The 72,089-nt window shown below is 44.8% G+C and overlaps 1 protein-coding gene across 2 annotated transcripts; it reads left to right on the plus strand.

The window, feature by feature from the left end:
* Window positions 1-11,475: 11,475 nt before the first annotated feature.
* FBXO21 (F-box protein 21) lies at window positions 11,476-53,416 on the plus strand. 2 transcript variants are annotated; one of them, XM_077292329.1, is made up of 12 exons: window positions 11,476-11,891; window positions 23,184-23,319; window positions 27,335-27,432; window positions 28,888-29,009; window positions 30,654-30,800; window positions 33,100-33,236; window positions 33,978-34,114; window positions 34,300-34,476; window positions 49,706-49,838; window positions 50,146-50,330; window positions 51,926-52,083; window positions 52,323-53,416. In XM_077292329.1, exons 1-12 carry the CDS (start codon window positions 11,623-11,625, stop codon window positions 52,505-52,507), a joined length of 1,884 nt encoding a protein of 627 aa, XP_077148444.1. In that variant the 5' UTR covers window positions 11,476-11,622; the 3' UTR covers window positions 52,508-53,416. The 2 variants fall into 2 exon arrangements, with proteins under 2 accessions (XP_077148444.1, XP_077148439.1); XM_077292324.1 differs by having other exon boundaries at window positions 11,783-11,902; window positions 52,323-52,636.
* The last annotated feature ends 18,673 nt before the right edge of the window (window positions 53,417-72,089 follow it).

The following is a 72,089-nucleotide window of genomic DNA, read 5'->3' on the forward strand; positions in this document are numbered from 1 at the left end:
ACGGCGTTGTCTGCACTAACCAGCCGTGTGCATTCCTCAAAACACTGAAGGACTTGACACATGTCTTGTATCTTAGACCACTGCACACCTGACAACTCCATGTCTGCCATCCTACTGCCTGCCCGTGTATCCTCCCACAAATAAATAACAGCACGCCTCTGTTCGCACAGTCTCTGAAGCATGTGCAGTGTTGAGTTCCACCTTGTTGCAACGTCTATGATTAGGCGATGCTGGGGAAGGTTCAAAGACCGCTGATAGGTCTGCATACGGCTGGCGTGTACAGGCGAACGTCGGATATGTGAGCAAAGTGCACGCACTTTGAGGAGCAGGTCGGAGAACCCAGGATAAGTTTTCAATAAGCACTGCACCACCAGGTTTAAGGTGTGAGCCAGGCAAGGAATGTGTTTCAGTTGGGAAAGGGAGATGGCAGCCATGAAATTCCTTCCGTTATCACTCACTACCTTGCCTGCCTCAAGATCTACTGTGCCCAGCCACGACTGCGTTTCTTGTTGCAAGAACTCGGATAGAACTTCCGCGGTGTGTCTGTTGTCGCCCAAACACTTCATAGCCAATACAGCCTGCTGACGCTTGGCAGTAGCTGGCCCATAATGGGACAACTGGTGTGCAACAGTGTCATCTGCCGATGGAGTGGTTGGCAGACTGCGTTCTGTGGAAGAGCTGTAGCTTCTGCAGGAGGACGAGGAGGAGGAGGGGGTGCGAACGCCTACAGCCAACTGTTTCCTAGACCGTGGGCTAGGCACAACTGTCCCTAAATTGATGTCGCCTGTGGACCCTGCATCCACCACATTCACCCAGTGTGCCGTGATGGACACATAACGTCCCTGGCCATGCCTACTGGTCCATGCATCTGTAGTCAGGTGCACCTTTGTACTCACAGATTGCCTGAGTGCATGGACGATGCGCTGTTTAACATGCTGGTGCAGGGCTGGGATGGCTTTTCTGGAAAAAAAGTGTCGACTGGGTAGCTCGTATCGTGGTTCAGCGTACTCCATCAGGGCTTTGAAAGCTTCGCTTTCAACTAACCGGTAGGGCATCATCTCTAACGAGATTAGTCTAGCTATGTGGGCGTTAAAACCCTGTGTACGCGGATGCGAGGATAAGTACTTCCTTTTTCTAACCAGAGTCTCATGTAGGGTGAGCTGGACTGGAGAGCTGGAGATCGTGGAACTTTCGGGTGTGTCGGTGTACATGGCAGACTGAGAGACGGTTGGAGACGGTATTGTTTCCGCCGGTGCCCTAGATGCAATATTTCCTCCTACAAAACTGGTGGTTCCCTGACCCTGACTGCTTTTGGCTGGCAAAGAAACCTGCACAGATACTGCCGGTGGTGCGGAAAATGGTGGCCTTACAGTGACGGAAGGGATGTTGCGTTGCTGACTAGCTTCATTGGCCGAGGGTGCTACAACCTTAAGGGACGTTTGGTAGTTAGTCCAGGCTTGAAAATGCATGGTGGTTAAGTGTCTATGCATGCAACTAGTATTTAGACTTTTCAGATTCTGACCTCTGCTTAAGCTAGTTGAACATTTTTGACAGATGACTTTGCGCTGATCAGTTGGATGTTGTTTAAAAAAATGCCAGACTGCACTCTTCCTAGACTCGGATCCCTTTTCAGGGATTGCAGACTGAGCTTTGACCGGATGGCCACGCTGTCCTCCAACAGGTTTTGGCTTTGACACGCGTTTTGGGCCAGATACGGGCCCGGCAGATGGAACCTGTTGCGATGTTGATGCCTGCTGCGGCCCCTCCTCCACCTCCGCTTCTGAACTACTGCCGCCTGCACCCTGTTCCCCCAATGGCTGCCAATCGGGGTCAATAACTGGGTCATCTATTACCTCCTCTTCGAGCTCGTGTGCAACTTCGTCTGTGTCACTGTGTCGGTCGGTGGTATAGCGTTCGTGGCGGGGCAACATAGTCTCATCAGGGTCTGATTGTGGATCTGTACCCTGAGAGGGCAATGTGGTGGTCTGAGTCAAAGGAGCAGCATAGTACTCTGGCTGTGGCTGTGCATCAGTGCACTCCATGTCAGAATCTACTTGTAATGGGCATGGCCTGTTAAATGTTTCACTTTCTAAGCCAGGGACGGTATGTGTAAAGAGCTCCATGGAGTGACCCGTTGTGTCGCCTGCTGCATCCTTCTCTCTTGTTGTAGTTTTTGCTGAGGAGGACAAGGAAGCAACTTGTCCCTGACCGTGAACATCCACAAGCGACGCGCTGCTTTTACATTTACCAGTTTCGGAAGAGGAGGCAAAAGAGCTAGAGGCTGAGTCTGCAATGTAAGCCAAAACTTGCTGTTGCTGCTCCGCCTTTAAAAGCGGTTTTCCTACTCCCAGAAAAGAGAGCGTTCGAGGCCTTGTGTAGCCTGACGACGAAACTGGCTCCACAGCTCCAGACTTAGGTGGAATATTTTTATCCCCACGACCACCTGATGCTCCACTACCACTACCATCATTACCAGCTGACAATGAACGCCCACGACGACCTCTTGCACCAGACTTCCTCATTGTTTTAAAATCTTAACCAAAGTAACTTTATTTGTTGCTGTCAAACAACTTACACGGTGAGCTATAACTTCAGTATGATTTCAATATCCCTTAACAGGTTGGTGAGACCACAAGGAAAATCAGGCACAATGTTACACACTCTGTTTTCTGTGGCACAAAATCACAGAGATGACACACACGCAGGACTGTCACTCAAGCACTAATGTCAATATTAATCTCCCACCTAATTTTTTTTTTTTTTTTTCTCAGGGAGACTTTAGAAACCAAATAATATTAAAAAAAAAACAAAAAAAAAAAGGCTTTCTATGGCCCACAATTAGAGAGAGAGAGGTGGCACACCCAGGAGTCAAGACTGGCACACAAGCTGAAAGGGCAATATTACTCTCCCACTGTTTTTTTATGTATTTTTTGTTTTTTAAGGGAGACTTTAGAAACCAAATAATATTAAAAAAACCAAAAAAATAAATAGCCTTTCTATGGCCCACTGAATGAGAGAGAGAGGTGGCACACCCAGGAGTCAAGACTGGCACACAAGCTGAAAGGGCAATATTACTCTCCCACTGTTTTTTTATGTATTTTTTGTTTTTTAAGGGAGACTTTAGAAACCCAATAATATTTAAAAAAATAAAATAAATAGGCTTTCTATGGCCCACTGAATGAGAGAGGTGGCACACCCAGGAGTCAAGACTGGCACACAAGCTGAAAGGGCAATATTACTCTCCCACTGTTTTTTTATGTTTTTTTTTTTTTCAGGGAGACTTTAGAAACCAAATAATATTAAAAAAACCAAAAAAATAAATAGGCTTTCTATGGCCCACTGAATGAGAGAGAGAGGTGGCACACCCAGGAGTCAAGACTGGCACACAAGCTGAAAGGGCAATATTACTCTCCCACTGTTTTTTTATGTATTTTTTTGTTTTTTAAGGGAGACTTTAGAAACCCAATAATATTTAAAAAAATAAATAAATAGGCTTTCTATGGCCCACTGAATGAGAGAGGTGGCACACCCAGGAGTCAAGACTGGCACACAAGCTGAAAGGGCAATATTACTCTCCCACTGTTTTTTTATGTTTTTTTTTTTTTCAGGGAGACTTTAGAAACCAAATAATATTAAAAAAACCAAAAAAATAAATAGGCTTTCTATGGCCCACTGAATGAGAGAGAGAGGTGGCACACCCAGGAGTCAAGACTGGCACACAAGCTGAAAGGGCAATATTACTCTCCCACTGTTTTTTTATGTATTTTTTGTTTTTTAAGGGAGACTTTAGAAACCAAATAATATTTAAAAAAAAACAAAAAAAAAAAGGCTTTCTATGGCCCACAATTAGAGAGAGAGAGGTGGCACACCCAGGAGTCAAGACTGGCGCACAAGCTGAAAGGGCAATATTACTCTCCCACTGTTTTTTTAAGTTTTTTTTCTTTTATTTTCAGGGAGACTTTAGAAACCAAATAATATTAAAAAAACCAAAAAAATAAATAGCCTTTCTATGACCCACTGAATGAGAGAGAGGTGGCACACCCAGGAGTCAAGACTGGCACACAAGCTGAAAGGGCAATATTACTCTCCCACTGTTTTTTTATTTATTTATTTTTTTCAGGGAGACTTTAGAAACCAAATAATAAGAAAAAAAATAAAAAAAATAAATAGGCTTTCTATAGCCCACTGAATGAGAGATAGCACACACAGCAGTGGCACACAAGCCCTGACTGAGGCCAATATTTTTCTACCACTGATTGATGTAGTGTTTTTGTGTTGAGGTAGAATTTAGAACACAAATCACGGAAAAAATAAATAGGCTTTCTATGGCCCACTCAGTGAGAGATGGCACACACAGGGATGGCACTGTAGCAGAAATGCCAATCTTAATCTCCCACAAAAAAAAAAAAACAAAAAAAAAACAGGGACTGTCCTACAATTACTATCTCCCTGCAGTAATCTAAGCCAGGTATGGCAGGCAGCAATAGGAGTGGACTGATGCACAAATTAAATAAAAAGTGTGGACAAACAAAAAAGATAGCTGTGCAGAAAGGAACAAGAGGATATGTGCTTTGAAAAAAGCAGTTGGTTTCCACAGTGGCGTACACACAGCAATACAGCTATCACGGAGCCTTCTAGGGCAGCCCAATGAGCTACAGCGCTGAGGAAAAAAAAAAAAAAAATAGCTTCCACTGTTCCTGCACACCGAAGGTGGTGTTGGACAGTGGAAATCGCTACAGCACAAGCGGTTTGGTGGTTAGTGGACCCTGCCTAACGCTATCCCTGCTTCTGACGAAGCGGCAGCAACCTCTCCCTAAGCTCAGATCAGCAGCAGTAAGATGGCGGTCGGCGGGAACGCCCCTTTATAGCCCCTGTGACGCCGCAGACAGCAAGCCAATCACTGCAATGCCCTTCTCTAAGATGGTGGGGACCAGGATCTATGTCATCACGCTGCCCACACTCTGCGTTCACCTTCATTGGCTGAGAAATGGCGCTTTTCGCGTCATTGAAACGCGACTTTGGCGCGAAAGTCGCGTACCGCATGGCCGACAAGCACAGGGGTCGGATCGGGTTTCATGAGACGCCGACTTAGCCAAAAGTCGGCGACTTTTGAAAATGATCGACCCGTTTCGCTCAACCCTACTCATATGCAGTCTTGGTGACTGCGCCTGTGTGGCCGCCCTGCCTGTGAATCCCAGCCCCGCAGTGAGAATAAATCAGAAGACACTGCGGGGCTGGGATTCACAGGCAGGGCGGCCGAACAGGCGCAGTCAGCTGGACTACATATGAGGACAGAGGACGGGCAGCGCTCACGGCTCCTGTCCAAGGCAGGAGACAAGAGCGCAGGCGCCGGCTCATTTCAAAACAGCGATGAGGAGGCAGCGCCACGCGCCAAGAAGACTTGAGTGACGGCTGTGTGGCGTCTGCAGCAGTGGGGAAAGGCCTGCCTACAGGACTGAAGAAAGGTATTTTCTGACAAATTATAAAACTGATTATTTCGGCAGTTACAGCACCCAGAACTAAAAGAGCCACCTTGTCAGAATGCAGCATTACTGCTGCACAAGGTGGCTCTTTTAGTTTGAAACGCCTGGGGGGCGGGGTGACAGATTCCCTTTAAGGGTATGTTTCCACGGTCAGGAAACGCTGCTTGTTTGACGCTGCGCAGAGCTGCAGCGTCAAACAAGCAGCGTCCAGATGTTCCAGCATAGTGGAGGGGATTTTATGAAATCCCGTCTCCACTATGCGTGGAAACCCGCACGCGGCGGCCCTGCGACTACGGACATGCTGCGCGTCTTTTCAGATCGCAGCATGTCCGTACACCTTGCGGGGACGCAGCGTCCCCGCAAGGCATATCACAGGGCGCTATGGGAGAGAGCGATCATCCCGGATGTGAAGAGTTAACACATCCGGCATGATCGCATCCCAGAAAGGGGCGGGGCTTAGCGCCGAGCGGCTTCGCCGCTGCGGCGATACCGCCGGCCATCCTGACAGTGGAAACATACCCTAACTGTGTCTTACCTGCATCTCTGACAGCAACTTGACCTAATCTTTTTATCTCGTGTCTCCTCCTGCTGTGGAAGTCACTCCTATCTGCAGTGTTATTTTTCACCTGATCTTTACATATTTCTCAATAGAATCAACTGTATGTGATGTGTTTAGTTGGCTGCTTTCCTTTAATTCTAGGTTATTGGAAGTGTCAAAGTTCAGCTGATAGTTTGTCTCCCGACACCACCGGCATTAGCCTGGCTAATCGTGTCATGTATTCTCAGAAGATGAAGCTGCAGCCAAACTCAAAGTAACTTGTCTCTCCAAAAAAAAGATTGAGGTTCATCTCACCTTACCTTTACCGACTAGGTGCTCTGACACAACCACGTGAAGGCATCTTCTGAGAAGTTAGTGCTTAATTCCAGGCGCCCTCCAATGACTGATCACAGGTAACACACAGTTGCCAGGACAGAGTTTGGACCTACGTAGACATTCAGAATACTACTCACAGTGTTGCTGAAGTGGCTGCAGGTTCTGCTGGACATATATGATATCATAGAAATGAATACCCTAATATATCATCCAGTGTACATCCAACCATAATGTAGATGAGTTTATTAAAATGAACTCTGAACAGTGTAGAAAACATATTTCCAAATAAAGCTTATATAAATTTTAAGAACACTAATCTTCAATTTCCTGGATTCCGTGAGGCAGTCATGGGTGTCACCTCCTAGCACGCCTCCAGGTACAGCACAGAATACTTATACAAACGACAGCCAGCAGAGGGCAGCATAACACTGCAGAAGGGAAACTTTGTTCACATTGCAATTACCTTCTATTTCTAGGATTTCACTGGGGAATTGCTTATCTGAAGAATTATTCTTTTCTGTAAAAAGTGGAAACATGAACGCATCACAACTTCTTCCTGACCTGAAAGGATTGCCAACTAGCTATAAAGATACCTGCTTTCCCTGATAGGGGCGCTTGAAACCGACACAACTAGAACATTTTTGTACCCATAGTAAATGTATGAAAGTGCCCCTCCTATGTATACGTAAGGCATATATGCCTACTTAAATGGAATCTGTTTTCTCCTACCACATCTGAGAGCTGCACAATGTAGGAAAAGAGACCCTGATTCCAGCGATGTGTTACTCTAGTTTACTGGGTGCAGAGGTTGTGATATAATCAAGAGTTTTTAGATGCAGCATGTAGCAGAGCTCAGAAAGCTGCCCCCGCCACCACCAGGCTCTGTGTGCATTGTCTATTGGCAGTGAGCTGCTTATCAGAGCAGGGGGACTAGGGTTCATGAGCTGTAATCCAGGCAGTGATAATCTCCTTGTGATTAAACCTTCATAATACTAAAACAGTACACAGACTAATGAGTGACACATCGCTGAACTCTGTATCTCAGCCCCTACCTCATGCTGCACTCAGAATACATAGCAAACACCTGCTGATGGATTCTCTTTTAACCCCTTCACGACTTATGACATATAGGTACACCATAGGTCACCTCCCCGTTTGATGTATGCTCCGGGGCCCGCGTGCTTTCCAACACGTGATGGCTGATTTCATCAGCTGACATGTGTCCCTAACAGCTGCGGGTGGAATCATGATCCACCCATGGCTGTTAACCTGTTAATGCTACTGTCAATCTTCTACAGGGGCATTTAACATGTTCGCACCAGAAGCGCGTCATAAGACCCACCCATCGGTGTCGATGTCACATTATTGTATGGTGACGATGGGTTGGCATGAGATCCCAGTGGTTGTCATTGCTGCTCTGCTATGGCCGGCCTTCATAGCAGATGAGCATTTCAGCTACACATAGCTGGCTGAAGCCCTGCTGTATGTAACATAAGCGATCAGAAGATGGCTGATTCTAAATCCCAAGGTTGTGAAGGGGTTATTACACTTAATCAGTAGATTTGGTTTCCAGTACTATCTCTATGCTGACTGTTATGATCCCAATGGCAGAGGATCTCTGATATTCCGGCAAGATAGCAAAAATATAAATACTGCTCTAGGGAGGTGGAAACTGCATTAACCGCATACCTGATCCTGACACAAACAACTAAAAGTAGCCGGTGAACGTGCCTACGTTGGTTCTAGACGTCTCGAGCCAGCCGGAGAACTGACTACCCCTAGAGGGAAAAAATAAGACCTCGCTTGCCTCCAGAGAAATTGAACCCCAAAGATATAGAAAGCCCCCAACAAATAATAACGGTGAGGCAAGAGGAAAACACAAATGTAGAGATGAACTAGATTCAGCAAAGTGAGGCCCAATAGTCTAGATAGCAGAAAATAGATAGTGGACTATGCGGTTAGCAGAAAACCCTACAAAACATCCACGCTGAACATTCAAGAACCCCCACACCGACTGACGGTGTGGAGGGAGAATATCAGCCCCCTAGAGCTTCCAGCGAGTCAAAAATCAAATGTAAAGCAAGCTGGACAAAAACACTGAATAATGCAAACGATCCAAATTGTACAAAACAGACTTAGCTTTTCTTGCATGAGGCAGACTGAAAGGAATCCGGAGGAGACCAAATAGGTCTGGATACAACGATGCCAGGCAAGAGACTGAGTCCAGAGGAGACTCAAATAGGAAACACCCGCTGCTTAACGACACAGCTGGAGCTCAGGCCTGCAACAAGACATACCTAACACAATACCGTTAGTGACTACCAGAGGGAGCCCAGAAACACAGTTCACAACAGCTGACACCCAATTATACACCTCTTTTCCTGATATCACGCCGGCCTTTTTAGAAAACACCAGTGATTGTCTTACCGCTGTCTCTAACATCATGTCCTCTCTCTATCTGAAACTGTCAAAAACTGAACTCTTCGTGTTCTCTCCCTCTACTAACCTACCTTTGCCTGACATTGCCATCTCCGTGTGCAATTCCACCATTACTCCAAAGCAACATGCCCGCTGCCTTGGGGTCATCCTTGATTCCGAGCTTTCATTCACCCCCCACATCCGATCACTGGCTCGCTCTTCTTATCTGCATCTCAAAAACATTTCTAGAATTCGCCCGTTTCTTACTTGCGACTCTGCAAAAACTCTTACTGTCTCACTCATTCATTCTCGTCTGGACTATTGTAACTCTCTACTAATCGGCTTCCCTCTTACCAAACTCTCCCTGCTCCAATCTGTCCTGAATGCTGCTGCCAGGATCATATTCCTCACCAACCGTTACACCGATGCCTCTACCTTGTGCCAGTCATTACACTGGCTACCCATCCACTCCAGAATCCAGTACAAAACTACTACCCTCATCCACAAAGCACTCCATGGCTCAGCACCACCCTACATCTCCTCTCTGGTCTCAGTCTACCACCCTACCCGTGCCCTCCGCTCCGCTAATGACCTCAGGTTAGCATCCTCAATAATCAGAACCTCCCACTCCCGTCTCCAAGACTTTTCACGTGCTGCGCCGATTCTTTGGAATGCACTACCCAGGTTAATAACATTAATCCCCAATCCCCATAGTTTTAAAAGTGCCCTAAAAATGCATTTGTTCAGACTGGCCTACTGCCTCAACGCATTAACATAACTATCCCTGTGTGGCCTATTAAAAAAAAAAAACCTTAAACCTTAATCAGGTTCCTCACATCATGTTCTCATATATTTCATGCAGTTAATAGCACTCTGTGTCTGTACTGCTACATACTTAGGCTGTTAACTGGTCATGCAGCTTTACATGAACACCCGAGCCTTAGGCTACTTTCACACTTCCGTCTTTATAAAGACATTGCAATGCGTCGTTCTGTGCAAAAAACGCATCCTGCAAAGTTGCCCGCAGGATGCGTTTTTTGCACATAGACTTGTATTATCGACGCATCACGACGTATGGACACACGTTCCATACGTCGTGCACTGGATGCGTCGGTAATTGGCGGACCGTCATCACAAAAAAAGTTCAATGTAACTTTTTTTTGTGCGACGGGTCCGCCATTTCCGACCGCACATGCGTGGCCGGAACTCCGCCCCCTCCTCCCCGGAACTCATAATGGGCAGCGGATGCGTCTGAAAACTGCATCCGCTGCCGACGTTGTGCAATATTTGCACAACGTCCGTCGGTACGTCGGGCCGACAGTTTGCGACGGCCCCCGTACCGATGGAAGTGTGAAAGTAGCCTTACTCTATGGCTGGTCCGAACAACGAAAGCAATTGTTACCATCCACCTCTCGTATCTCCCCTCTTCCTCATAGCTTGTAAGCTTGCGAGCAGGGCCCTCATTCCTCCTGGTATCTGTTTTGAACTGTGATTTTTTTTATGCTGTAATGTCTATTGTTAGTACAAGTCCCCTCTATAATGTGAAGTGCTGCAGAATATGTTGGTGCTATATAAATAAAATTATTATTATTATTAATGTACATTATGCAGACAAAAGTAATAGGACATCTGCATCTTCTGACTAGATGTACGTAGCGTCACTCCATTCACTTGTAATGAGCGAGGCCGAGCACGTGTCTTGTTGGAATGTGGCCGGGTTGTATAATGCAACCTGCAGTCACACGACCTCCTGCCCCTGGAAAATCCTGACAGGGCACCAGAAGCACTGCCAAGAGGAATAAAGTTAATTTTCTCCTGGCAGTGGGGCTCTCGGTGAGGGCACTGGGCTAGATTACTTGCAGATTAACCCCATATCTGCAGGTTAAGGCCGGGGTCACACTTGCGAGTGTAATGCGAGAAACTCGCCTCAATACCCGGCACTGCCGCCGGCACTTGGGACCGGAGCGTTCAGCTGCATGCAGCTGAATGCTCCGGTCCAAACCGCCGCCAGCAGTGCCGGGTATTGAGAGGAGAGACTGGTGCAAGTTTCTCGCTAGTGTGACCCCGGCCTAATAGCATTTTTCCAAGACAGGTTCCTTTTAGGGAATGTGCACACGATCAGTAATTGTTGCAGGTTTGATGCTGTGTATTTATGCAGCGCCCAGATGTTACAGCATCGTGGAGGGATTTCTAGAAATGCCATGTTTACTGTGGCCACAGATACCGCAGGCTCACCCGTGGAGACGGGCATGCAGCGTTTCTCCTGGCAGCAGCATGTCTATTTAGCTCGCGGAGAGAAACGTCACCAATAGACTGTATTGGACGCAGTAAATCTGTGCAGTTCAGTGATCACATGCGGAGTCACCTGCGTTCAACAGACGGCAGCGAACATACACTGCGTCCAATGCGCTGCTAGATCCAGATCGTGGGCACTCGGCCTAAGGAAAAAATGCTTGCAAGACAGCGGGCAGCCAATCAGTGAACTCCGCAGCTCTAAAGGGGCGTTCCGTGTACAGGGCACGGGATGCCGAGCTCACTGATTGGCTGCCTGCATCGTTGACGTGGGGGTCAGTGTCACAGCCAACACCAGCGGAACAGCGGCAGAGACGCCAAGGGAAAGTCAGCACAGCGGGTTTTTCACATATCATAGTGCACCTGGTGATAAAATAAGTGAACAGGCACCACCCCTTTAAATCTTCCTCCACTAAGCCCTGCGTGCTCTGCGTCCGGCAATGCCTCATACTTGCAGCCGCTCCCAGGCCCCGCCCCATCGTGAGGCCACTGCTGACGTCATCGTTGTGCGACATCTCTGGCGCAGTGGTATCTCGTCACCCATGTAAACACGCTATGGCGGCTTCCCTGTCAGGTGACAGGAGAGCGGACAGTGAGGAGGATGGCGCAGCTGCCGCGGACAGCGGACATTGTCCCAGTGATGAGCGCCGGGTCCTGCCGCAGTGCCCGGGGCTCCTGTCTCTCCCCGGGGAAGTCCTGGAGCTCGTCCTGTGCTGCGGGGGCCTGGGCTGCAAGGACATCGTTAGTGTCACCTGCACCTGCCGGCGGCTGAGAGACCTGTGTGCTGCTCGGGGCAAAGTTTGGCGGAGGCAGCTGTGTGCCCGGTGAGTGATAGGTCAGTATGATGCGGTGTGGAGAGCACTGCGCCTGTTTCCATGGTAGTGGCGGGTGACGTGAGACGTCTCCTAAGATACCTCTGATTATCAGCAGGGCTGCCACTAGGAATTTCGGGGCGCCATACTGCTGGCAACTTTTTCGGGGCCCCCTTGAGACTCCGCCCAGGCTCCACCTCCACCCCTGGAACCGTCCACAGTCCCACTGACCACTCTTGGAAAGACTCCACTTCTGCACCAATGTGATGTCCCATCACACCCCATATGATGTACCCAAGCTGCCCCATCTGTCTCCATGCTGCCACATAATCCTGTCCCAACTGTCTCTATTGTGCTCCCTGATCCTGCACCATGTGTCTCTATCCTAGACCATGTTACTGATCCATGATCCTGCACCATCTGTCTACATCCTGCCCCATGTTCCTGCCCCATGTGTCCCCATCTTGTTGTCAAAACATATTGGGGTTTTCCGCTTTCAATTAAAAAAAAACACTTTCTCCTTACCTGGCCGCGGTCCAGCAGTGACGTCTCCTCCAGTCATTTCAAGCGCGGACTCGCCGGTAAATGACAATGACGTCATACGCAGGCGACGTGCGTGCTGACATCGGCTGCTAGCCTCTTATTGGCTGGCGGCTAGTGTTGAGCATTCCGATACTGCAAGTATCGGGTATCGGCCGATACTTGCTGTATCGGAATTCCAATACCGAGATCCGATATTTTTGTGATATCGGGTATCGGTATCGAAACAACATTAATGTAAAAATGTGTAAAAGAGAGAATTAAAATAAAAAATATTGCTATACTCACCTCTCCGACGCAGCCTGCACCTTACCGAGGGAAGCGGCAGCGTTCTTTGTTTAAAATTCGCGCTTTTCTTTCCTTTACGTGAGTCCCGGCTTGTGATTGGTTGCGTGCCGCCCATGTGACCGGGACGCAACCAATCACAGCAAGCCGTGACGTAATTTCAGGTCCTTAAGGATTTTAAAATTACGTCCCGGCTTTGTGATTGGTTGCGTCGCAGTCACATGGGAGACGCAACCAATCACAAGCCGTGACGTCACGGGAGGCTGGACACGCGCGCATTTTAAAATGGGCGCGTGTCCAGCCTCCCGTGACGTCCCGGCTTGTGATTGGTTGCGCCGCGATCAACCAATCACAAGCCGGGAGGCTGGACACACGCCCATTTTAAAATTTTAAAATGCGCGCGTGTCCAGCCTCCCGGCTTGTGATTGGTTAACCGCGGCGCAACCAATCACAAGCCGGGACGTCACGGGAGGCTGGACACGCGCCCATTTTAAAAAGCGCGCGTGTCCAGCCTCCCGTGACGTCACGGCTTGTGATTGGTTAATGGCAGCCATGTTGCCGGGACGCGGACCAATCACAGCAAGCCGTGACGTAATTTCGTCACGGCTTGCTGTGATTGGTCCGCGTCCCGGCAACATGGCGCCGTGACCAATCATAAGCCAGGACGTCACTGGAGGCTGGACACGCGCGCTTTTTAAAATGGGCGCGTGTCCAGCCTCCCGTGACGTCCCGGCTTGTGATTGGTTAATGGCGGCCATGTTGCCGGGACGCGGACCAATCACAGCAAGCCGTGACGTAATTTCGTCACGGCTTGCTGTGATTGGTCCGCGTCCCGGCAACATGGCCGCCCTGACCAATCACAAGCCGGGACTTCACGTAACCAAGTAAAAGCGCGAATTTTAAACAAACAACGCTGCCGGTTCCCTCGCTGAGGTCCAGGCTGCGTCGGAGAGGTGAGTATAGCGATATTTTTTATTTTAATTCTTTCTTTTACACATTTATATGGATCCCAGGGCCTGAAGGAGAGTTTCCTCTCCTTCAGACCCTGGGAACCATCAGGAATACCGTCCGATACTTGAGTCCCATTGACTTGTATTGGTATCGGGTATCGGTATCGGATTGGATCCGATACTTTGCCGGTATCGGCCGATACTTTCCGATACCGATACTTTCAAGTATCGGACGGTATCGCTCAACACTACTGGCGGCTTTTAACTATTGCCGTGTCGGCCCGCATGGCAGTAGAGTTTAACTGAACCTGCGTCTCGGACACTGGTTCAGTTACTGCAGTGGCAGAATCCTGCCGCTGGGGTCCGATGAGCAGAAGATCGAGTGCCCCATATACCAGTAATGCTCTGATGGCGGCCCTGCACATATATACTGACACAACCTGCACACATGCTATACACATATATACTGACATTACAGCACACAGCCTGCACACACACAATACACACTGTGATATACACATATATACTGACATTACAGCACACAACATCTTCCAACATGACTGGTTTAGCAGTGGGTCAGTAATGGTGTGGGGTGGCATTTCTTTGGAAGGCCGCACAGCCCTCTTTGTGCTCGCCAGAGGTAGCCTGACTGCCATTAGGTACTTGGATGAGATCCTCAGACCCATTGTGAGACCATATGCAAGTGCACTGGGCCCTGGGTTCCTTCTGATGCATGACAGTGCTAGGACTCATGTGCCTTAATGTGTCAGCAGTTCTTGCATGACGAAGGCAGTGATGCTATGTACTGGCCTGCCCATTCCCCATAGCTTAATCCAATTGGCCACATTTGCAACATCATGTCTCGTTCCGTCCACCAACGTCACGTTGCACGACAGACTGTCCAGTAGTTTACTGATGCTTTAATCCAGGTCTTTGAGGAGATCCTCAGGAGAACATCCGCCGCCTCATCAGGAGCATGGCCAGGCGTTGTAGGGAGGTCATACAGGCACGTGGAGGCCACGCACACTACTGAGCATCATTTCCTTGAATAAAGGCATTTCCAGTGAAGTTGGATCAGCCTGTAATTTGACTTTCCACTTTGATTTTGAGTATCATTCCAACGCCAGACATCCGTGGGATATTAGTTGTGATTTATGTGGATCAATTTTATGTTTATTGTACTCAACACATTCCACTATGTAATTAATGAAGATTTGCCACCGGAATATTTCATTCAGTCAGTGATGTCTAGGATGTGGGATTTTAGTGTTCCCTTTATCTTTTTGAGCAGTGTGTGTGTGTATATATATATATATATATATATATATATATATATATATATATATATATATATATATATATACACATATACACACACTGTGTTCCAAATTATTATGCAAATTGGATTTAAGTGTCATAAAGATTTAATTGTTTTGTTTTTCAACTAAACTCGTGGATGGTATTGTGTCTCAGGGCTCAATGGGTCACTGAAATCAATCTTAAACACATGGGATAATTAGTTTTCCAGGTGATTCTAATTAAAGGAAAACTACTTAAAAATGATGTTCCACATTATTAAGCAGGTCACAGTTTTCAAGTAACATGGGAAAGAAAAAGGATCTCTCTGCTGCTGAAAAGCATCAAATAGTGCAATGCCTTGGTGAAGGGATGAAAACATTAGAAATTTTCCAAAAACATAAGCGTGATCATCGTACTGTTAGGGTATGTGTCCACGTTCAGGCTTGCTTCAGGCTTTGGTCAGGATTTTATGCAAGTAAAATCCTGACCAAAACTGCACCTGAGGTCACTGGCAGGTCACCTGCGGTGTACCTGCGTGTTTTGCTCATTGTAGCAACATGCTGCGTTTTGAAAAAACGCACCACGCATGCGTTTTTGCGGCAAAAACGCATGCGTTTTTTAACGCATAGTGGAGTTGGGATTTCATGAAATCCCCTCCACTATGCTGTAACATCTGGACGCTGCGTTTTTGACGCTGCGGAAAAACGCAGCGTCAAAAACGCAGCGTTTCCTGAACGTGGAAACATACCCTCAAGAGATTTGAGGCTGTATCTGAGCACAAATGTGATTGTGCCAGGGGCGTAGCTAGAGCTTTTGCCGCCCGGGGCTGTTCCCGAGTTTGGCGCCCCCCCCAGAACGTATGCGATTTTCACACTTAGTCATGTACCGACGAGCTCCTCTCCCTTAAGCTCCCAATGTTCAGTGAAAAACTGAGAGAAGCAGAAGAGAAGCTCGTTGTTACAGGACCATGAGTATGAAAATCGCATATGAGTGACGTGTCCATGTGTCGACGACTGGAACCTGCAGAGGTGAATCCTGACATCGCAGCTTCTGAATTCTCACAACGCATGCACTGCACACTTTTAGGATTCTCCCTTGCCGGTGGACAATCATGTCAGCACAAGCATGCGATTTGTATACTTCTGACCACATTCCGACTAGACGTGCCCAGCCTCGCTCAGTTCATTTTCATAGAGTGAGGCCACACATGTCTAGTCAGCACGTGACCGCATGTATGTAAATCGCCAGCACGAGAGAATCCTGACAGTGTGCAGGGCGCACTGTGAGAAGTCAGAAGTCTGCAGTCACAAAGAATGACTGCAGACTCATCACAAACCTGGACATCCCCTTTAATGCTCCTAACATAAATAAAAACATGAGAGTTAGTCAGTATCACAAATAACATGTACATCCAGGTACCTTATAGATGACGTCGCCTCTGGAGTTGTTCTCCTTCATTTCTTCATCTTGTCCAGACCCAATGATGAGTTTTCTCATCCACAGCCGTCTCTGCAGACTTCCATCTTCTCCGTTCTTTTGCAGAAAATCTCCACATGATGCCCTTAAAGATACAAGTGTCATTATAATGCTGTCTGCACCCATCCCCCATACTGTTTCCTCATATATGCCCCCCCATCTCCCCCTTTGCTCTTCATTTTGTGTCCTCAGATCTCCCCCACACATTAAATCCCCCCATCCCCATGACAAATCTCCCCCCACACACATTCAATCCCCCATCTCCACACACAATAAATACCCCATCTCCACTCATATTAAACATCCCCCCACAATAAATCCCCCCATCTCCACTCATATTAAATATCCCCAATCCAATAATATATCCCACTATCCCCACTCACATTAAATCCCCCCCACTCACATTAAATCCCCCCACAATATATCCCCCATCCCCACTCACAGTAAATCCCCCCCCACAATATATGCCCCCCATCCCCACTCACAGTAAATCCCCCCCACAATATATGCCCCCATCCCCACTCACAGTAAATCCCCCCCACAATATATGCCCCCCATCCCCACTCACAGTAAATCCCCCCCCCACAATATATGCCCCCCATCCCCACTCACAGTAAATCCCCCCCACAATATATGCCCCCATCCCCACTCACAGTAAATCCCCCCCACAATATATGCCCCCCATCCCCACTCACAGTAAATCCCCCCCACAATATATGCCCCCCATCCCCACTCACATTAAATCCCCCCCACAATATTTTCCCCCATCCCCACTCACAGTAAATCCCCCCCTGCACCTTCGGTGACTTCAGCTCCACTGGAGCACTTACCACCGCTCTGCATCTCCTGCACCTGCTCTGCCTCTGCCGCGCAGGTGAGTGACGTCAGCAGCGTGATCACATGACCTGATCACGCTGCTGGCGTCGCTCTGACCCGGAAGTCAGAGCTTCAATTGTACTCGCATCACAGATACGAGTACAATTGAACACTGGGAGCCGGCGCGCTGCAGCTTCTCTGTGCCGGCTGTCAGCTTGACAGTCGGCACAGAGAACAGCTGACTCCCAGTGCGGGGGGTGATAGAATGCAGCCGCCGGGGGAGACACTGCGGACCGCCGCTTTAGGCGGCCCGACTGCGCCCCCCTGCCGGCTGCTCCCCCCTAGATACGCCACTGACTCACTCCCGCATTGTGCCGCCCCCCCGCATTGTGCCGCCCGGGGCGGCCCGCCCCCCCCCCCGCACCCCCCTTCCTACGCCACTGGTTTGTGCTGATAAAGGCATAATGAGGAAGATTTCTGCCAGGCAAGTTCATCGGATTAAGAGAGCAGCTGCTAAAAAGCCATTACAAAGCAGCAAACAGGTATTTGAAGCTGCTGGTGTCTCTGGAATCCCTCGAACCTCAAGGTGTAGGCTCCTTCAAAGGCTTGCTGTGGTGCATAAACCTACTATTCAGCCACCCTTAAACAGTGTTCACAAGCAGAAATGGTTGTATTGGGCCCACACATACATGAAGACTAATTTCCAAACAGTCTTGTTTACTGATAAGTGTTGAGCAACCCTGGATGGTCCAGATGGATGGACTAGTGGATGGTTGGTGGATGGCCACCATGTCCCAACAAGGCTGCAATGTCAGAAGGATGTGGAGGAGTCATGTTTTGGGCCAGAATCATGGGAAACAGCTGGTAAGGCCGTTTAAGGTTCCTGAAGGTGTGAAAATGACCTCTGCAAAGTATATAGAGTTTCTGACTTACAACTTTCTTCTATGGTCTAAAAAGCAGAAACGTGCCTTCAGGAGCAAAATCATCTTCATGCATGACAATGCACCATCTCATGCTGCAAAGAAAACCTCTGAGTCATTGACTGCTATGGACATAAAAGGAGATAAACTCATGGTGCGGCCACCATCTTCCCCTGACCTCAACCCTATAGAGAACCTTTGGAGTATCATCAAGCAAAAGATCTATGAGGGTGGGAGGCAGTTCACATCAAAACAGCAGCTCTGGGAGGCTATTCCAACTTCATGCAAAGAAATAAAAGCAGAAACTCTCCATAAACTCACAAGTTCAATGGATGCAGGAATTGTGAAGATGATATCAAAGAAGGGTTCCTATGTTACATGTAACTTGGCCTGTTAGGAGGTTTTGGCGTTAAATAGCTTTTTTGTTCAGTGAATGTGACCTCCTAATGCTGCAAATTCCACAAATGAGCATTTTCAGTTCTTTAAAACATATCAAATGTTTAGAAATTCTACTGTGCCTAATAATTTGGAACAGTGCATTTTGAGGTTTTATTCATTTTGGAGGTTATACTGTTATCATTGGGAGGTTTCTTCAATAAAATTTGATGTATAATCTAACGGGTGATGACTTTTATTAGACTGACTGTCATTTGCACCGACCATTTAGGAAAATCTGATAAAAATTGCATAATAATTTGGAACATAGTGTATATATATATTCTGGATTGTGCCCTTATGTGGGGTTCTACAGTTGACACAGTTATTGTAGTTATCTATGTCTGATGCATTATGTGAAGATCTGAGATAGTGGGTTGTAAAACCCAGGCAAGTTAATGATTTAACAATTTTTTTTTTTTATTCCTCGCATCCATGGTTTTATAACAGATCCAGTTAAATGGCCAAAATAAATTGCCCCCAGTCCACAAAATCCCCGTATCAGGCAATACTCACTGTCTCCCAACTTATGGCTGGCCCACAGATTTCCTATCTCCCACCAGTATAGTCTGCAGTCACTGTCCAGGCTCCTCCAGACGACAAATAACACAATCGACGTGACGATGTCCATGTATCCAAGACCAACAATCCTTCAGAAAGTTTGTGAAATCCAGACAACAAATTCCTCAACTGTAGCAGGGGGATACAGCTCAGCTGGTAACTGATCTCTAATACTCCATAGGCCATCCATCTATTCCTCCAGGACCTCAGCCTAGATCCTCTCCAACAACTGCCTAACTAAAACATGTGGCTTCTTTTCCTCCCTACCCTTTAAACATTTGCTTTTAGCTCAAAGAATGAAGAATATTCCAATAGCACCTCATCTGGGACTGCATGTGAGACCCCCTGTAGTGACTGCTTCTCTGGGTCCACTACACCCCCTCCCCCCATGCACACAATGGACCTATTGCTGAGAGCTCAATGGCTTGAGACCCTGAGATACTGATGAGATTACTAGAATGATTGCTTTACATTTACCTTCAGCAATCTTCTGTCTGACCATATGTATACATAAGATCCAGCCTGCATGTCTTCCTCTGCTTAAGGTACCGTCACATTAAGCGACGCTGCAGCGATATCGACAACGATGCCGGTCGCTGGAGAGCTGTCACACAGACAGCTCTCCAGCGACCAACGATGCCGAAGTCCCCGGGTAACCAGGGTAAACATCGGGTTACTAAGGGCCGCGCTTAGTAACCCGATGTTTACCCTGGTTACCAGTGTAAATGTAAAAAAAAACCAAACACTACATACTTACATTGCCGTGTCTGTCGCGTCTCTCGCCTTCAGCTTCCCTGCACTGTGTAAGCGCCGGCCCTAAAGCACAGCGGTGACGTCACCGCTGTGCTTTGCTTTACGACCGGCACTGACACATTCAGTGCAGGAAGCTCTGAGCAGCAGCGCGGACGCCGGGGGACGTGACAGACATCAGAGGGTGAGTATGTAGTGTTTTTTTTTTTACTTTTACAATGGTAACCAGGGTAAATATCGGGTTACTAAGCGCGGCCCTGCGCTTAGTAACCCGGATATTTACCCTGGTTACCATTGTAAAACATTGCTGGCATCGTTGCTTTTGCTGTCAAACCCGACGATACACGCCGATCTGACGACCAAATAAAGTTCTGGACTTTCAGCAATGACCAGCGATATCACAGCAGGATCCAGATCGCTGCTGCGTGTCAAACACAACGATATCGCTATCCAGGACGCTGCAACGTCACGGATCGTTGTCGTTCTCGTTGAAAGTCGTTTAGTGTGAAGGTACCTTTACTGTGACTGAATGGAAACATTAATTCCTGAGGCTGAACTGACGAGCAATCAAATCACTAGAAAAACCACAGCAAGCTAATCTCTAATAAAACGCAACAATATTGATGCAAGGGGTGTTCCGGCTGGAAAGTCTGCATCCCATAGAGCTGTGGACTTGCATGCATTGGTCCAATAGTCTTTAGTCCGTGGCCAGCTCCTCGCACATTACTGTACATTCTGGATGTCTGTGGCCGATGCTCCAATAAGGGAACGTGATTGTTGATATAATTGTTATAACTCATTTTAAGCAGTTTTGGCAAAATGGGGTATTTGTACCTTGATACTAATCAATAAGAATAATAAGCCTTTCTACCCTGGTATGTAACTTGACGATTAATAATTGGGCGCACCCCCCTATAGTTATGTAGACCAGAAGACTAACAAAAAGCGAGTCATGGGTAGAAACATGTGTCTGACTGAGGCTACGTTCACATTTGCGTTGTGCAGCGCAGCGACACAACGCAGGCACAACACAGCGTTTTGTGACGCATGAGTTCATTTTTTGCATGATTTTTGGCACAGAAAAAACTGCATCATGCAGCGTCCTCTGCGCCCTGACGGTTGCGCCAAAATGACGCATGCGTCACAAAACGCAAGACAACGCATGTCCATGCGCCCCCCCATGTTAAATATAGGGGCGAATGACGCATGCGTCGCCGCGGCTGCGCCCGACGCTGCGCCGCACAACGCTAATGTGAACGTAGCCTGAGCGCAGAACCTACCTATGTCTAGGGCACTCCGAACCCTGAGAACCGAAAGGTCCTGAAGATGATAGGACCGCAGTGCAGACTACTGTCAGGAGATAAAGACCAGGGCAGGTACATAAACTGATGCTGCTGCATAAAGACCCTCTGCGGACCCTCCCTCCACCGGCCGTTACACTGCAGGGGGCAACACCATGAAGCAGAGCTTAGAATGCTGATAAATTGCTATTTGCTGGAACTGCAAAGCAGAAAGCTGCTTCCAGGAATATTTCTTCTGCCAGAAGGAAACAGAAGCAGCTAAGCGGACAGTTCAGACAGAGAGGGAGAGAAATAAGAAGTCTCTAAAGAATTGCATCCACTTCAGACCAGGGTGCGATCCGTCATCAGAACCTTTACCAGGCACCGCACGGCTACATGGCAGCTGACCTGAGATAGAGAACTATACGATATCTGAAGACGTCCTGTAGAGCACCTACATCCCTGCTGCCTGTGGAAAGCAGAGAAACATTGCTTTAAAGGGACCTGCACACTATAAGAAATCTTACCCTTATTTTATGAGGCTAAAAAGTGTGTTTTATAGTCAGGAAAATATGGGGATGTGTACTGTGGTTTTTGGGTATTTTTTGATTTATTGAAGAGCAGCTGTCAGGTCTGTAAATATGTGTTCCCCATGCAGTAATAATGATTTAGGGTAAGACCACATATGCTGAAACTCGACAAACCACGATTGGCCAACTGTCCTAACCTTAAGGTACCTTCACATTAAGCGACGCTGCAGCGATATCGACAACAATGCCGATCGCTGCAGCGTCGATGTGTGGTCGCTGGAGAGCTGTCACACAGACCGCTCTCCAGCGACCAACGATGCCGAGGTCCCCAGGTAACCAGGGTAAACATCAATGTTTTACAATGGTAACAAGGGTAAACATCGGGTTACTAAGCGCAGGGCCGCGCTTAGTAACCCGATGTTTACCCTGGTTACCAGTGTAAAAGTAAAAAAAAACAGTACATACTCACCTTCTGATGTCTGTCAGGTCCCTGGCCGTCTGCTTCCCGCACTGACTGTGAGCTCCGGCCGGCCGTAAAGTAAAAGCAGAGCACAGCGATGACGTCACCGCTGTGCTGTGCTTTACGGCCGGCACTGACACAGTCAGTGCGGGAAGCAGACGGCCAGGGACCTGACGGACATCAGAAGGTGAGTATGTACTGTTCTTTTTTTACTTTTACACTGGTAACCAGGGTAAATATCGGGTTACTAAGTGCGGCCCTGCGCTTAGTAACCCGATGTTTACCCTGGTTACCATTGTAAAACATTGCTGGCATCGTTGCTTTTGCTGCCAAACACGACGATACACGCCGATCTGACGACCAAATAAAGTTCTGGACTTTCAGCAACGACCAACGATATCACAGCAGGATCCAGATCGCTGCTGCGTGTCAAACACAACGATATCGCTATCCAGGACGCTGCAACGTCACGGATCGTTGTTGTTATCATTGCAAAGTCGTTTAGTGTGAAGGTACCTTTATTCATACATTTCCAGGAGAAATAGCAGGAACATCACATTGTATACATTTATTCATTAAAAATTTTTTACGCTAAATCTTTAACATAATAATGGGCTCCGTCAGATGAAAAAAATAAGTCACAACAGTTCCTGGAATTCACAAATCCTCCATACTGAGCATTGCGCCCCCTGCCAGTCTCCTAGCACCAGCATTTAGCGGGGACTACATTGATCATGTGACACACCGCTAAATTTTGATGCCATGAGACCAGGGGGTGGGGAGTGAAAGGCTGAGTACATTTTATTTTTTTTCACCTTGGCCTATCAATAAAGGGTTGGCCAATAGCGGTCAACTATTAATAAAATAATAAGGATCCAACATCTCCAAACTATTCAACAGCCATAGCTTCTGCTCTTATATGTAGCGTCCTCCCTGGCCGTGCCATGTATTTGTTTCTTTGGAGACTCAGGATGCGTATCTAACAGTATTTCTCTTATTCAGATGGCCGTCTATTATGAAATATTACAACCATTTGGACAATCTGGACTGGCTGGAAGAATACAAGACCAGACACAGGGCTGGCATAGAGGCACATAGAATAGTGGCCGCATTCTCAAAAGCGCTCATCGTCGAACATGTATGTTGCTTTACATCATTAACATAACTCTGAATAATACAGTTATTTATATGCATTTTATTTAATAAGTAAATCTTTTCTTGGCATATGCTTGTTTTGTAGAGGTGTTGTTCCATTAATTGTCCCCCTCCCCCCTTCTATGCCAAACAACCACTGCTAAACCATTAGGAAGGCGGCAATAGCCTTCCTCTCAGTGTGTGTGTGTGTGTGTGTATTATTATTCTTATTATTTATTTATATAGCACCATTAATTCCATGGTGCTGTACATGAGAAAGGGGTTACATACAGAGTTATAGATATCATTTACAGTAAACAGGTTTACAGTGACAGACTGGTACAGAGGGGAGAGGACCCTGTCCTTGCGGACTTACAGTCTATGGGATAGTGGGGAAGAGACAGAAGGTAGTGGTGAGGCTCTGGCGGTAGTGAGGCGGCTGCTCGGTTACTGCAGGCTGTAGACTTTCCTGAAGAGATGGGTTTTCAGGTTCCGTCTGAAGGATCCGAGGGTGGTGGATAATCGGACATGTTGAGGCATGGAATTCCAGAGGATGGGGGATATTTGGGAGAAATCTTGGAGGCGGTTGTGTGAGGAACGAATAAGTGTGGAGGAGAGTAGGAGGTCTTGGGAGGATCGGAGATTACGTGAGGGAAGATAGTGGGAGATTAGTTCAGAGATATAGGGAGAGGACAGGTTGTGGATGGCTTTGTAGATCAGTGTCAGTAGTTTGAACTGGATTCGTTGGGGGATTGGGAGCCAGTGAAGGGATTTGCAGAGGGGAGAAGCAGGGGAGTAGCGAGGAGAGAGGTGGATTAGGCGGGCAGCAGAGTTGAGGACAGACTGGAGTGGTGCAAGAGAGTTAGCGGGGAGGCCACAGAGGAGGGTGTTGCAGTAATCGAGGCGGGAGATGATGAGAGCATGCACAAGAGTTTTGGTAGATTGTGGACTGAGGAAGGAACGGATTCTGGCAATATTTTTGAGTTGGAGGCGACAGGAGGTGGCAAGAGCTTGGACGTGAGGTTTGAAGGACCGGGCAGAGTCAAGAGTTACCCCAAGGCAGCGGATTTCAGGAGCGGGAGAGAGCGTGATGCCGTTCACCATAATAGATATATTGGGTAGGGGGGGATACGTGAGGTGGGGGAAAGATGATGAATTCGGTTTTGTCTACATTGAGTTTTAGGAAGCGAGAGGTGAAGAAGGAGGATATGGCTGACAGACACTTCGGGATTCTGGACAGCAGGGAGGTGACATCTGGGCCAGAGAGGTAGATCTGAGTGTCGTCTGCATACAGGTGGTACTGGAAGCCATGGGACTTTATGAGTTGTCCAAAGCCAAGGGTATAGATGGAAAAAAGTAGGGGTCCTAGGACAGAGCCTTGAGGGACTCCGACAGAGAGAGGGCGGGATGAGGAGGTAGTGTGGGAGTGGGAAACGCTAAATGTGCGGTTGGATAGGTATGAGGCAATCCAGGACAGGGCGAGGTCTTTGATGCCAAGGGAAGAAAGAATCTGTAGCAGTAGGCAGTGATCGACTGTGTCGAAAGCAGAGGACAGGTCAAGAAGGAGGAGGATGGAGAACTGTCTGTTAGCTTTGGCTGTGACTAGGTCATTTGTAATTTTTGTCAGGGCAGTTTCGGTGGAGTGGTGGGGGCGGAAGCCAGATTGGAGGTTGTCAAGGAGAGAGTTAGATGAGAGGTGGGAGGAAAGTTGACCATGGACATGCTGCTCAAGGAGTTTTGAAGCAAACGGGAGCAGTGATATGGGGCGATAGCTGGGCATAGCAGTTGGGTCAAGGTTAGTTTTTTTGAGGATGGGTGTGATGGTGGCATGTTTGAAGGCAGAGGGGAAGGTACCAGAAGAGAGCGATAGGTTGAAGAGATGGGTTAGGGCTGGAATAAGCGTGTTAGTGAGGTTGGGGAGCAGGTGGGAAGGCATGGGGTCAAGTGCACAGGTGGTGAGGTGTGATTTGGAAAAGAGGCGAGTAAGCTCTCCTTCAGTGATGTTGGAGAGGGAGGTTATTAGGGAAGGGCAGAGGTCTGGTATATGGAGTGGTTGGGGTGGTGGACAAGTAAAGGTTTGCCTTGTTTGGTCGATCTTGTTTTTGAAGTAGGTGGCAAAGTCCTCGGAAGAGATGAAGTGTGTATGAATATATGTATACATATGTATGTTTGTGTGTGTATGTATGTATGTGTGTATGTGTGTGTGTGTATATATATATATATATATATATATAGATTGTATATATATAGATTGTATGTATGTATATATATATATATATATATATATATATATATATATATATATATAATCTAACACACACACTTACTTTTAAAGGGTGACTGTCTGTACTTTCAAGTGAGTTTTCAGAATAAGCTGTCCTGTGGGTACATGAGGAATAACACTGTCTGATAATTATATAACTAGCATCCTGTGCTTTCATAAGTTTTTCTCTCTACAGGATCTATCTCTTAGGTGACATTCCCACATCCATGTGACGGGTCTGTGTGCTGTCTTTTTTTCTGTGACGGAACACCGACCCATAGTTTTATTGATCTGCACGTATATCCGTTTTAAAACCAGATCCATGTGTACAGTTTGAGTCTAAGAATGTCCTATTCTGATCCAATTTTGTGGTTCCAACTTTAAAGTCTATGGGGATCCATCTAAAACAGAAGACATACTTTGTACTTTACCATTCTGAGTTTCATCCATTTTAGACTGGTACATTAAGTCAATGGCTAAAAAAAATTCTACTGTATACCTTCTTTAGCTTTAAAGGGAATCAGTCACCAAGGTTTTGCTACCCCATCTAAGAGCTGCATGATGTATGTGCAGAGTCCAGCAATGTGTCACTTACTGGGCTGCTTGCTGTCATTTTGATAAAATCACTGTTTTCTCTTCTGCAGATCTAGCTATTGTGAGCTCTGTATAACCCGGCCCACACCACTGATTGGCAGCTTTCACTGTACACTGTACATGCAATGTACAGAGCTCATGAATATGCTTGACTAACTGGCAGCAGGTTTACTAGTCATGTGATGATCACTGATAAATTAGTGATTTTATCAAAACTATACAAAGCAGCCCAGTAAGTGACACATTGTGGGGATCAGGGTCTCTGTCTCTACATTATGCAACTCAGATTGGGTGGCAAACCTGGTTTCCCTTTTTAAAAATAGATGAAAAACAAATGGATGCCAACTACATGTCGAAATGGTCAGTTTTTCACAGATAAAAAATTCATACGGATGTGTGAGTGTAGCCTGAATTTGTAATTGACTCTGAGCTGGCGGGAGGTGAATAGCTACTTTGATGTTCCCATACAGAGGAATTTCTATGCTCCATTCTTTAGTTATCTCACAGACAGAGGTATCATCCGCATGGAGGGCAATAAACCTCAGAACTGAGCTGTGGATGTGAATCCAGCTCTTGGATGAGGTATGCTCAATTTTAGGCCGGGGTCACACTTGCGAGTTCAATGCGAGAAACTCGCATCAATACCCGGCACTGACGCCGGCACTCGGGACCGGAGTTTGCGGCTGCATGTATTTCTATGCAGATGACCGCTCAGTTCCCGAGTGCCGGAGGCAATCTGGTATTGAGGTGCGAGTTTCTCGCATTGAACTTGCAAGTGTGACCTCGGCCGTACTGTCTCGCTCTGCCTGTTTCCTCACTCTGCTGCTCACTCTTTTCCCCTCCTTTCGCTCCCTATAGAGGGTAATAGGATGTGTAACCTGACTCCTCACTGTGCTGGCAATCCCAAGGGAGTTGCGCTGCTGTGTCCAAATAAATCAGTGAGTTCAAGGGATTGGAAAGAAATGGATCATAAGTGGTGAAAGGAGTAAATTTCTCTGATAAGATCTATCACAATGTTTCTTATATATGCCTGTTCTATTGATTTATGCAAAAAAATGTTGAATTTACAGTTCATATTTAAGATAAAATAACAGAAATCGGCAACTAGAATAAAATAATAAACCGCGGCTTATACTGGTGTACTTGTGTTCTCTTCATCTAGCGAATGCCGTGTGAAGGCTTTAATGACCTCGACACGTCAGGTTACCCCGTACATTTCATCGAAGATGAGCTGTTGTCAATCCTCAAAGCTGAGAGTGGGTAAGACTGTATATTTGTGCTATGTTTAGCAGTTGTCTTTTCCTGTGTAGCTTGGTATACATTTTGACTGATGATGGTTACTGTGAGATTTGTATTTATATGGTCAAGGAATGATGGAGAATGTAGTTAGAAAGGAGGTGAGGATTCTGGAGAGGAAGTGGTGGCTGTGAAGGCAGAGCTGATGCCAGGGCATAGGAAGCAAAGCAGAATGGTATAAAACATGAAAAATGCAGGCAAGGTATATCGAGATCTCCAGGGTTATTATCCTTGAGCATTAGTGGTAAAAACAGTAAATGAGTCATGGTAGCAGATGACTACTTTAAAGGGAACCTGACAGTAGGGTTTCCTTGTATAAGCTATGGCCATCACCTTTACTGCTTTCACAGTATTCAAGGAAGGTATATGTGTGTCCCCAGCACCCTCTGCATAGCCCAAAATTGTTTTTTTATAATGCCCCCATATGGCGCAGTCTAATCCGATGAGCATTTCTGGTCTTGTTCTGGCGCTTCTTGTTTGAGCACAAATGCCGTCCTCCTTCTTGCTTTATGTGGATGATGCATCTGATATTATTCATACGGTGTTCCACAAACGTGCTCCTGCAAGTTACTGTAGTGCCCATGCGCTGGCTATACTTTCAGATCATTGGCGCTCTGTGCCTTCTCCCTGGGCATTAATGTACTTTGCTCTGCCCTGCTGAGGGCAAAATACGCCTGTGATTGGAAGACACTGTGTGATTGATGTAGGATGTGTCATGCACATGGAGCTGGGCAGGAGGAATGCACCGGATCAAGACCAGAGATGCCCATCGGACCGGACTGCACCGCACGGTGGATAATAGGTGTTATGGCAGCTATGCAGAGGAGGTTGGGAACTCGTATACATCTTCCTAGATTACTGTAAGACGTGGTAATGGTGGTGGCAGTATTTTATATTGGGAGAACTTGGTGACCGGGTCCCTTCAAATTAACCAGTACTTCAGATAGACAAGTTAATGACCACTGTGATAACTGATACTTGGGATGAAGATTGCACTTTTCCAATAATAGGCCTTGCATGTGAATACTAATTCATCTAATCAGTTTGAGATCATGATATCCTTACACTTTTACATGTTCTAAACAACTGAAAATAATATATAAAGGCGCAGAGTACGGGCGGGAAACAGATTGAGCCCTGAATAATCATTGCTCATAGTGGTTGTCACATTGATCTTTTTATTATTCTGGAAGGACTTTATTCGAAGAATAGATCCAGTGCCCCCCAGTCAGGGCTCCCGCTCTGTCTCCTCTGCTTCTTCCGCTCTTACATGGCCATTTTCAGTGGCACATTTTAACCAGAATGTATATTTTTACCGGTGTAAGTGAACCCACCAATACAGCATGGTCTAGATGTGCTGCTGCTAGATGTAAGATTTCCTGTATTTTACATCCTGAGTTTCTAGATTTCTGTCTTTAGGAAATGTTTGACCCAAAAGTATTGTGCAAAGAAAATCCTTTATTTTATGCGCCAAGAGGCAACGATCTGCAAATTAAAGAGCTTTCTCCAGAGGCCTGTGGAGCTGCAAGACATCATGGAAGGTTTGTCCTGGAGTATTCTTTGTGCCGAAAATACCCGTAAACTTATACATTATGGCCCCGATGCAACAATGAATTTTGTTCATATTACTAGCATCACACTCCTTAAGATGTTTAATCATCTCCGAAGTTTTTCGACTGTTGACATTTTTACTTCAGTAGGGGAATTTGGCTGGGGTGTGACGACGCCTGCCCAACAAACTCCTCATAATTTATGGCTCGAAACTGGTGCAAATTACTGCAGGAATATCCGCCAGCCTCAGGCAGAAGTGTTTTCTGATAGAGGCACCAAACTAGCAAGTGTACCTTACTTCAGAGCTCCCTTTATTAACCCCTTCCTGACTCAGCCAATTTCCGTTTTTTTATCTTAATTTTTTTTCTTCCCTTCATCCAAGAACAAAAATGTGTTGTGTTTTTTGTGAAGTTGCAAGGGGAAAAAAAAAAAAAAAGCGCAATTCTGACATTGTTTTTTAGGGTGCACATTGTGTGGTAACAAAATCACCTGGCTGTATGATTCTCATCTGGAAGATTATGGTAATACCAAGCTTGTCCAGATTTTTTAGTGTAGTGGTAGGAGTGTGAAAATCAGAAATTTTGAAGAAGGTGGAAAAAATATATATATATTATTATTATTTTTTACCATTTTGGGATATACATGACATTGTGATCTCTTCTACAGCATTTTTTTCTGTATTGCGGTGACCAAAAAAATCCCAATTTTGCATTTTTTTTTCCTGTTTACGGTTTTTAATTGGAGGACTTGAGCCTGTAATCGTCTGATCACTTGTGCTATATACAGCCCCCTATGATGCCCGTCTACAGACTGGATATCAACGGAGCTCCATAATGACCGGCACAGAGGTCTTCAATAAAACCCCAGCTTTCAAAGCAACCCAATGGCGCCCTGCGATAGAATGATGCGCTCCTTTAACGGCGGGCTGTTAATGAATTTTGACAGCAGAATATAGCAGATTAGCAGTCGCGGGTGAGGCTCTGCTCCACCTAGAGGCCGGTCCTAGCTTTAACACAGTTATTACCTACTGGGTATGGGTCGCGCTACCGACGTGCGCCGTACATGTACTGCAGATGTTGGTAAGGGGTTAAGGCTGGTTTCACACTTTCATTTGGCTAGTCTGCGTATGGCTGCCTATATCCTCCCTTAAGCTCCACCTACGCTCCACCTACTTCCGCTTTCGTCCTGTGTACCTATCTTTAACATTGGGTACGCAGGGACCTGCGTTGTATGCGGATGCATCCGCATGCGACGTTTTGACTTTAACTTTTTGCGTTCTCGTGCGGTCGACTGGCACGTCAAAGCTCCACATGCGGACGCATCCGCATACAGTGCATGTCCCTGCGTACCCAATGTTAAAGATAGGTACACAGGACGCATGCGGAAGTAGGCATATCTTAAGGGAGGATGTACACAGCCATACGCAGGCCAGCCAAACGCAAGTGTGAAACCAGCCTAAGACTGGCAGAGAAAGCCAGTGGATATGACTTGGGGCCTATATGTATGTATGCTGGTCTTTTTTATTATTATTATTATTATTATTATTATTATTGTTTATTTATATAGCACCATTGGTCTTCAGATCTCTGAGTACACTAGATATGCCTAAGCTCCTGTGTTTTATCTTCTTCCAGGGGCAGTTCTTATCGATCAGTATTGTAATCCCCTAGACGATGTCAGCATTGAAAACATTCAAGCAGAAATTGAAAGTATTTCAAGAAGAGTGAAAGTTTACTTGAGCGCAAAAAACAGCAGACATCCAAGTCTGTCCCAGCAGTCAGGTTTGTAGGAATATCTATAACCCAATAATACAAAGTGCTTAGAAATTGTAGCCAGTTACAGTGTCCGTTGAAAATATACTTATTTGTGTAAGCCCTTTTGATGTGGGAAGTATTGGATCGTATTGTAAATGAAGGGGTCTTAATTACTGTATATGCTCGAGTATAAGCCGCCCCGAGTATAAGCCGAGGCACCTACTTTTGCCACGGAAAATTGGGTAAGCTTATTGATTAGAGTATGTGCAGAGTATGCATTGTCCCCTCATCCCTGTCCTGCTATGCGTGGCTCCCCCTGTTGTATGCATGGCTCTGCTCCCCAGGTCCTGCATGGCTCTGCTCCCCTCAGTCCCGCGCGTCTCTGCTCCCCCCCCGGTCCCGCACGGCTCTGCTCCCCCCCCGGTCCTGCACGGCCCTGCTCCCCCCCCCCCCCCCCCGGTCCCGCCCGCACGGCCCTGCTCCCCCCCCCCCCCCCCGGTCCCGCCCGCACGGCCCTGCTCCCCCCCCCCCCCCGGTCCCGCCCGCACGGCCCTGCTCCCCCCCGGTCCCGCCCGCACGGCTCTGCCCTAACCCCCCCCCCCCCCCCCCCGGTCCCGCCCGCACGGCTCTGCTCCCCCCGGTCCCGCCTGCACGGCTCTGCTCCCTCCCATCCTACTCACCCTCCTCGCGCCGTCGCTGCATCTCCGTTGTCCCGGCATCGGCAGCTTTTCCTGTGCTCAGCAGTCACATGGTACCCCTCATTAAGGTAATGAATATGCGCTGGAGACACGTGCATATTCATTACCTTAATGAGCGGTACCACGTAACCGCTCAGCACAAGGGAAGAGCTGCCGGGACGGAGATGCAGCAACGGTGCGAGGAGGATGAGTATGATGTCTTCTTGAAGCCAGCGGCTGCAACTGTCACTGTGAAGAATGCGGATGCAGTTTTACAATGCATCTGCTGCCCCATTGTGATGTCCGGGGAGGAGGGGGCGGAGTTCCGGCCGCGCATGCGCGGTCGGAAATGGCGGACACGACGCACAAAAAACGTTACATGGAACTTTTTTTGTGCCGACGGATGCAACGTGTGGCAATCCGTCGCAATGCGTTGCTAATGCAAGTGTATGGAGAAAAAACGCATCCTGCAAGCAATTTAGCAGGATGCGTTTTTTCTCAAAAACGACGCATTGCGACGTGCGTCGTATGACGCTAGTGTGAAAGCACCATTACCTGTAAAACCAAATATATATATTGTGTATATTATTTTCTGTCCATGTTCATTTTACTACATAGGAAAAACCATACATTCTGTTTTTGTAAGATTTAGAGAACATTTTCATTCAGTCTCTACAGGCAAAGGCTCACCCAGATTAATAAAGCACATCCAAGAAAAATATGATTCGAGCCCCTGCTGCCTGCATTTTGCAGGCTAGGAAGTTGTTAAGTTGCCACCCAGCGGAGGGGACCACAATAGAATCCTTCTAAGACAGGAGGCTAAATGGATCCTTCGCACTAATGCGCAAGGTCCGCTTGGATTAAGTGAAAGATTAGACTTTTCATGCTTTTTATAGAATCTGTTTGGTTGGTACTGGTTAAATTCTGCTGTCAACGTAATATGTTTTTATTTTTAATATGTTTTGTCATTTCGTATGAATAGTTTTTATCGAACTGTTTTTTGTTTTATAAGCCCTTTTTTTCACTTTTCAGTTTATGCAATGATCGACACAGGTGCTGCTTAATGATATGCAAATATCGATACGTGTGTTGGTTAAAAGGAAATTACATACTGTTTTGTCTATCTGGACCCGTGGAAGCGTGTATAACGCGAAACGGCCGTCGTCCTGTTTCTCTGCCTGTACCATCTGCCCTGTACCTGCTTGCATTACCTTGTCCATGCAATATGCTTGAAATAAAGGACTAAGGTTTTTTTCAATCACTGGATTTTGAAGTGTTGCTGCATTTTTTTCTTTCTTTTAATGCAACTGTCACTGTGCCACACCCACCAGCTCCTGCCACTGCTCCCCCTCCCCCCGCCGGCTTTCTGACAATGACTCGTGTATAAGCCGAGGGGGGCATTTTCAGCACTAACAAATGTGCTGAAAATCTCGGCTTATACACGAGTATATACGGTATGTTGTAATTCCTCCTAGTATTCCATCTTTGACTGTTCTGTTTGTATGCTTTACCATGGGATCTAAGTGTAATGTTTCTCCTTGTGGAGAGTGGCATGCCAATGTGAAGAGGCTTATAAGCCATGTCATGCTCCTCTGATACATGAAGCTTTTTTATGTCTTAATTGTAACTTTGCATTACTGTTACTGCAGGTGAATCCTCCCACATTGAGGATCTTGACTTACAAGGACAGGCTCTGGATGCTTTGAATCATGTGCTCTTTACGGAGATGAAATTTAAAGGCAATGTGGCTGACTTTTATAACCCTCTGAACTCATATATGCATCAGGTAGGATTGTGAGTAGCTCTGCACCACTAATTACTCATTCTCTTGTTCTGTAACAATTGTTTTTCTTTAGACTGATGCATTTTTATATCATTTTACAATTTATTCTACTCTTAATTGTCATCAGTATAAAAATATAGCTTCATATTATGTAGAAGCATTTCACCTCCAGTGGTTCAATCTGACATACAGCGGGCATGTAGTTTTACGTAGTACTCCTTCTTATAACTCTTGGCACCCAGAGAGGGATCTGTAGTGGGGGGCACCCTTTTATGATATCTGTTTTCTCTAATCAGACATTTGGACAGGAACATCCTATAAAGTGTTGACCTGCTGACCGATCACTAAATCAAATTTTCTTCACTGCAAGTAACGAGTGCCATGGTGTTTCCTATATTGTTGGCATATCCGTCCTACCACTATCACCTGGAGTGTCGACCAGAAACATCCGCATGTATGGAGTTCACGCGATGGTACATAAGCAGCGGATTTTCACAAAATCCAGTACAATGCTAGTGAATATACACAATAAACTTTTAAGAAGGGTGTTTAGTCCAATATTCTTAGGATAGCGCTGTTCATGGTAGGATGATGTGTACATTGCTAATAGTGCCATTACTTCAGACATAAGCGGTTATTGAACCCTATCTGCTGGGTAAAGGAATGTAATTAGTAACTACATTGGTTTCCGCATAGTCTGTAACCTTCTGTTGTCTCGGCCTCTCTCTTCTATTTGTTTTCTAGGTTCTGATCACTAGGACAGGTATTCCCATCAGTCTTTCTGTGTTATATCTTACTCTGGCTGAACGTTTAGGAGTGTGTTTGGAGCCAGTAAATTTTCCTCATCACTTCATGCTCCGCTGGTGCCAAGGTGGACAGGGGTAAGCAATAACTGTCTTGAATGACGATGAACCGGGTTGCAAGCTATCTTAAACTCTAATTTTTCAGATTTTCTTTACTGTATTAATATAGAGGAAAGAAGAAAAAGCATTCTTCGTAATTTTTGTCTTTTCACATTTTTGGGGGACTTAAATTAACCTGACTTTTCCAATCTGTTATTTTGCAGCGCTTCTGACATCACCGATTACGTGTATATTGATGCATTCGGTTATGGGAAAAGTCTTACTGCGAAGGAATGTGAATACATGATTGGGCGGCACGTTACAGAGGAATTCTATGCAGCCGTCAACACTAAGGAAGTTCTGCAGCGGATGGTGGGGAACCTTCTCAACCTTGGGAAGAGGTAAGAACACAAATAAGTGCATGGCAAGCTGTATAGATATTAGTACGCTCATCTGTAGAATGCAGAGCTTTGTCCATGCTGCTAGTTGCAGAATCCCACCTACTTATCATGGCAGCACAATGGAGTTTCATCTGCTGCTGTCATACGTGGAGTGAGAATGTCTGCCAACCGGTGACATGGGAGTGCAGTGAGAGACTAGGAATTGGAAAATGAGTGCAGCATATAGCTCAGGATCGAATGGAAGTAATTTATAACCATCCCAAAACAATATTTAATGAAGGACGCCAGCAGCAATTTAAAAAAAAAATGGAGCGTTTCATCAAAAGTGACCTAGAATTTAAATTAGGTTTTGTGTTTTAAAAGGCTTTTTTCTCACATCACAATTTTAAAAAGAAATAATCTTGTACTTTTCACACTGGCTTCTGGGGCAGTTCTAGACTCGTACTTGGTTATTTCAGGAAATCCTCGTGTACATTAGCAACAATAGGGTCCAAGTTATTCTATCTTTTTTGTATTGAATCGTCTAATGAACCTGTGCAAAGGTCATTGTTACTGGAGGGGGGAGCAGGGTCATCTGTGACATCACCTGTTATAAATAATGGGACCTGTGTTATCCATTGTGTATAGAGGTGTTAATTGCTATTTGAATTCTGCCTTTGATGATTGTGACCCTGCTGAAAACTCTTGAATAATAATATAATAATAATAATTTTTATTTATATAGCGCCAACATATTCTGCAGCACTTTACAATTAAGCGGGGACACGTACAGACAATAAATTCAATGCAAGTTAAGACAATTTAAACAGTGACATTAGGAGTGAGGTCCCTGCTCGCAAGCTTACAATCTACAAGGAAATGGGGGGGACACAATGGGTGAAAAGTGCTTGTTATTTCAGGTCTGGCAATTATAATAAATAGGGATTTTCATATAAAAGCTGCATAATCCGGTCATCATATATTTAATAAACTAGAAAGAGCGTAATGCCCCAAGAAAAACAAATACACAAAATAGGCAATATAATATGCAAACTACAGAATTTTATTAACATGGTACAAAAAGACTAAGAACAACAAATATGTGAGGATGTGGTATATGACTACTGAGAACACCAGCAGGGGAGTACGCACATATACAAAAGTAGAGGGGTACAATCATGGAGCCGCATGGCATAAAATTGCATATAAAAAGAGCAGTATTATGCAAATATAGGAAACGTGACTCATGGTAAGGGAGGAATGCTAATCTATGGTCGGTGACCCGAGTCCTCCAATGCAGGAGAAATCACACAGCAACCAACACCCGCCCATATTGCAACTGCCCGAAGAAAGTAACACTGTGCCTAAGCAAAAAGCCCCGGACTGAGCTTACCCATATGTGCGAAGTCCTATGTAAGGTGTCCCAGAGGAAAGCCCCGACGTACGTTTCGCGATTGTCGCTTCCTCGGGAGGCTAATCCGGTCATCAGCCCGTGTGTTTAAGTGCAATAGTCAAGTATCAAGTGCAGTTATCGTGTGCATGGAGGGTGTGGAGACAGATGAATAGTAGGGTGCAGATTCAGAGTAATATTTGGAAGGAGGGAACAGGGCAAAGTTAGTTTACTGAGTAGTTGATGTGGTAGGCTTGTTTGAAGAGATGGGTTTTAAAAGCGAGCTTGAATAAGTCGGGGCTAGGTATCAGCCTGATCGTCTGGGGAAGTGCATTCCAGAGAGCTTGAATAGAGATGGGTGAACGCGAATGATAAAATTCAGGGTCCGTACCAGACACATAGAATCCGTGCACTGACCCTGAACAAGGATTCTCACGGAAGTCTGTGTTACTGTTCAGGTTTGGCAGCCTTAACAAAGGATGAAAGACTACAGCGCAACCAATCAACAAGCTTTTCCTGTGTGGATACTTCCTGATCCATCACAGCCATTTCAAGTATTGGCATGGCTGTGATTGGCCGGCGAACCATGTTTTAAAAAAAAAAAAAAGATGTGCGGTCCCCTCTATTTTTGATTACAAGTGCAGGTAAAATAGCTGCGGACTGCAGCCCTCAGTTTAGAAGAAGAAGAAAAAAAGTTGTTCAGCTCACCATTAGATGAATTTCTCTGGCTTTGGGTGTGGACTCCAGGATGGTGCTCGGAAAAAGCGGTTGTGGTTTTCAAACAAAAAAGTTCCAGCAACAGACATCCAAAATTATGGTCATAATTCAGAACATTTTTGTTCGAAACGCGTAATTCATCACTCACTATTTTAACAGCATGTTTTTAACCCCTTCCTGACGTCGGACGGGATAGTACGTCCGACGTCAGGTCGCCTGCTTTGATGCAGGGCTCCGCGGTGAGCCCGCATCAAAGCCGGGACATGTCAGCTGTTTTGAACAGCTGACATGTGCCCGCAATAGCGGCGGGTGAAATCACGATTCACCCGCCGCTATTAACTAGTTAAATGCCACTGTCAAACGCAGACAGCGGCATTTAACTACCGCATCCGGCCGGGCGGCCGGAAATTACGTCATCGCCGACCCCCGTCACATGATCGGGGGTCGGCGATGCTTCAGTATTGTAACCATAGAGGTCCTTGAGACCTCTATGGTTACTGATCGCCGGTAGCTGTGAGCGCCACCCTGTGGTCGGCGCTCACAGCACACCTGATTTTCTGCTGCATAGCAGCGATCTGATGATCGCTGTTATGTACCAGAGGCGATCGAGTTGTGCCTGCTTCTAGCCTCCCATGGGGGCTATTGAAGCATGGCAAAAGTAAAAAAAAAAAAAGTTAAAAAAAATGTGAAAAAAATAAAAAAAACATAAAAGTTTAAATCGCCCCCCTTTCGCCCCAATCAAAATAAATAAATTAAAAAAAAAATCAAACCTACACATATTTGGTATCGCCGCGTTCAGAGTCGCCCGATCTATCAATAAAAAAAAAAAGCATTAAACTGATCGCTAAACGGCGTAATGAGAAAAAAATCCGAAACGCCAGAATTACGTTTTTTTGGTCACCGTGACATTGCATTAAAATGCAATAACGGGCGATCAAAAGAACGTATCTGCACCAACCGACCCCAGATCATGAAAAATGGCGACGCTACGAGTATCGGAAAATGGCGCAAATTTTTATTTTTTTTTAGCAAAGTTTGGAATTTTTTTCACCACTTAGGTAAAAAATAACCTAGTCATGTTAGGTGTCTATGAACTCATAATGACCTGGAGAATCATAATGGCAGGTCAGTTTTAGCATTTAGTGAACCCAGCAAAAAAGCCAAGCAAAAAACAAGTGTGGGATTGCACTTTTTTTGCAATTTCACCGCACTTGGAATTTTTTTCCCGTTTTCTAGTACACGAGATGGTAAAACCAATGATGTCGTTCAAAAGTACAACTCGTCCCGCAAAAAATAAGCCCTCACATGGCCAAATTGACGGAAAAATAAAAAAGTTATGGCTCTGGGAAGGAGGGGAGTGAAAAACGAATACGGAAAAACGGAAAATCCCACGGTCATGAAGGGGTTAAAGGCATTGTAATAAAATGAAGTTTTTAATGTCCAATCCATAACCTAATTTTGGGTGTCTGTTGCTGGAACTTTTTTGTTTGCAGCCCTCAGTTGTTTGACTTATCATGGCTGGTTATCAAAAATAAAGGGGCACCCCCCCCCCCCCCCCCCCAATGCGCTACTGTCAGTCTGTACCAACTGGCGTGCTGAGCGGTCACATTACTCATGTCACTGTTCAACACACCATTTGGATGTAGCAGAGTTGGGAATCGTCGTGGGATGGATTTACGGCAAACCTCTTTAGAATTATTTGATTTTTTTTAAAGGTAATAAATGGGTAAAAGAGGGTCGGTAAAAAGGACTTTTCTGTGTGTGTTTTTTATTACTTTTGCCTATAGGTTTAGTAATGGGGGTGTCTGATAAACTCCTCTCCTTTTACAAAACCCTGGGCTTGATGTCGGGATGGAGGCAATATCCATGGTCCCTTCCATGCCTATTAACATCAACCCACAGCTGTCTGTTTAGACTTTGCTGGTTATTAATGGGGGGGGGCACTTTTTTTTAGCGGGGTCCTCACTTTTTAATAACCACTAAAGCCTAGTCAGACAGCTGTGAGCTGATATGAATAGCCACACAGCTCCATATTTATTACCCTCTTCCAGGAATAATAATACCAGATCCCAGCTGTAAGCTTTCATCAGCTGGTTATTAAAAATAAGTGGGACCACACGCCATTTTTATTCTTTTTAGTTTTTTTTATTAGCTAAATACATGCACAGTAAGCTGCACATGCACTGCACTAATTATTTATATCTCACTGAGCTTTTTCTTACTGTGCACAGGCGCTAGGTGGTGAATACTCTCATCAGTGTCACCTGCTCTCTCTGCTATCAGTGAGACCAGGCTTACAATAATGAGATTAGTAGTCATCAGCCGATGCCTGAACGGCGGTAACCTTTTCACCCCTGTGTGATAGTGTGGGAACTGCGATACCCAGCAGCTGTGACCGATGGTCAGAGCCGCTGTTTCCCATACTGTTACAAAGATGACAACGTGGGAACCGCCGATTGTTCAGATCCCCGATTCATTTGAAATGGGTCTGGGTTCGGGATCAAGTTCTGGTACCCTAGCTGAACTTTTTATAAAAAAAAAAAAAAGGTTTGGCCAAGCCTGATGGACCCGCACATCCATGGGTCTGATCATCCCTATTCCTGAAAGGACAGTACCGTATATACTCGAGTATAAGCTGAGATTTTCAGCCCATTTTTGGGGGCTGAAAGTCCCCCTCTCGGTTTATACTCGAGTCATACCCAGGGGTCAGCAGGGGAGGGGGAGTGGGGGCTGTCTAATTATACTCACCTGCTCCTGGCGTGGTCCCTGGTTCCCCAGCGCCGAAGCTTCTTTCTGTACTGAGCGGTCACATGGTACCGCTCATTACAGTAATGAATATGTGGCTCCACCTCCCATAGGGGTGGAGCCACATATTCATTACTGTAATGAGTGGTAACGGTGACCACTCAATACAGGAAGAAGCTGCGGCGCTGGGGAACCAGGGACATGCAGAGACCGTGCCAGGAGCAGGTGAGTAATAATGGGGTGGGGGAGCGCTGCGCGATATTCACCTCTCCTCGTTAAGGCGCGACTCCGTCTTCAGCATCTTCTGCAGTGACACTCAGGTCAGAGGGCGCGGTGACGTGGGTTAGTTCGCGCCCTCTGCCTGAACGTCAGTGCAGAAGACGCTGAAGATGGAGCGGCACTGGAACGAGGAAATGTGAATATTGCAAGTGCCGGGGGACTGAGTGATGAAAGGTGAGTATGCGATTGATTTTTATTTATTTTATTTTTTTTTTATCACAGCAAATGGGGCAAGTGTCTGTATGGAGCATCTTATGGGGCCACAATTAACGTTTGTGCAGCACTGTATGGGGCAAGTGTCTGTATGGAACATCTTATGGGGCCATAATCAACATTTTGTGGAGCACTATATGGGGCAAATGTGTCTATGGAGCATCTTATGGGGCCATTATTAACCTTTATGCAGGATTATATGGGGCATATTTTAATATGGAGCATCTTATGGGGCCCATCATAAACTTTATGGAGCATTATATGGGGCTCCTGATTCAATATTCAAAAACACTTAACCTACTGATGTCTCAATTAATTTTACTTTTATTGGTATCTATTTTTACTTTTGACATTTACCGGTAGCTGCTGCATTTTCTACCCTAGGCTTATACTCGAGTCATTAAGTTTTCCCAGTTTTTTTGTGGCAAAATTAGGGGGGTCGGCTTATACTCGGGTCGGTTTATACTCGAGTATATACGGTAAGTAAGATTCTAAAATGATTTCAGTGGCCTGTGTGAAAGTTACATTACTTGTTTAGATTTTAATTCTTATCGTGATATGAGGGGAAAAAATGCTGAAAACTATAAGCAATACATCTATCACAGATTACATATTCCTTTTAGGGTATGTGCAAACGTTGCAGATTTGCCTCTGGAATTTTTTGTGCGGATTCTGCATCTTTTGGCACAAAACGCAGGTGCAGATTGGATGCGTTTTTCTTGCGGATTTTGTGTGGTTTTACTGCAGATTCTGTGCAGATTTCATGCATTTTTACCCCTGCGGATTTCTATTATGGAATGGGTGCAGAAACGCTGCAGATCTGCACAAAAGAAGTGACATGCTCCTTTTTTGAATCTGCTGCGTTTTCCGTGCAGATTTTTCCGCACCATTAGCACAGCATTTTTTTTTTTTGCCATTGATTTACATTGTACTGTAAATCACTTGCAGATCTGCAGCGTTTCTGCGCGGGAAAAAAACGCTGAAGTTCTGCAGGAAATCTGCAACGTGTGCATATAGCCTTAAAGGGGTTGTATATTTTATTTTTATATTTTGCAAATGGGTCCATGTGGTCCTAAAAAAAATAAATAAATAAAAACAGATGCTCCGCTACCGAACTCCTGCCATCATCTACATCATTGGCAGAATTCTCTGCTAGTCTCCTTGCTGCTTCTGCCACCCTACATCATTGGCAGAATTCCCTGCTAGTCTCCTTGCTGCTTCTGCCACCCAAGGACGTTACATGAGATCTGCAGCCAATCAGTGGTTATTCATTGGCTACTGCATTGAGGTTTCATATTAGTAAGACAAAATGGCCTCCTAGCTCTCCCAGCTTTTACAGAATACAACAAGTGTGCATCCAATTAATACAGCAGTCCTGCCGGAGAAGAAATCAAGGAGACTAGCAGATGAATGGTGCAGGTTCAGGAGGTTTTGTTTTGGTATGTGTGTGTGATCACCATTGTCCTGTTTCTAAAAGAATATAATAGTAGTGGAACAACCCCTTTAGCCGAACCAGGAACATATTTTCTGGTTTCCACTAGGTAACATTCCACAATAAGGTATGTATGTAGAATACAGGTTCAGACAGATAAAAAAAAATGTCACAAGCTTGTAGTGATTCTCTGGCATATGACTTTGACCACCTACCCTTAAATCAGTGTGGTCTGACACTCACTGATCATCTCAGGGGGCTCTTCTTTATGAATGGGAGTAGTTCTTCAGCACTCGGCAGCAGCTTCTACACATGGCGTGGCACTCCAACATGCAACTACAGTGCATTCTGTGTTTGCAACTGGCCACTGGTGAAGCTGGAAGCAGCTAATCGGATGGGGATGCTGGGTGTCAGACAATAACAATATGAGGATATGTCATCAATGCTATATGCACAGTGAACTCCTTTACCGTCTTCACCCCATTTTCTCTGATCGCCCATGACGGCACCACGGAGAGAGGGGATCCGCCCACCAAGGACAGGAAACCTACGGATAAAAAAGGCGGTACCACTCTCCTGCATCAGTTGGTTTCCTGTCCTTGATGGGAGACCTACGGACTTACCAGTTCGACGTTGGAATTCCGGGGCCAACCGGTCCGATTCGGGCAGCTGGGGTCCCTCTGCCTCGGCTAGGGTGGTGACCCGAAGCGCCACCGCTGGGAGCCAGGGGCGACAGGGTGTGCGGGGGAGGTGACAAGGAGTCGCGGTCACCTCCCCAGGTAAGATGCAGCAGCGGCAACATCCAGGGGGGTCCCTCTGTGGTTGCGGGAGGTGCAGCGCGACCCTCCCTAAAACAAGCATGAGTCTGCACGCTGCACCGCCATCGGGCGTGCAGAGTAACGTGCTACAAGGGCTGCATAGGACCGGGGGCGCCGGTCAGCAGCGCCATAGCTGCTTCCCGGGCGCCATCTTGAAAGCTCGGCGCATGCCTGGGATCTAAACTGGTCTCGCGAGGCGCCGATGGATTATCGCTCGAGCGGCGCGGTCTGCGCAGGCGCGGACGGGGCGCCGCTCGGGAGCTGGGCGCGGTCTGCGCAGGCGCTGAGGGGCGCCGCTCGGGCGCTAGGCGCGATCTGCGCAGGCGCCGGCGGTGGGCGCCGAGCTAATGCATAGACACGGCGTTCGGCGCTCCTCTCCGTGGACTGCGCAAGAAGCGTCGGGAGAGTTTAAATATAGGAATCCACATCCTCCCAGTGGCTTTGCAGTAATAAGCAAAGAGCCTCATGAGTAATAGTGCCGCAGCGTCAGCTCAGCATCCGCAGACCAGCAGCAGTATGAGCGACCCGACATCACCTCAGCCCGAGTCACCTCCACCTGTAGCATCGCCGCAGCAGCAGCAGCAAAAAAGGCGACAGCAGAAAGGGCACCAGGACACCAGCAAAGAACGCCAAAGGTCCCAGCACAGTAAGGAGGAGTCCAGTACGGCGTCGGGGAAGAAGCCAGAGGCAGACAATCCCCAACCGGTATTTATGGGTCCTGGAGGTGGTAAGTGGATCTTCGTGAATGTCAGAGACAATAAGATTGTTATTTGTCTCTTGTAGGGGAGGAAAAGCGTATGTAAAACTAAGCACAAAAGTTGCGCCATCTGTAGAGAGGATCTTCCATCTACATGGGATAAGAGACTATGCAATACTTGCATTCAGCAAACTTTATCCGAAAACCTTCCTGGGTTTGCAACAGACCTTAAGAGCCTGATTAAGGAACAAGTAGAGGACACCTTCAGATCACTAAAAAGTGGGGAAAAAAAGGAGAAAAACCAGACTCCGGTCCCCATCTCCCGTCTCAAAATCAGGAAGCGATAGTGAGGGTTCAGTGTCCTTCAACTCCTCCACCTCATCTTCATCATCTACTTCTTCCTCGGGGGGACATAACTGTTTCCCTCTAGAGGATACTGATGGCCTCATAAAAGCCGTGAGAAGTACCATGGGTCTGGTAGACTCCCACCCTAAAAAATCGGTACAAGACATAATGTTTGGGGGCCTGGAACAAAAAAAGAGAAGAGCTTTCCCTCTTAACGAAGCAATAGCAGCCTTAATTAAGAAAGAATGGAAGAAGCCTATGAAAAAGGCTCTTTTAACGCCTAAAAGAAAATACCCCTTCGAGGAGGAATCCTGCTCCTTTTGGGAGAAGGCCCCCAAATTAGATGTAGCGATCGCTAAAGCCTCAAAAAAATTTTCCCTCCCGTTCGAGGACATGGGGGTCCTAAAAGACCCTATGGACAAAAAGGCAGACTCCTTTCTCAAAGGTGCCTGGGAGGCAGCGGGAGGAGGCCTGAAGCCGGCAGTAGCGGCAGCATGTACTTCACGCTCCCTGATGATTTGGCTGAACCAACTAGAGGGTCAATTAAAGGGGAAAACTTCCCGGGACTCAATGCTGGACACATTACCTGTAATGAGAGGGGCCGCGGCTTTCCTAGCTGATGCCTCGGCCGACTCTATCAGGCTATCCGCCAGAGCAGCAGGGTTTGCTAATGCGGCCAGGCGCGCCCTCTGGCTTAAGAATTGGCCAGGCGACCTACAAACGAAAACAAAACTGTGTAATATCCCCTGTGAAGGAGAATTTCTGTTTGGTTCCACCCTAGATGATATCTTGGAAAAAGCGGGGGACAAGAAAAAATCCTTCCCCCCTCTGGGTCTCCCCTCTTATAGGAAGCCCTTTCGGAACAAGAGGTTTTTCCGTAGGAACACGGGGAAAAACCAGGGGAAATGGGAAGATAAAAAGAACAAAAATAAGGGGTTTATCTTTAATAAAAACCTCAATGACAACAAAAAACCTTCACAATGAAGGTTCGCCCCAGGTGGGGGGGAGATTATCTCTCTTTCTCCCAGCCTGGGAAAAGATTACCTCAAGTCGATGGATACTAAACATCATAGAGTCGGGACTGAGATTAACATTCAAGAGGTACCCCCGTCCCTCTTTCAAGATAACACCCACAAGATCCTCGGCAGAAGAGCAGTTGACGCTAGAAAACGAGGTTGTCGGGTTAGTAAAAAAAGGAGTACTCCTGGAAGTCCCCCCTCAGGAAAGAGGGCAAGGGTACTATTCCCCTCTTTTCCTGAGGAAGAAACCAGATGGTTCCTTCAGGACCATTATCAATTTGAAAAACCTAAACAACTACCTAGAGGTTCAAGCATTCAAGATGGAAACAGTAAAATCATCTATCAAGATGCTATTTCCTCAATGCTTCATGGTGGTCCTGGACCTAAAGGATGCATATTATCACGTCCCAATACACAAGGACCACCAAAAATTCCTCAGACTGGCAGTCCACATCCAGGGAGTCCTAAGTCACTTCCAGTTCTCAGCTCTACCATTTGGCTTAGCAATCGCCCCGAGGGTTTTTACAAAGTTGGTTGCGGAGGTAATGGCGCACCTCAGGGAAGAAAATACCCTGATCGTACCATATCTGGACGACTTCCTGGTGATAGGCTCCTCCCCGCAGCATTGCAAGAGTCAACTAGACCTAGTGATTCATTCTCTAAAAGATCTAGGTTGGCTAATAAACCTAGAAAAATCCAGACTGGTGCCTTCTCAGGTTCAGGAGTACCTAGGTCTCACTCTAGACTCCAAACAAATGGAATGTCGGCTCCCAGAGAACAAAATACAAAAGATAAAAAGTTTAACGTTAAGAGTACAATCTCTTCCTTCCATAACACTCCGTCAGGGCATGGCCCTATTAGGCTCTATGACCTCTTGCATCCCGGCGGTCCAGTGGGCCCAACTACATTCAAGAGATCTCCAATGGCAACTACTGTCAGAGCAAAACCTTCTAGGAGAACATTTAGACGGGCGGTTAACATTGTCTCCTCGCACCAATCACTCCCTGACTTGGTGGACATTGCAGGAAAATCTTTCCCAGGGAGTCCCATGGGTAATCCCGATCTCGAAGGTCCTAACTACGGACGCAAGCCCCTCAGGGTGGGGGGCTCATCTGGGCGACCTAGTAGCCCAGGGCATTTGGTCTCCGTCCCTTGCAAACAATTCCTCCAATATGAAGGAACTCCTGGCAGTGAAATTTGCCCTTCAGGAATTTTTGGGAGTCCTTCAATCTCACCATGTAAGGGTGATGTCGGACAATCAAGTAGTAGTATCCTACCTAAATCATCAGGGGGGTACCCGTTCCAAAAATCTAATGGAAGTGACCAGCTCAATCCTTCAAATAGCCGAGAGCAACCTTCTATCCCTGACAAGCCTACACATAAAGGGTGTAGACAATTACAAGGCAGACTTTCTAAGTCGTTCCAGCCAAAAACAGGGGGAATGGGAACTAAATCCAGTGATATTTACTCAGATCACACAAAAATGGGGGGTTCCCAAAATAGATCTCTTCGCGAGCCATTTAAACAAAAAAGTAGCCTCCTTCTGCTCCCTATCTCCCTTGGGGAACCCAGTAGCTGTGGACGCTTTCCTGATTTCTTGGGGTCACCATCTGGTCTATGCCTTTCCTCCTCTCATTCTGATTCCAGCAGTGCTGAGGAAGATTCGGGAGGACGGGGCACTGGTCATCTTAATTGCCTCGTTCTGGCCGAAGAGACCTTGGTTCTCATGGATGAGGAAGATGTCAATATCCGACCCGTGGGTATTACCAGACCTCCAGGATCTATTATCGCAGGGCCCAGTCTGTCATCCGCGAGTCAAGAACTTGCACTTGACAGCTTGGCTCTTGAGAGGAAGATATTAGAAAACAGGGGGTTTTCTTCGGGTGTAATCTCAACTCTGTTAAAAAGTAGGAAGCCGGTTACAACAAGACAGTACGGCAAAATATGGAAAAAGTTTTTGTCTTCTTTCAGGTGCAAAAATAGGGAAGGAGATTCCCCTTAATTCCATATTAGAGTTCCTACAAAAAGGTTTGGAGATGGGTTTAGCCACCAGTACCCTAAAAGTTCACGTGGCGGCATTGGGAGCATTATTCAATTTTGACTTAGCTTCAAATAGGTGGGTCTCTAGATTCATCAGAGCAGCAGGAAGATCGAGGCCTCTGCCAGTGAAAGTGGTTCCACAATGGGACTTAAACTTGGTCCTTAAAGCCCTGACTAGTCCACCATTTGAACCATTACACAAAACTTCAATAAAAAACTTGTCTCTCAAAACCGCTCTGTTAGTCGCCCTCACTTCTGCCCGTAGGGTTAGCGACTTACAGGCTCTCTCAGTTAATCCCCCTTACACACAAATTTTAGAGGATAGGGTCATTTTAAAAACAGACCCAGCATATCTCCCGAAAGTGGCTTCGAAATTTCACAGGTCTCAAGAGATATCTCTCCCCTCCTTCTGTCCCAACCCTACAAATAAGGAGGAACAAACATTACATACTCTGGATGTAAGAAGGTGTCTCCTACACTACCTAGAAGCCACTAGAGAGAGTAGGGAGGATTCCTCTCTGTGTGTTTCCAGGGTCCCCGGAAGGGGAAAAAAGCTTCTAAGGCCACCATAGCAAGATGGATCACGGACGCCATCAGTCTTTCATCCTCGGCAAGTGGGATGTCCATTCCCGGGGAGGTTAAGGCTCACTCGACAAGGGCAGTGGCGACTTCCTGGGCGGAGAAGGCCGGAGCTTCTATAGACCAGATATGTAGAGCTGCTACCTGGTCCTCACCATCCACATTCTATAGGCACTATAGATTGGACCTAATCTCTTCCTCAGATCTTACCTTCGGTAAAAGGGTTCTGGAAGCAGTGGTCCCTCCCTGAATGTACTATCTATGCAATTCTCTCCGTGGTGCCGTCATGGGCGATCAGAGAAAAATATAGTTCTTACCGATAACGGTATTTCTCTGAGCCCATGACGGCACCCGTACATTCCCTCCCTTCACTTATGGGTGTGCACATTTCAAGAGTGCCATAGTCTATTTATAGTCTACTTTTAGTTAAAATCACGCGGTATCTTACTAGGCTAAACAGTTAAAATTTACAAATGCCTTAGTAGTCTCCCATCATTCTCTATGTAAACAAACTGATGCAGGAGAGTGGTACCGCCTTTTTTATCCGTAGGTTTCCTGTCCTTGGTGGGCGGATCCCCTCTCTCCGTGGTGCCGTCATGGGCTCAGAGAAATACCGTTATCGGTAAGAACTATATTTTTTTTGTTTAACCCTATAGTGCCACCCCTCGTTTGGTGCGGGCTCATTACCGGAGCCCGCACCATTTCCAGCACATGACAGCTGATCTGATCAGCTAACATGTGCCCCTAACAGCCGAGGGTAGAATTGCGATCCACCCGTGGCTGTTAACATGTTAAATGCCGCTGTCAAACTCTGACAGCAGCATTTAACATGAACATGCAGGAAGTGGGTCATTACCTCCTCCCATCGGCGCCCATGTCACATGACATCAGGTTGCCGACAGGTTGGCATGACAACCAGAGGTCTCCTGAAGACTTCTATGGTTGTCACGGCCGGACCCGGTGGTCGGCGCTCATAGCAAGTGTGTAATTCTTCTACATACAGGTGATCTAATACAAAAAAATTCGAATCACCCCCCTTTCTCCCCATTCAAAATAAAACAATTAAAAAAAATCAAACATACAAACATTTGGCATTGCCGCGTTCAGAATCACCCGATCTATCCATAAAAAAAGAATTAACGTGATCGTTAAATGGCGTAGCAAGAAAAAAAAAGTCAAAACGACAAAATTAATTTTTTTGGGTCGCTGTGACATCGCATTGAAATGCAATAATGGGCGATCAAATGATTGTATCTGTGCCAAACTGGTATAATTAAAAACATCAGCTCGACATGCAAAAAATAAGCCCTCACCCGACGCCAGATCACGAAAAATGGAGACCCTACGGGTATCAGAAAAAGGGCTTTTGTTTTAACAAAGTTTGGAATTGTTTTACCACTTAGATAAAAAAGAACCTAGACATGTTAGGTGTCTCTGAACTCGTAATGAATCACAATGGCAGGTCACTTTTAGCATTTAGTGAAGCTAGCAAAAAAAGCCATACAAAAAACAAGTGTGGGATTGCACTTTTTTTGCAATTTCACCACACTTGGAATTTTTTTCTCATTTTCGAGTACATGACATGGTAAAATCAATTGTGTCGTTCAAAAGTAAAACTCGTCCAGCAAAAAACAAGCCCTCACATGGTCATTTTGACCAAAAAATAAAAAAGTTGTGGCCATGGGAATAAGGGGAGCAAAAAAAAAAAAAAACGTAAATACCCCTGGTCCTTAAGGGGTTAAACTTTTTCCTTCACTTTTTCAAAGACATAACTTTTTTTTATTTTTCCACATAGCTGTATGAGGCTTGTTTTTTGCAGAAGTAGTTGTACTTTTGAATTACATTATTCTTTTATCACGTGATGCAGTGGAAAGCAGGAAAGCAAATTCCAAGTGCATTGAAATAGCAAAAAAGGGCGATTTCACAATTTTTTTTATTTATTTACCTTCTCAGTAAAACTGATCTATCAATATAATTCTCCAGGTCAGCACAAGTACGCAGATACAAAACATGTAATTTTTTTTCTTTTTTTTTTTTTAAGTGGTAAAAAAAACTGTAATTCTGGCACTTTAGATTTTTTTTTTTTCTTCTCATTAAGCCGTTTTCTTTTTCCAAACATTTTATTGAAATTTTAAATTATTATTTGACATGAGTGTAGAGGGTATATGATGGCCTGTCTAGTCCGGGTCACCTCCAGATGACCCTTAGACTTTGTCGGGAGGACAAGTTCGGTTCAGTCACAGGCTATAATGTGGAATATATGGGGATGAAAAGAAAGAAAAATGTTTACTAAGAACTTTAACGAAAATTTGGTTTGAGTTTGGAAATGGGACCAGGCGAGGCTCCAGGTAAAGTTATACCCGCATGTTTCAAGAAGTTCGCCTCCCCTGCTGGAGAAGAAAAGGTATACCATTTTGATGCAAATTTCACACTCAAATTAGAGTGTTGGTACCAGTAATACGGTATGCCTGCCTGTTGAAGCCTGTAAGTAGATTGTTGAAACAATTTCCACCTTTGTAAGGGGTCTTTACACAGGTCGTTATAAAAGGTTAGATGGCTGTATGGGGAAGAGAGGAACCTTGGTTCCCTAGCAATGCCAAGCAGTGAGTTTCTTAACCAGTTGGGGTAAAATGAAACAATGACATCTGCAGGTGTATCTGACGGTAGAGAGGATGGTTTGCATATCCTGAATGACTTTTCAACCAGATTTTTTCGCTGAACATCAGGAAACATATGGGAGATCATGGAGGAGACATAATGACCCAATTGAGAGGCTTGTACCGACTCCGGGATCCCTCAGATTTTCAAGTTATTCTTTCTTTTGAAGTTCTCGAAGTTGGCTAAACTGTTCTTGAATGAGGCCATGTCATGTTTTAAATTTTCCAATGAGTCCGAGAGCACAGAAACGCTCCCCATTGCATTTTGGCGACCACAGACTGTGCAGTCACATCCTAATTTACATTTTATATCTTGTAGGGAAAGTAAAGATCGCAGCTTTATGCTGCTGAGAGTGTCTCTGGATCTCTACCTGGCCATGTATCCAGACAGTGTGCAGCACTTACTGCTACAAGCAAGATTATACTTCCATTTGGGGATTTGGCCTGAAAAGGTAGATCTGTCCGGTCTTATAACTTTTTAATACATACTTGTATACAAGTAGAAATGGATCTAAATGTAATCTATTAGGAAGATATTCCCCTTAAGAACTGCAGTGCTAACATGCCTGCCCTAGGTAAAGGTGTACAATGTCATGTCACACCGAATCGAGGAAGAAGTATGGACAAGATCATCAGAAGGATGATGATGGCGGCACGATCACTAAAAGATTTGATTAGAAAGGAAATTAAAGCCATTTAGAGGGCGTTACCAAGTGTAACATTTTATTACCATTTTGATGTTATGCTTTCACTTTTCAGGTACTAGATATTCTGCAGAATATTCAAGCTTTGGACCCTTCACAGCATGGTGCTGTAGCATATCTAGTCCAGCATACCTTGGAGCATATAGAGAGACGCAAGGAGGACAGTGGGCCCCACGTGAAGCTCCGATCCAGCGAGAAGGAAGTGTGCTATCCTGTAGGACTTCTTGTGAGGCACAAAAGGTAGGAATTTGTTGTAATGTAATATTCTACATGCTAGCCCGAGCATGCAGGTAATGCAAAAGTAATATCCAATAGCGATGAGTAAATGTACTCGTTGCTCGGGTTTTCCCGAGCATGCTCGGGTGGTCTCCAAGTATTTGTAACTGCTCGGAGATTTTGTTTTTGTTGACGCAGCTGCATGATTTACGGCTGCTAGCCAGCATAAGTACATGTGGGGGTTGCCTGGCTGTTGGGGAATCCCCACATGTATTCGAGCTGTCTATCAGCTGTAAATCGTGCAGCTGAAGCAACGAAAACTAAATCTCCGAGCAGTTACAAATACTCAGGGACCACCCGAGCGTGCTCGGGAAAACCCAAGCAACAAGTATACTCTCTCATCACTAAGGGTATGTTTCCACGGTCAGGAAACGCTGCTTGTTTGACGCTGCGCAGAGCTGCAGCGTCAAACAAGCAGCGTCCAGATGTTCCAGCATAGTGGAGGGGATTTTATGAAATCCCGTCTCCACTATGCGTGGAAACCCGCACGCGGCGGCCCTGCGACTCCGGACATGCTGCGCGTCTTTTCAGATCGCAGCATGTCCGTACACCTTGCGGGGACGCAGCGTCCCCGCAAGGCATATCACAGGGCGCTATGGGAGAGAGCGATCATACCGGATGTGAAGAGTTAACACATCCGGCATGATCGCGTCCCAGAAAGGGGGCGGGGCTTAGCGCCGAGCGGCTTCGCCGCTGCGGCGATACCGCCGGCCATCCTGACAGTGGAAACATACCCTAATATCCAATTTTTGTGTTTATATTTTAAACCTTTGTATTTAAAAAAAATATATAATACCAAAGTTGTATGTCATGAAAACAAATGATAAACAATTACACAGTTTGCAGATATGCAGTAGGATTTTGTTTTTCTATTTTTGAAATTTTGCGTAACGAGTAAAATAATATGGGAAAACACTGAGACTTGTAAGTTATATGAGATGGACCTGTAGGATCTCGCACACACGTGGGTCATTCAGTGAAGCTTTTAAGTCATTGTTACATATAAAAAGCAAAGCTGTATTTGTGAATTGTGTATGTAAGAGATAGTATGCGCGATGTGCCAATATATAAAACAAAAAGTAAGAATATTGCCTATAGTCAAGGCCTCAAGGCCTTAAATGGTAAGAAGGCGACCTGGATTTATTGGGGCAGCATGCCTTCTGGAATATTTTTTTTTTTTTTTTTTTTTTTTAGAATGGGAAACCATTACTTGTTCCATGGTATATTTGTAAATGTTATTATTTTGTAGTTCAAATGGAGTCTAAAAGTATTCAGTTTCCCAAATCTGGCTCCTTGAAAAGGCCAGTTTCGCACAGCAGTATTTAGGTCAATATTTGAGATTATTTAGTTTGTAAGCTAAAATCAGTACGGCATATCTATATCCTGATGCACTATACACAGTTTTCCGTTAAATTCACTCACTTTCTGCTACCGGAAACCTGTTCCGTACATTTGAATTGTGTTGGCAGATTGTACAAGAAGGTAAATGATATTGGGTAATGTCGTGCTCACATTTCACTGAGGTTGTGCTCTCTTTGTTTTCCCAATCTGACATATAGGTATGGCTATAGTGGTGTAATCTTTGGCTGGGATCCTGTGTGCATGATGCCACCAGACTGGATAGAAAACTTGAGTGTCCATCACCTCCCTCAAGGAGCGAACCAGCCATTTTACAGCATCCTGCTTGAAGACGGATCTTGCAGTTATGTTGCACAGGGTGAGTATTGATCAGCCACGTAGGGTAGGTAGGTAGGTTTACCTGATTTAAATATTAGTAATTTTAGCTATTTTTCTGGTTTGTTCTTCCATACTACTTAGTAATTGTTACAACACTTTTGTGACATTTACATGAAATATGCAATGTCTCAGCCTTGTACCCTTATTTCATATTGCATAAATGGTACATGTGCCAATACTCATGAGTTCCTAAATCCTCTATTGTCTTCTCCTCCACAGAAAATCTTGAGCCACATCCAGATCCAGGACCAATTCAGCACCCTGATATCGGCCATTACTTCTCTGACTTTTCAGGAGATCACTATGTATTAAATAAAGAACTGCAGCTTCAATATCCTGAAGATACTGACTTCACTGCGCAGAGTTCACCTAAACAGCCCGACGTCCCGCAACTGGAGCCATGAGTTGGATTTTGGAAACTTTTTCAAATTTTTTTTTTTTTTTTTTTTTTTTTTTTTATTTATAGTTATTTTATGTACTGAATGCACATGCAAGTGCTGACCCGTTTCCTTTCAGAGTCCAGAACGATCGAACACTGTTAAATAGGATAAGTTACAACAATACATTTTATAACGTTCATATCCATGTTTTAGCTTCTCCGTGCGCTGCTCACAGCGTAGAAATGTAAACTAGAACTCCGTGTGTGAGTATAGAGAACCTGCATACATATACTACATATACTATTCAGCATGCTATGATATCTATGTTTCCCATCATATCCTTACTACATACATTCATTACTTGTGGCATAAGGTACCTAGGGCAAGACAAGCCACAGAAAATATCACTTTTCTCAGATTACCTCTGTACACCTATGGGAAAGCTGAGTGAGCATATGCGTCCCATTGCACTACCCGCTATGTACTGGAGAACTCTGCTCTTGTAGCAGAACATGGTTCTCTCATTGCTACCAGGGATAATTCTCAATCTTCATCCTGCCTGTATGGAGTTGTATTTTACTTCATTTTTCCTTTATCCACTACATCGTTCTATGTGTTCAGCAGCCGTGGTACATATTTATTTATTACTGATGTAGTAACCACAAAGCTTATTTATTTGCTGCTATATATTTTTTTTTATATAAATGTATAACTGAGACAGTTCCTTTTCTCCATTACTTTGGATGTATAGTATGTTTCCTAGTTTTGTGGGCAGAAAAAATCCTAGCATGGCTCTTGCATCCTATCAAGAACAAATTCTCAACTATCTGAAACCTTATTTCTTTTGTACGTCTGTGATTTATAAAAATCAGCCAGGAGCCCACAGGTTAATGTGTGTTTGTCAGTCTAAGTTTTTATAAATCTGATTTAATGAAACTGTCTAATATGTCTTAATTACGGACAGTGGCATCTCTCTCCTCTTACAGTAGCTTGCGGCCACCTTTTTCTGCCAACAGGCTCACTGTAAAATGGATTGAAGTCAGAAATTGGGGGAGTAGAATTCTTAAATTAAGTTTTGTGTCTTTGGATTGACCACTAAATTTTGACTTCAAGGGGCCTTCCAGTTTTAGAATCTTAGGATAAGCCACTATCCAATTTGTAGGAGTCCCATTTATCAGAACTTGGCAAGTGCTGCAGCCTCTTCTGTTCCATTTACTTGTGTTCCCTTACAAAGTATCAGCTGTGTTGAGTATTGCAGTGATTCATTGAAGGTAATGGAGTTGTGCTGCTACACTTAGCATGGCCAGTACTGTGTAGACCACATAGAGATAAACTGGATAATAAGGAGGCTACAGCATTCGAAAAGTTCTACGACCCATTCAAACAGCTGATTGACAGGCATGCCAAGTATTAAAGGGATTCTGTCAGCAGGTTTTTTTTACTTCATCTGAGAGTAGTCTGATTGTAAGCAAAGAGAAGATGAATCCAACAATATATCTTTTCGTTTACTGGTTGCCGCCATTCTGAAACAGTTTTTACATTTAGCAATGCAGCAGAGCGGAGGAAGCTGCCCCCACCAGGCTCTCCATGTACAAAGTCCATAGACAGTGAGGTGCCTATCACAGGAGAGGGTGTGTCGGACTAGCATGCTGGTGCTGCTGAGTCCCAGCAATGAAGAAGCTCCTGGTGCTAAAACAATCATTGCAAGCTAATACAACCACAGAGCTTGATAAGGCTAAGTTCACATTAGCGTTTGGGGGCTTTGTGGAGGGCTGCATACGTCCTCCGCTAAACTCCGCCTACTTCCGCATACTTCTGCTACCTATCTATCTTTATCATTGGGTACACAGGTCTTGCAGATGCGTTGTTTTGACATGCCCGCCGACCGCACGGGAACGCAACAAGTTGCGTTTTGTGCATACGGCGGGCACGTCACGCATCCGCATGTCCTGCATACTCAATGTTAAAGATAGGTATGCAGGACGTGTGCAGAAGTATGAGGGTCTTAGCGGAGGACATAGGCAGCCCTCCGCAAAGCCCCCGAACGGTAATGTGAGGCATCGCTGAAATCTGTGTTTTAATCTCTACAGCATGCTGTCTTCAGCATACATAGCAAAAACCTACAGACAGATTCCATTTAAAGGCCTATCTTAAAGAAAAGTCACTAATGTAAAGCTTTTAAACATTTTAATCAGTTGTGCACTATTTGAAAGTGATATTCAAGTACTGATAGGCGAAGTGTGGAACCATAAGCGTGCACAGCTATTTATCACTCCCATGTATGGATGCTGTTTTCTGAACAGTAATCTGTCTGTTGTTTGGGGGAGTGGGTTTCCCTATAATAGGAATTGTACTATAGTTTTATAGTTTTTGCATTACAACAAGACCATATATATTCAATATATACACTCACATATAGACCTCTTCTAACCTTTGGTTGTAACTGCTGGAACATATCCTTATTTTCCATTTGACAGGCTCCTGAAAGTCATAATCTTAAAGGGAACCTGTCACCACGTTTTTGGAAGATGGGATAAAAATAGCGTTAAATAGGGGCAGAGGTGGGCGTTACATTAGTGTGTTTGTTATGCGTTTATTACCCACCTAAGTTGCCGAAATACCTTTGCAAAGTCTCCGTTTTCGCCTGTCAATCAGGCTGGTCTGGTCAAAAGGGCGTGTTGTCTTCCCCCAGATTTTGCGTAGTTTTCCGTTGGTGGCGTAGTGGTGTGCGCATGCCCAAGGTCCCGAATCCTCTGCCAGGGGATTTAAAAGAGCGCGCTGTTCGTTATTTCATTGGTGATCGGTGGGCGCGGCCATCTTCCTTTGGCCGCGCGTGCGCAGAAGCGGCGCTCTGCTGGCCGCGGCTTCAGGAAAATGGCCGCCGCGATATCCATCTGCGCACGCGCGGCATCCCGCTGCCATTTTCCTGAAGCCGCGGCCAGCAGAGCGCCGCTTCTGCGCACGCGCGGCCAAAGGAAGATGGCCGCGCCCACCGATCACCAATGAAATAACGAACAGCGCGCTCTTTTAAATCCCCTGGCAGAGGATTCGGGACCTTGGGCATGCGCACACCACTACGCCACCAACGGAAAACTACGCAAAATCTGGGGGAAGACAACACGCCCTTTTGACCAGACCAGCCTGATTGACAGGCGAAAACGGAGACTTTGCAAAGGTATTTCGGCAACTTAGGTGGGTAATAAACGCATAACAAACACACTAATGTAACGCCCACCTCTGCCCTTAACGCTATTTTTATCCCATCTTCCAAAAACGTGGTGACAGGTTCCCTTTAAGTCTTTATATTCAATATATGAACAGAAATTCTTTACTATCGGACATATCCTACTTTTAGATAGACAAAGGCTATGAGTAGAGTTGAGCGAATTTGTTTGGGTTCCCTCATATTCGGTAAGCTATAGCGCTTGCCAAATAAGCTGCAGAGGGAACCCTGCTTCCTGGATCGGGCCAACCGATCAGCTGATCGGCGCCGCAACTACATGTGTCGCGGGTGTGTCACAGCACATGCATGGTCACCCTGTGTGTTGGGCTCTCCATGTATGTGCTGTGACACACCCGCGACACATGCAGCTGCGGCGCTGATCGGACGGCGCGATCCAGGAAGCCGGGTTCCCTCTGCAGATTATTCAGGCAAGCGCTATAGCTTGCCAAATAAGAGGTAAGCCGAACAAATTCGCTCATCTCTAGTTATGAGCAAACGTTAAGTATTAGCTACAAGCATTTCTACATCAAAAAATGCCTGTTGGCAGGAAAAAAACGTGCATAAAGAACTCACCTTTTTGCCGCTTGTTTTTTTCTCATTCGTTAGAAAATGCTTCAAATCTGCAAGGGAAACAATAAGCAATTAGTGCATGAGACTTCAGAAATCTTACTCACTTTGTAGGGACAATAAAGTGCTGCATTTTTCTTAGCAAAACGCAATGTGTGCATATACCCTTAAAGGGGTTTTCACAAAGAAAGTACATTTTAATCAATAGATCTTTGAATAATAATTTCCACAATTGATGTGTTTAAAAAAGAAATGTTCCTGTGCTGAGATAATCTTATAAATGTGCCCCTGCTGTATACTGGCTACGTCTGTCCATACAGGAACATGGTCTGATCATACCACAGCTACTGGGCAGGGGAGGAAGCAAAAGAGTATATAGACAGGACAGCACGGGGATGACTGTCTGTCATTACATGTCTCACAGGAAAAAGCTTGTTCATGCTTAATACCTGATGAAAGCGCTTCTTTAAGGTCTCCCTCTCACATACTTTTTTTATCACTTGTAAAATGCAAAGAATCGAAAGTATTTTTGTGTGTGGTTTATTATTTATTTTTATTCTGTAGAAAACCAATTCGGGAAACCTAGCTAGCCTCTTTCCCACTCTCTTCTTCCACCATAAAAAAGCTACAACTAGAGCATACTGCATTGACAAAAATAACTCAACTGATGCTCAAAAAAAGACTGCGTGTATGTAGCGCATTGCATTTAAATCTAATTGCACAGAAGAATGCCGACAACTTTAAATGCCACAAAGAAAAAAAAAAAACATTTTTCTAGAAAAAATAAACCAAGTCCCTCTATGCTTGAAACCAGCTCAAAAGTATCACTTGGAGTCCAATAGACATAATTTAGTCGATGAGATATAATTTAAATATTTTATGTGCTACTGAGGGATTTCCAGCAATTGTGTTGATGGATGAAATGTGTGTGTTCTTGGAATCCCAGAGATGTGTTCTGTTTGGCTGAACTTGGTGATTTACACTGTCATAAAGGAATAACAAGGCATATGCATTTGTAACTACATTTCTAACTTGCTGAGCCACATACAATTTTGTATCCTGTTGTAACATCCGGACGCTGCGGCACAGGTGCTACTTTTCATTCATCTGTAATATATAAAGTATGATTATGTCCACTTGGACCAAAATTAATAAATATTGGGAAAATCTTTGCTTCCTTTGACTTTTCTTTCAGTGCAGCATGTCTTTTACTGATTTTAAAGTTTGCTGCAATGCAACATTAACCTTTTGGAACACAGCGCAATAAAAATAATACATCACTGACTGCATAAAGCAGTGCCCTTGGGGAGTGGGTGTTTATCTGCCAATCATTGTTACGATCCAGCTGTCATAGCAAAGATCAGAGGGACTTCTAATTTTGGCTGTTTGACCTTACCTGTGCTGCAGTCTAATGCTAAATTGTACTCAAAATTTGTGACTTACATAGTATGGATTTTCCTGAAATAATATGTATATACAGGTCCTTCTCAAAAAATTAGCATATAGTGTTAAATTTCATTATTTACCATAATGTAATGATTACAATTAAACTTTCATATATTATAGATTCATTATCCACCAACTGAAATTTGTCAGGTCTTTTATTGTTTTAATACTGATGATTTTGGCCTACAACTCCTGATAACCCAAAAAACCTGTCTCAATAAATTAGCATATTTCACCCGACCAATCAAATAAAAGTGTTTTTTAATACCAAACAAAAAAACCATCAAATAATAATGTTCAGTTATGCACTCAATACTTGGTCGGGAATCCTTTGGCAGAAATGACTGCTTCAATGCGGCGTGGCATGGAGGCAATCAGCCCGTGACACTGCTGAGATGTTATGGAGGCCCAGGATGCTTCAATAGCGGCCTTAAGCTCATCCAGAGTGTTGGGTCTTGCGTCTCTCAACTTTCTCTTCACAATATCCCACAGATTCTCTATGGGGTTCAGGTCAGGAGAGTTGGCAGGCCAATTGAGCACAGTAATACCATGGTCAGTAAACCATTTAGGTCGTGCTGAAAAATGAAATCTTCATCTCCATAAAGCATTTCAGCCGATGGAAGCATGAAGTGCTCCAAAATCTCCTGATAGCTAGCTGCATTGACCCTGCCCTTGATGAAACACAGTGGACCAACACCAGCAGCTGACATGGCACCCCACACCATCACTGACTGTGGGTACTTGACACTGGACTTCAGGCATTTTGGCATTTCCTTCTCCCCAGTCTTCCTCCAGACTCTGGCACCTTGATTTCCGAATGACATGCAAAATTTGCTTTCATCAGAAAAAAGTACTTGGGACCACTTAGCAACAGTCCAGTGCTGCTTCTCTGTAGCCCAGGTCAGGCGCTTCTGCCGCTGTTTATGGTTCAAAAGTGGCTTTACCTGTGGAATGCGTCACCTGTAGCCCATTTCCTGCACACGCCTGTGCACGGTGGCTCTGGATGTTTCCACACCAGACTCAGTCCACTGGTTCCCCAAGGTCTGGAATCGGTCCTTCTCCACAATCTTCCTCAGGGTCCGGTCACCTCTTCTCGTTGTACAGCGTTTTCTGCCACATTGTTTCCTTCCAACAGACTTACCATTGAGGTGCCTTGATACAGCACTCTGGGAACAGCCTATTTGTTGAGAAATTTCTTTCTGGGTCTTACCCTCTTGCTTGAGGGTGTCAATGATGGCCTTCTTGACATCTGTCAGGTCGCTATTCTTACCCATGATGGGGGTTTTGAGTAATGAACCAGGCAGGGAGTTTTTAAAAGCCTCAGGTATCTTTTGCATGTGTTTAGAGTTAATTAGTTGATTCAGAAGATTAGGGTAATAGGTCATTTAGAGAACCTTTTCTTGATATGCTAATTTATTGAGACAGGTTTTTTGGGTTATCAGGAGTTGTATGCCAAAATCGACAGTATTAAAACAATAAAAGACCTGACAAATTTCAGTTGGTGGATAATGAATCTATAATATATGAAAGTTTAATTGTAATCATTACATTATGGTAAATAATGAAATTTAACACTATATGCTAATTTTTTGAGAAGGACCTGTAGTATACACTGATGATTTTGTTTTCTCGCCTACAAAGAATGGAGAGGTCTGTAATTTTTATCGTAGGTACAATTCAACCGTGAGAGACAGAATCTAAAAATAAAAAATCAGATCATATTGTATGATTTTTAAATAAATGCATTTTATTGTATGAAAAAAATGTTTGATTAACCAACCAACCAGCAAGAATTCTGGCTCTCACAGACCTGTTAGTTTTTCTTTAAGAAGTCCTCTTACTTTGCACTCATTACTAGAGATGAGCGAACTTATTCGGAAAACGTTTGGCAATCTCAAATTTGGCAGGAACGTAGCACATTCGGATTTGTGTTCGCTTTCACGAGCATTTTTAATCAACGTCTGCAAAATTTGGTCACGGTTTGGTAAATGATCGCGTTTCCACTAATGCTTTTGTTATTACTTAGGCTAAGATAGTGGTGCTGTATGATGAGCGGGGGGGAAATGGGGAGACGTGTTTGATGAGGGGAGGGGGTGTGGAGAGGTTAGATAAGTAGCATGCACTTCCCCCCCCCCCCCCCCCTCTAACTTTGGCTGCCGGAATCAACACACAATCGGTGCAGAAACCATCCACAACGTCATTATGCAAGGTCTTCTGTGATTGGCTGGCGAATTCACATGTCCCTGGCCATATATAAAGTGGACATCTTGTTTTGCTGGCACATTGTCACAGTACAGAGAGGTTTCTCCTGTGCTAGTGCTACTGCTGAAAGTGAACTTGTCAGTTAACTAGATCGGATCCTGTCCTGTGTGAAATTGATCTTCCAGAATTGAACTAGTTTGTGATAAAACTGTGTTTCAGTGACAAATCAGAAAGCCAGATTTCCACTTAAAAATTGTTAGGCCTAATATTGTGGTGCAGCCACGAGGCCCAATTAGCAAATCATCTAATATATAAAGCTGAATGTGTGTATGTATGTCCGGGATTGGCATCTGAACCGTCGCAGCTACAGCCACAAAATTTTGCACAGTCACACGTCTGGACCCCGAGAGCGTCATAGGCTATGTTGTGAGGTGAAATTTTAACCCCGCGCTTTCCAATTCACCAAACAATTTTGCCCCTATCTACATAATGGGGAAAAAGTGAAAGGAAAAGTGTTGGAGGCGTCGCAGCTACAGGCACAAAATTTTGCACAGTCACTCGTCTGGACCCCGAGAGCGTCAAAGCTATGTTGTGAGGTGAAATTTTAACCCCGCGCTTTCCAATTCACCAAACAATTTTGCCCCTATCTACATAATGGGGAAAAAATGAAAGGAAAAGTGTTGGAGGCAAATTAAGGCTACTTTCACACTAGCATTAACTGCATTCCGTCACAATGCGTCGTTTTGCCGAAAAAACGCATCCTGCAAAAGTGTTTGCAGGATGCGTTTTTTCACCATTGATTAACATTAAGCGGCGCATTGTGACGGATTGCCACACGTCGCACCCGTCGTGCGACGGATGCGTCGTGCAGTGGCGGACCGTCGGGAGCAAAAAACGTTGCTTGCAACGTTTTTTGCTCCGTCGTAAACGTCTTTTCCGACCGCGCATGCACGGCCGGAACTCAGCCCCCACCTCCCCGCACCTCACAATGGGGCAGCGGATGCACTGGAAAAATGCATCCGCTGCCCCTGTTGTGCGGCGGAGACAACGCTAGAGTCGGGAACCGCGGCCCGACGCTAGTGTGAAAGTAGCCTAACAGCTGCCAGATGTGAACAAGGGGGACTTAAAGAATGAGAGCGATGGCGCCAAAGAGTATATACTGTACAGTTGCTAAGGTGGGGCCCCGACATGGGATAATCACCACACCACCACGGGGATATGAACACACACACAAAATGCGCCACACACTACCACGTGCTCGAACACATATACCACCCTCAGCGCACATTTCACCACACATACACCAACCTCGCCACATAAAAGTCGAAACACAAAAGTCGCCACTCAAAACTCGCCCTGCGCAAAACTGTCCACATGCAAAACTCGCCACACGTGCAAAACTCACCTCATGGAAAACTCGCCACACGCAAAACTTGCACACGCGGAAAAATTGCCACATGCACAAAAGTTGCAACACATGCAAAAGTTGCCTCACACAAAACTTGCACATACTCAAAAGGCACCACACATAAAACTCGCCACGCGCAAAACTCGCCATGCGCAAAACTTGCTGCACACAACTTGCTACACTAACCTGTCACATGCAACTCGACACACAAAAAGTTGCTACACGCATGTCGCCACACGCAACTCAACACACACAACTTGACACACGAAACTCGGCCTAAAACACACACAAGTCTGGTATTATCCTTCAAAAAATCTGATTAATAAGCAGACAAACTACAAGAGCAACAAATGTACCATATATGAATCTGTCAGCTGTCAGTCACATGACCAGTCTATTATGTGTATGTGTGAGCTAATATATACTGCCAGGGGGTGGGCTTACTGTTGGCTGGGGATTTATCAGGCTGCCAATTTAGCTTACAAATACTGAGGTAAAAATACTGACCAAATAACGTGTGAACGAGGTCTAATACAGGAGGAGATGACATACAGATATATACTATATACAGGAGGAGATGACACACAGGTATATACTATTTACAGGGGAGATGACACACAGGTATATACTATATACAGGAGGAGATGACACACAGATATATGCTATATACAGGAGAGATGACACACAGGTATATACTATATAGAGGAGGAGATGACATGCAGGTACATACTACATACAGGAGGAGATGACATACAGGTATATACTATATACAGGAGCAGATTACCTACAGGTATATAGTATATACAGGAGGAGATGACATACAGGTATATGCTATGTATAGGAGGAGATGACATACAGGTATATACTATATACAGGAGGAGATGACACAGATATATACTATATATAGGTGAGATGACACACAGGTATATACTATATACAGGAGGAGATTACATACAGGTATATACTATATATAGGAGGAGATGACATACAGGTATATACTATATACAGGAGAGATGACACAGCAGGTATATACTATATACAGGGGAGATGACATACAGGTATATACAGGAGATGACATACAGGTGTATACTATATATAAGGGAGATGACAAACATGTATATACTGAGGTGAAAATGAGAGGTGTGAGGTGAAAATGAAAAGGTGTGAGTGCAAAATGAGAGGAGTGAGGGAAAATAGTGGAGTGATCGGAAAATGACAGATGTGAGGTCGAAATGACAAGTGTTAGGGGGGAATGAGAGGAGTGAGGGGGAAAATAAGAGGAGTGAGGGGGAAAATAAGAGGAGTGAGGGGGAAAATGAGAGATGTGAGGGGGAAAATGAAAGATGTGATGAGGAAAATGAGAGGCGTGATGGGAAAATAAGAGAAGTGAGGTGCTATAACTAACCACAGATATTTACTATGCCAAGGCAACGCCGGGCTCTTCAGCTAGTTTGTGATAAAACTGCTCCAGTGGCAAATCAGAAGGCAAGATGCCCACTTAATTGTCGTTAGGTATAACAAGGTTGTTCAGGCACACGATCTAAGAAAATAAATAATGATTGTTCATTTAATGACAGGTAACTGACAGGTGTGGGCCTAAGGTTTTGAAACAGGTTACAATAGGAGAAAGCTACTTACAACGTGTGGGGGGAAAAGCGAGGGTGGTGGAAGGGGGAATAAGCTTGGTGTTCGACATGTACGTGGGTTAGGTGTTAACATTAATGGAAGCTCAAGTGAACAAACACAGTCTCATCCTATCCATAGACTGCTGACAACATCTGTTACTGGACAGACTACTTGACTACCTTTCTTTGGCAGCCGCACAGCGGTCCACCTTGTAGATGAGGCTCAGAAAGTGTATGCGCTCTAGTGGGTGGCAAGCGTGGCATCAAGTGGCCTCTTCTCCTCTTCTTTCACCTTCATCACAGTACAAGCCTCAGAGGTTGCACCCCCATCACCCTCGTTTCCCCTCATGTCAAAAATTTCCAAACACCCAACTGACTAGGGAGCCACAGATACGGCATTCTGCAGAGCTGTTCACAAATTCTATTCCATGTGCATCAGAGATCTGCTCTGAAGAATCACAGAATCCAAACGAGGAAAGCATCTGCACTGATGCCCACAGAGGTTCGCAGCTGAGTAGCTCAGCAGAGGAGGTGGAGAAGGAAGATGAGATTTTATTGAGGCCCTTGTTTCTTACCGGTCACTGTTACCTTTATGTTCTGGTCCATTTTTGATCTTTTCCATTATACAATTTACCTTACCCATGTATTTAGGATTTTTCCTTTATAGGGCTTTTGTATAGATGATTTTACTTACCATTTTTTTGCTGGATAGTGCTGGGGTTCCCCCCTACAGGGTACTCTGTGATAATTGCTTTGGGCTATTTTTTTACAAAATTTCTACTGTTTTATTTTACAGATTGTCAATAAATTTTTTAGCATTTTATTTTTATATGTGGGTCTCTTCTACCGGCCAGCTAATTTCGCAGGTCTGGTTTAGTGTTGCTTCATTGATTCAAGTGCCATAGCTGTTGTATATGGACATTGCTTGATTTAAGAAGCATCATTGTCAGAAGCTCCCTGTCCTCTCCAACAGCTACAGGAACCTTTCCCTGCAACCAGAGAAAATGTAAAACCTGTCCATTTATAATAACCACTGACAAGATAACGATCCCCTACTCACATCAGGATTGCAAGATCACAGGTACTTTCAGCTGCATCACATCTAAAGTGATGTACCTAATTATTTGTACTAAAAGTCCAACTGGGGGACTGTATGTGGGCGAGACTGGGCAAAAACTTAGAACAAGGATTCTCATCGCCACACAATAAGAGAAAAAAATAATAGCTCTACCTGTGGCCAAACATTTTTGTATCCCTGATCATCACATCATGGACATGAAATTACTTGTATTAAACAGTAACTTCAAATCTCAGAGAGACAGAAGAGTCTGGGAGTAAACACTTATGACAACCTGTGACACTCTCAGTGCAGGAATGAATGTGTCACATGGATTTATGTCTTTCTACATCAACTAAGGAATTTGCTCCTCAGACCTTGTGGGAGCATCACAACACAGAACCAGACCTCAATCAGAGGACAATAAAACATTCACACTTCTTATCTATGAACTGGTCCAATATTTATGGCCACCACTGTTTATTCCTCTCCCATAATGATATTTCTGCTTCGCGTCACTTGTCTTATCTATTGCATTATTTCTGTGTCCTGTTGTGTATAAATATGTGATTTTTTAGATTTTGTATTCTATGCCTGATGAAGAGACCCGAGTAGTCTCGAAAGCTTGCAATTTGTTACCATCTTTTTAGTTAGCCATTAAAAGGTATCAACCACTAAGGACTCTCAAATTTTAATATTTTTCTATCTACTGGCTAACACGGTACCAAAATATATATCTTTCCTTTATATAAATATATTTTGAGGAATAACACTGTCATTGAGTGCCGAGTTTCTGAACTATTAGGCTATGCGCACACGTTGCCGATTTTGCAGATTTGGAGAAAATCTGAGGGTAAAAAAATTCTGCAGATCTGCAACAAAGAGTGCTCAGTTAATCAATAGGAATCTAGAATTGGTGTGCACATGCTGCGGAAGGTTCCGCACTTGATTCGCAGCATATTATTTTCTGCAGCATGTCAATTCTTTTTGCGGATCTGCAGCATTTCTGCACCCATCGTTGAGTCAGTCAAATCCACAGCTAAACCGCAGGTGTAAAAAAAGGTCTGCGGATTTGCATGCCAAAAACATTGTAGAAAGGAAGGAGGAAGAGTGTGTGGGCGGAGAATATGTGCGGGTGTCTGTATCAGGGCCGTATAGGCCACTAGGCACTTGAGGGCATGTGTTTAGGGCGCCAGGATGTGGGGGGCGGCACCTGAGCAAGTTTTTTTTTTTTTTTAAGTCCGGGGTCGGCCGCCTGCCCACCCACCTCCCCACCTTCTTAAAGACATCATACTCACCCTCCTCCAGTGATGCCTGCAACTCCGATGGTCTCAGCACCGGCAGCTCTTCCTGCATTCCGCGGTCACAAGATACCGCTCATTAAGGTGATGAATATGGACTTGACTCCACTCCCATAGGCGTGGAGTGCATATTCATTACTATAATGAGCGGTATGTGACCGCAGCAGGCCCCGGGACAAAGCAGGGAAGTGCAGAGACCGAGCCAGGAGGGTGAGTATAACGGGGGGAGGGTGAGCCATGCGATATTCACCTGTCCCTGTTCCCCCACTGGGCTGTGTCTTTCGCATCCTCTGGCTGTGATTTTCAGGTCAGAGGGTGCGAAGACGTGTTTATTGCGCACCCTCTGCCTGAACAGTCACGGCAGAGACCCGGAAGACACAGCGGTGCGCGGTGGTGGAACGGGGACAAGTGAATATCACAAGTGCCGGGGGCCTGAGCCAGCGGCGACTCCGGCACTTGTCCCCAATAGCGCGCCAGTGTCTCCGCCTGCTCAGGACACCTGGCCAGGTGAGTATGTCATTTTTTTTATCTCAGCAGCAGCATACAGGGCATATTCTATGGGGCCATCAACCTTTATGGAGCAGCATATGGGGCATATTATTCTATGGAGCATCTTATGGGGCCATTATTAACCTTTGTGCAGCATTATATGGGGCATATTCTATGGAGCATCTTATGGGGCCATCAACCTTTATGGAGCAGCATATGGGGCATATTATTCTACGAAGAACCTTATGGAGCTATTAACCTTTATGGAGCAGCATATGGGGCATATTATTCAATGGAGCATCTTATGGGGCCATCAACCTTTATGGAGCAGCATATGGTGCATATCATTCTATGGAGCATCTTATGGGGCCATCATTAACCTTTATGCAGCATTATATGGGGCATATTATTCAATGGAGCATCTTATGGGGCCATCAACCTTTATGGAGCAGCATATGGGGCATATTATTCTATGGAGCATCTTATGGGGCCATCACTAACCTTTTATGCAGCATTATATGGGATATATTTTAATATGGAGCATCTTATGGGGCCATTATTAACCTTTGTGCAGCATTATATGGGGCATATTTTTTGTATGGAGCATCTTATGGGGCCCATCATGAACTTTATGGAGCATTATATGGGGCATATTTTGTATGGAGCATCTTATGGGGCTCCTGATTCAATATGGATATTTAAAAACATTTAACCTACTGATGTCTCAATTAATTTTACTTTTATTGGTATCTATTTTTACTTTTGAAATTTACCAGTAGCTGCTGCATTTCCCACCCTAGGCTTATACTCGAGTCAATAAGTTTTCCCAGTTTTTGGTGGCAAAATTCGGGGTCTCGGCTTATACTCGGGTCGGCTTATACTCGAGTATATACGGTAATTCTCATGTTTTTATTTATGTTAGGAGCATTAAAGGGGATGTACTGGTTTGTAATGAGTCTGCAGTTATTCTTTATGACTGCAAACTTCTGAATTCTCACAGTGCGCACTGCACGCTGTCAGGATTCTCTCGTGCTGGCGATTTACATACATGCAGTCATACGCTGACTAGACATGTGTGGCCTCACTCAATGAAAATGAACTGAGTGAGGCAGGGCACGTCCATTCGGAATGTGTTCAGAGGTATACAAATCACATTCTTGTGCTGACATGACTGTCCACTGGCAAGGGAGAATCCTAAAAGTGTGCAGTGCATTAGTTGTAAGAATGCAGAAGCCTGCGATGTCATTATTCAGCTCTGCAGGTTCCATTGGTCTTCACATGGACACTTCACTCATATGCGACTTTCATACTTGTGGTCCTGTGACAATGAGCTTCTCTTCCTGCTTCTCTCAGTTTTTCACTGAACATTGAGAGCATTAGGGAGAGGAGCTCGTGGGTACATGACTAAGTGTGCAAATCACATACAGTTATATGAAAAAGTTTGGGCACCCCTATTAATCTTAAGCTTAATGTTTTATAAAAAAAAAATAAAAAAATTTTGCAACAGCTATTTCAGTTTCATATATCTAATAACTGTTGGACACAGTCATGTTTCTGCCTTGAAATGAGGTTTATTATGCTAACAGAAAATGTGCAATCTGCATTCAAACTAAATTTGACAGGTGCATAAGTACGGGCACCCTTATCATTTTCTTGTTTTAAATACTCCTACCTACTTTTTACTGACTTACTAAAGCACTTTTTTTGGTTTTGTATCCTTATTGAGCTTTGAACTTCACAGCCAGGTGTGTGCAATCATGAGAAAAGCTACTTAAAGTGGCCACTTGCAAGCTGTTCTCCTGTTTGAATCTCCTCTGAAGAGTGGCATCATGGGCTCCTCAAAACAACTGTCAAATGATCTGAAAACAAAGATTATTCAACATAGTTGTTCAGGGGAAGGATACAAAAAGCTGTCTGAGATTTAACCTGTCAATTTCCACTGTGAGGAACATAGTAAGGAAATGGAAGAACACAGGTACAGTTCTTGTTAAGGCCAGAAGTGGCAGGCCAAGAAAAACATCAGAAAGGCAGAGAAGAAGAATGGTGAGATCAGTCAAGGACAATCCTCAGACCACCTCCAGAGAGCTGCAGCATCAACTTGCTGCAGATGGTGTCACTGTGCATCGGTCAACTATACAACGCACTTTGAACAAGGATAAGCTGTATGGGAGGGTGATGTTAAAGAAGCCGTTTCTGCAAGCACGCCACAAACAGAGTCGGCTGAGGTATGCAAAAGCACATTTGGAGAAGCCAATTTCTTTTTGGAAGAAGGTCCTGTGGACTGATGAAACCAAGATTGAGTTGTTTGGTCATACAAAAAGGCATTATGCATGGTGGCAAAAAAACACAGTGCGTTGTATAGTTGACCAATGCACAGTGGCACCATCTGCAGCAAGTTGATACTGCAGCTCTCTCTCTCTTTTCAGAGCTGGAAAATGCTTATTGTGGAATATGGAAGTACATCTGTTTCTTACTTTAATTGTAATAATAAAGATTTAACCGTGCCCTGTCTTACATTTGTTCGCTTGGCTGATATCGCCAAGAAATTATAATGAATAAAAAGAATAATATTCATACTAGAGAAGATGAAAGAACAAATTATTCTTTCATTGCCCTCTCCTCTTTGTATACTGAATTGTATCTGCCACTTTCTGACATAACACTGAGGTCATCCTGACCTTGACAATAAGACATAAGGTTAGGTGCAGATTAAATTGGCAGAGATCTTAGCCATTCATTAATATGCCAATGCTTCTGGAGAGAGAATGCTTCTGTAACTAAGCCAATGGGTTACCAGTGTATAGAGCATGATTTCTATATTGTATTACTCCACAATAAAGTTTTCAAGGCTTTAACCTATTCGGGCTGATGGTCATGCCAGTTGCCACAATGATGAAAACAAGTTTTAATCTTTGCACTGTGAATGCAAGTGTCCTGAGGATGGTCCTTTCTTGTGAATTGTCTCAAACTCTGTATTCTCCCAATCCCCTTGTTTCTTGAGGCAATATTTGCCACTAGGCACTCGAGGGCACGGGCCTAGGGCGCCAGGATGCAGGGGGGGGCGGCACCTGAGTACGTTTTTTTTTTAAAAAAAAATTAAGTCCGGGGTCGGCCCTTATATAAATTGCTCTTAAGTATCACTAAATGATTATTAATTGGGTTATTGTCAATCAGTGAACCAAATTCTGTAAGCCAAATAACACATCAATTTGCTTTATGCTTAATCCTCTATTGAAGGAAAAAAACAGTAAGAATACGTAAGGTGAATAACTGCACCATTTAATTAGAGGAGCTACGTGCAAATACTCTAGCTCTATTTGCCCCTTATCATAAGAGTGTGCAGTGTGGCTCTTCACCAATAAATAGCTAATAATAATACCGCAAAATGAGAGCCCCTAAAGAAAATAGGATAAAAACAGAGCGGAGTGTTGCAGTAATGTAGGTAAATCGTCAGATGCAGCCCCTATGGCTTAACGCTTACCCAGCTTGCAAAACTCACTGTTCAGGGGTCGTGGAAGCCTATCCGTCCGTGTAGATGGATGGTGTGCTCCTGCGGTAGAAGGAAAGGTTGTGGAATTATGGAAATCACAGGATCAATAGATATGAAAATGATGTGCAAATGATGAAAAAATAAAACTAACATTTTCAAAACATCTCGATTTATTCAATATCGAGTGTAAGTGCAGTGTGTAGAAATATATGCATTTACTTGCCTTCATATACTATAAATGAGGTTATTGGTTGTCTGAAGAATATTCAGCAGCGCTAAAATGCACTTGGGCAAGAAAATTATTGGAAGCTCTTTTTGCATTTGCCATCCAATGGCATCCCAGATGTGCTTGATGGGAGACAAGTCTGGAGATGCTAAAGTTCATGGTAGCATATTTAGGCCGTGCTGGCTACTAACAGTTGCAGGAACATCATGCAGCCTGACTTTGTTGTTTTAAAAAACAGTCATTTTGGACACTTTTGGAGAAGTAGCCATGGTTCCATGATTGATTCATTCTGTACTGCAAGTAAAATTAGATGTCACATACCAAGCCTAAGCAAAAACAATGCCTACACAAAACCTCAAGAAGCGTTTGCACAACATTGAAATACAACCTTTATGTCCGGCTACAGGTGTTCCTTTGAGCTCACGCCAATGCTCACAAAGGCCATCATGGTGCAGAGCAAGACTGCAATGGAGGATGAAATAGAGGTCTATGCTGTTCATTGGTGAAACCTGCTTTTGTCTTGTACGCAATGATAGCCAGACATTGGGCTGGAGCCCACTTGGGTAATTCCATGAAAAGGCTTTCACAAGAGAACAACAGACCTGTACTACTCCCGGGATTATGATTTGGGATGACATAATAAATTGTAGGTAGACCCATCTAGTCTTCATTCCAGGAACACTAACAGCTCGGTGCTATGTTGACTTGGTTGCTTAACCAGTTGAATGATTATTTTTGTAAACGTTTAGCAGGTCACTTATTGGTGCTACTATGAGCAGCCAGAGTGGCCTAATGCTACTATGGTCTACAGCATCTCCAGACTTGTCTCCCATTAAGCAATCTTGAACATCATCAGTCAGTAATTGCGATGGGGGCTGCCTTTAGAATTGCTAGCCAATGGTGCTATTTCTATTGCTATTTCTGTGCAGGATATGCATATTCAATACTGCAGAAATTGAGATGTTTTAAATATGTTTGTTTCCATTTTTTTCATTATCAATAAACGGGATTTGTCACCAGGTTTTTGTCACCCAATCTGAGAGCAGTATAATATAGAGACACAGATGCTGGTTTTAGTGCTGTCACTTACTGGGCTTCTTCCTGTACATTTTACAGTATATAATCACTACTTTATCAGTAGGAGATTTTTACTACAGGGCTAGTATAGTAAACCTGCTGCAATATAGTCCTCCACATTCATGAGTTCTGAATAATCCCAACCACACTACTGATTGGCAGCTTTCTGCCTATGCACACTGAAAGCTGACAATCAGTGGTGTAGGCGGGGTTATACAGAGCTCAGCATTCAGAGAACTGGTAGATCAACAGCAGATAAAATAGGGGCACAATTATTGTGTATGTACCGCAATACATGTATCTATCCATGTTCATGAAAGTTGAGAAATATGACCTCATCTACTCTGCCGAACATCTTTTTCTTTTTTTTTTTCTTGAGCGAGGACCCAATTAAAACCTTTGGTATGAAGCTCCATTAATTTTGTGTACTACCCTGAACTCGGTGTAATATAAAGTTTTCATCTATTACTTTTTTCAATGAAGTACAGCATAATTATCTTGTGTACTACTGAGGTTTTCTGTACTTGTTATTATCCTAATTACCAGGTAAGATTGCACTTTAGGCATGCTGTGCCTTTTCAATGTCTAGACTACTTGAGCCTGCATTGTCCAGCAAGCAAGTGCTTCTTCCCGGAAGAAAAGTCTGCATCGAGCCATGCAATGCAATAGCCTTGGCCAAGCTACCGCACCCCTCAGTCCTCACTCAACAGCATAACAATTTCTTTTCAAGGTTCTGCAAATGAGGTTTTTGAGTTGAAGATTGCTGCGTTTCATTTAATTTCAGTGTCCCTGACTTCATTATTTATATGACTGACCTCTGCAAACCACAATCCAAGCAATGCAGCGCACGTCTTTATAGTGTTTGGTCTTGACTCTCATATATAATCATTTCAATTGAATGCTTTGTGCTATTCTGCATTTCCATAATGATTATTTCATCATTTTATAAGATTACATTTTTATATCATTTGGAATAATAAACTAGGGCCCTTTTATCCTGATGCAGTTCACATAAAACCAAATGGTCCCAATATATAGGTCCTTCTCAAAAAATTAGCATATAGTGTTACATTTCATTATTTACCATAATGTAATGATTACAATTAAACTTTCATATATTATAGATTCATTATCCACCAACTGAAATTTGTCAGGTCTTTTATTGTTTTAATACTGATGATTTTGGCCTACAACTCCTGATAACCCAAAAAACCTGTCTCAATAAATTAGCATATCAAGAAAAGGTTCTCTAAACGACCTATTACCCTAATCTTCTGAATCAACTAATTAACTCTAAACACATGCAAAAGATACCTGAGGCTTTTAAAAACTCCCTGCCTGGTTCATTACTCAAAACCCCCATCATGGGTAAGACTAGCGACCTGACAGATGTCAAGAAGGCCATCATTGACACCCTCAAGCAAGAGGGTAAGACCCAGAAAGAAATTTCTCAACAAATAGGCTGTTCCCAGAGTGCTGTAGCAAGGCACCTCAA

The sequence above is a fragment of the Ranitomeya variabilis genome, chromosome 1 (assembly GCF_051348905.1).
Source record: "Ranitomeya variabilis isolate aRanVar5 chromosome 1, aRanVar5.hap1, whole genome shotgun sequence".
Classification (NCBI taxonomy): Eukaryota; Metazoa; Chordata; class Amphibia; order Anura; family Dendrobatidae; genus Ranitomeya; species Ranitomeya variabilis.

Coding starts and splice junctions, on each gene's coding strand:
- FBXO21 (XM_077292329.1), top strand. CDS start 11,623: ATGGCGGCTTCCCTGTCAGGTGACAGGAGAGCGGACAGTGAGGAGGAT. Junction 34,115..34,299: donor TGGTGCCAAGGTGGACAGGG/GTAAGCAATAAC, acceptor GTTATTTTGCAG/CGCTTCTGACATCACCGATT. Junction 34,477..49,705: donor CTTCTCAACCTTGGGAAGAG/GTAAGAACACAA, acceptor TATATCTTGTAG/GGAAAGTAAAGATCGCAGCT.